General features: G+C 40.1%; 2 protein-coding genes across 2 annotated transcripts; both read right to left on the reverse strand.

The window, feature by feature from the left end:
* Positions 1 to 614: 614 nt before the first annotated feature.
* Positions 615 to 23,231, reverse strand: LURAP1L (leucine rich adaptor protein 1 like). Its single transcript, XM_054186485.1, has 2 exons — positions 22,656 to 23,231; positions 615 to 1,361 (listed from the first exon to the last, which is right to left on the reverse strand). Exons 1-2 carry the CDS (start codon positions 22,851 to 22,853, stop codon positions 987 to 989), a joined length of 573 nt encoding a protein of 190 aa, XP_054042460.1. The 5' UTR covers positions 22,854 to 23,231; the 3' UTR covers positions 615 to 986.
* A 24,291-nt stretch (positions 23,232 to 47,522) lies between these two features.
* TYRP1 (tyrosinase related protein 1) lies at positions 47,523 to 58,098 on the reverse strand. Its single transcript, XM_054185732.1, has 7 exons — positions 57,717 to 58,098; positions 54,216 to 54,538; positions 52,647 to 52,851; positions 51,499 to 51,666; positions 49,787 to 49,966; positions 48,276 to 48,422; positions 47,523 to 47,728 (listed from the first exon to the last, which is right to left on the reverse strand). The coding sequence occupies exons 1-7, from the start codon at positions 58,096 to 58,098 to the stop codon at positions 47,523 to 47,525; spliced, it is 1,611 nt and encodes a 536-aa protein (XP_054041707.1).
* Positions 58,099 to 72,089: the final 13,991 nt, after the last annotated feature.

A 72,089-nucleotide genomic window follows, 5' to 3' on the forward strand; every position in this document is an offset into this window, starting at 1 on the left:
TTTCTCTTAGTAATAATATTTGGTAAAACCAAAGTAAATGTTAAGGATGAGGGTGTGCATACACAAGCAAAACAGGACACGCCTCCTAGCACGTTGTCTCCTGTAAATTCTTTCATCAGTGTCCTCTAAATCCCTCAAAAATTCAAGATAAAAATTGTCAGGACTTTAAATTAAATTTTTGAAATAACTGCTGAGGAATTTTGTCTCAGTATCCGAACTATTAGAACTGGATGCCTCTCTCATTTTTTTACAGATACAGACTGTGTCTATAAAACACCAGGTTCAATAAAATTGAATGGAATGAAGCACAAAAATGAAATATACTCTTATGCAGAATATTGGAATGCATCACTGCAAGACACCAATGAAGACCAGAATTTAAAATCATAATTAGACAAGAAGGATGAGAACGTTCAAGAAGAAAGAAACTTCACACAGAAAGGTTTATGACACTTTATATTCCAAGTGAAGACAGCTTAACAGAATTGAGTATCGTTGCTTACAAAAGGAAAAATATTTTGAGGTATTTTCAAGATTCAGATTTAAGGCTCAATAAGAACAGTGTCTTTGGAAAGGCCAAACTTGGTAGTCAAGAAAATTTACCACAACATATATTTATCAGAAGAAATTTTATTGCCAACAAATACAAAATTTTTGCTCTTGTTCCCTGATGTCTCATTATAAAGATAAAGCTTTTCCTTCACCACTTTTAAAGACCTGTAAATACAGCATTGTAAAAAATTAAAACAAACAAACAAACAAAAATTGCAACAATAAATTAAGAAAAAGAAAAGGTAAGGAGGAAAGCACAACCCACCAAGCAAAAAAGGTATTAGAAGCAAAAGAAAAGTTATCAAGTGGAATCAAAGTATCATATTATGTTTTCCTTCCAAGAGAAGTTTGGGGGGTTTGCACACGAAATAAAATAGCAGCAAAGAAAAAGGATAAGTACAAGTGCATTTGTGTCCCACTGGAACTTGTTTTTGTTAACCAAAACAGTAGTACTCATCAGAATCAATTTTGGGATGCTTATGCAGAGGCTGTGAGTCCTCCATAATAGAAGAATCACTGAACTGGTCCATATCTGAAGGGGTTTGGTGACCAGGGACATCATCCACTAAGGTGTCCAAGTAACTCCCCACTGATATTCCATCCAGTCCATCACTACAGTCTTGTAAACTGTTACAGCTGCCGTGGAGGGATGTCTCCTGACTTTCCAGCAAGCTGCACAGGCTGCCACTCAAACTGCTACCTCTGCTTGCAATGGCCTTCTCTTCAATCATCCACTTGATTGATTCAATACTTTCATTGATGATGAGTAGCTGACGCATAAGCTTCACATCAGTGGCTCGGAGATTAACCTACAAGGCAAAAGTGATTAAAAACATTATTCATTTTCTTCGAAATCAAACTCTAAATAGCAGGCTGGAAGCCACTAGTGGATTAAAAAATCCACACAAAATCCCCATCTTTCACATCTAGGACAAACCTATTTAAATAATTAGAAAAAATAAAAAAGTTTAAGTATTGAGATACTAATACTTTCAATGAAGTTCAAGTGAGAACCTTATCAGGCTACGTAAGCAGTTCATTAAAAGGAATGCTAGTCAATGACAAGACTTGTACATGCACTGGTACAATGGTATTTAGATGAGAAACATAGCTGCTATGACAATTCTTGGGGATAGCTTTTCATTATGCAGAGAAGCAAGACACAAACCCATTTCCATTTACAATTACTGTAAACTGCTTAGCACATCCAGGCAACTAAGCACTTCTCCCAAATTATGCTTATTATGGCTACTTGGGTAACCTAAAATTTTCAGATGTGCACCATTTGGAAAAAGACTTACGGACTTCTAAATTTTATTCACACTACACGAGTTTTTGTTGCAAGCTGTTGTATAAACGCCTGAGAGTTGAATATTGAATTTACTGAAACTGTAAATTTCAAATTATTTAAACCCAGATTAGATGAAGATGATGAGTTCACAGTCAACCACTTACTATAGATTAACATAAAGAAAAAAATTTGCAAAAAATAACTAAAAAATACACACTCAGCACAAAGTCCTACTTTCCAATTTAGTTGTGGTGGCTGGCGCTTACACACAGGAGTGTTAATGGTAAAGCACAGTGGAATATTACAGTGCCGCATTTCAAAGATATATTTAAGTTAACTGACTTCATGTTTTCCTTAACGGACGAACTTTATAAGCCACTGTTTTACTCAGATTTCCACAATGAGATGACACATAAATGTGAGGCCTAAGGCTTTTGTTTGTTCCTTCTTTCTTTTCACCTGACACATCACAAATGTTGGCAAAAAAATATCTATGTGACCCCCTATTCATCACAATACACAAGTAAAAATGCTGAAAAGGCAGTCTGACAAATGAGTTGACCATAATATGAAAAGTGGAGAGCCAGAAGCTACTTCTACCCATACTGTGAGAAGATAATGCTAGTTTGTGACCTAATCGACTCTCCAGCCCTTTCCAACAGCACCTCATGACTACTGAATGTTTGACATCAAAACAGACACACTTCTAGAGTCATCACTTCCACAGTAAGTCCTCCGCCTAGATGAACTTTTGCCATAGTGCCAACACAGGGCATGCATGCTTAAAACCACTGGAAAAAAGGCGCCAGTCATTGCAGATTAACTCATAGGGATACCATGTCTAGCATGTAATTTGTGTCATATTTTATCACATGTTCTTACATCCTTTAATTGTACTAAACAAGCATTCTACATGCAGATATGTCACTGCTTTAATACGTGCATTTGGAAAATACTTTGTATATAATTTGAGTGTACTTCTCTATAAAAATACGCGTGCCATTATGTTTGATATATACACATGTATTACATGCTTTTCTTTCACGGTGTACTAAAATCTTAACTTTCAGGTCAGTAATTCATAAAAGATAATACATTATATTGAAAATTTGAATGTCTTCACTCAGATGAGAAATACGGAAGAAAACATGTAAGATCTGTTATGCCAGACAATAGACATTTTCTGCCATTCTCCAAGTCCACAGTTATTATACAGAAATACAGCAGCTGTATTGTTCATCCACAATGGACTGGAATGGAATCACTATTCTCAGGAAGCAAAGACTGTATCTTGTTTTGCCAAGAGTGCAATCTGGACACAGTTCTTTCCACACTCAGATGCCACCTTCTCAATATACTAAATTACACTTGCCCGGTACAGTTGTTCAGAAAGTTATTTTAATGTATTTTTATTCTGTTAGATACTGCAGAAGATTGTACTGGCTCTGGCTGGGATGCCTCATAGCAGCCAGTATGGTGCTGTGTTCGATATCTGTGACTAAAACAAGTGTTGGCAGCACACCAGTGTTTCAGCTGCTGCTGAACAGTGACTGCACAGCATCAAGGCCTTTTCTGTTTTTCACTCTGCACCCTCAGTGAGTAGGTTGGGGCTGAGAAAGATGTTTGGAGAGGACAGAGCTAAGACAGCTGACTAGACCAATGGCATATTCCCTGACCTATAATGTTGTGCTCAGCAATAAAACCTGTGAGTTTGGTTTTTCCAATGTAGCTGTTGCTTGGGGACTGTCTGGGCATTGGCCTACTGGAGGGAGATTGTGATGACTTTGCATCACTTGGTTTTTTTCTTTCTTTCCTTCACTTACGAAACTGTCTTTATTACAAGTCATGAGTTTTTCTCACTTTTATTCTTCCAGTTTTCTCCCCCATGCCAGGAGGGGAAGAGGGAAGTGAGTGAGCAGCTGGTGGGCACTTAGTTACTGGCCAGGGTCAACCCAACACAAAGACATTTTAAGGTTTGCTAGTAACAGACTGTCGATGTAACTCTCATGTGTATTCCCAGTCTCCTTCCCCAGTTCCCAGAATGACTTGTGAATTATCCTCAGTGCTGTGTCACAGAAGTTAACACAGCTAACCTGGTACTGTGCAAAATATCTTTACTATTCACAGTTTTAACAATACTGCCCATCTATCATTGTTCAGGTGTGAGGATCTGTAAACAGACTGACCATTTTGTAGCCCTCCTGCTCAAGGCAGTTCCTCTGCTCCTACCCATAAATCACTATAAACCATTTGCTCAGCAACTAGGCTGTCATGAAAGCAGTAAATTACCCGACTTCCCCCATGCAACTACAGACTTCAGCAACTTGCTGAATATAAGCAAGCTTGGAGACAGGAAATTTCCCAAGAGGCTGATTAAGGAAATGTTTAGCAGAGCTAGCACCAATACACCCCTAATGAAATAGTCCCTTTTAGATAGAGATCTCATGTATTTCAGATTCAGTTCACAATAAATCATTTTTTTTCTCTAAATACACACACAGCTTCAGCATTTCCGTGGAACAGCCTTACTTGGAGTAATTCTTTGCATTCCTGCGTACTTGAGTCCTCTTCCTCCAAGCTAAAACATCACCCCAACTCTCCCATACCAAGAGTGTGCTTGTCCTAAAGCAAACATTAAAAAGTAGTCCACCAAATGTCATCTTTCTTTAACATGTTTTCCTTCATCATTTGCTTGATAACACAAAAATGTCACTACGACATTTCTTGCCTCTTATCTGCTTTAGCCCAGACACAATCTCGTTTGTTCGTACTCACTTATGTAGCTGTACCCCATGTAACTCTCGGAGCAAACAAGTCAGTTCTGAGATGGTTCAACTATAGGGACTAAGGGACTAAACACAATCAAATTGCAGTATGTTTGACTGCTCCATTCCTTATGCACAGCAGCAGGTGCACTTCAGATATACTCAAAACAGAGTGTATTATAGCTAATGTAGATATTCCAGAATGGTTTCTACATCTGCTTTTTGAGTCAAAGGCAGAGCACAGCACCACCATAGGGTAGGTGTGTTTGTGCATCTATCAGTCCTCAGCACAAACGTGTGGTCTACAGAGGAAATGAATTGTGACAAGAGAGCAAAAGAAATTCTGGTTATAAGCCAGCTTTTGTATCTTTTGCGTAGTTTGTATAATCACAGGAAGAACTGTAAATGTTGAACATTAAACAGCTAGTCATGGCAAGAGAAAATAATGAAATTGAAGTCACAGTGAGTATCTTTCAATCTGGTAGCACTGGCATTCAGACACAACCAGATCTTCAGTCTGGAAGGGATAAATGGCCTAAACACCTCTCTATGCCTCCCTCCCTCTCATACTGGTTGTTCTAACAAGATATTTTTTCCTTACAAAACTAGCCTTGCTTGTGGTCTTCCACATGTGCAACATTGCCTAATTTATTGAAGAGAATTTATATATATATATACAAACAGATGGACATCTGTGTATATATATGTATACACATTTATATCCAAATATGCATGTTATTTTAACATATACAGTGTTTTTAAAAGAGGACTTGACTCGGTTATTGGTTTTAGAATAGAACTCTTAATGATCAGGGCTGTTAACAAAGACAATTTTCACTTTCCTGGCAGTCACCCAAAATAGTGCATTAGCTGTCCCTAGCCTGGTCACTTTGCTTTTGGATCAAAGTCACACTTGCACTCTGACTACGGGCAGAATGGACTTCTGTTTTGCCGCTGCATGTTCTGAAGACTTAGCTTCCAGTCACCTCCAAATGCAGTGGATCCCCTTCCCCCCAAAAAATGACAAAGCTAAAAATTCTGTTCAATATATCCTTTTAATCTATCAAAGCTGTCTGGAACTCTAGTTCCTTTCTGATAATCTAAAAGAAAGCGATCTGTTTCTTTTAGATTTCTGGGGACACGAGATGCTTCTTTCAACTACAGGAAGTCTGCAGGGATATTAATGGTAACCATAAAATCTGAAGAAAAGATACTCCTAAGTTTATTTAAAAGATAGTTTCATTTTTCCTCAACACCTTTATATTGCGTGCTGTGAAGAGCTCAGCACAGTAAAAGGAAAGGAAGTGAGAGAGCATGAATAACAAGATACTTCCTTCAAGACAAATCTTTTAGCCAGAGCACGGTGAAATAAGTCACTACAAGACACAGAATCTTAAACTTACAAGTTAATGGATTCAGGGAGCTATTTAAGTCACTCAGCTCAAAAGCTCTGCCCTCTACAGGATCTCGAGCTAGACTCAAACACTGATCTAGGGTTGGCTACTATGGAATCCATGTTTCTAAAGCAGTATAATTTTGGACAGATATTGCACAATAAATTAATGTTGGGTGGAAACAGTAGCAAAATACAGTACCTGACTGAAAGCAGCTCAGAGGTTCAGCACGCGAACAGTCTTGCAGGAGAGAATTAGCACATGAAGAGGTCAGATGAAATGGGCACTGGAGCCAATTCCATCTGTTGTTAAACACTGCCACAGCCAACTCTATTGCCCATTTTACAAACAGAATTTCAAACCAGTAGAATCTTTCCATGCCCACCAGGTATGCGTGACCAGTATGGTTTAGGAGTATTAATGCTACTGCTGTTTTCCCTTTTCTAGGGTGTGTCAGAGACAGCTTTCCACTTTCCCGTTAAGTTTCTTCTGTTTCCCGTGTCATTCAGGATAAACAGTTTTATGGTTACCCAGGCATGCCTATCTCCTCTTTCTATTTTTAAAGGCAGATTACCTCAGTTTTCCATGGAGTAATGAATTCTACAAATTCATTTGAGATTTAACAAAAAAACATCAACAAAAAAATAAAAAACCTAACAATCAATGTCCAAATAATAATTTGTTTTGAATTCTGATAAATCTTTTTCTTCAGAAAAGCTAAGCTTACTCCACTTTCTTCTGGTGTTACTTTTGCTATTACAAACACTGAGTAACATTTTTTAAAGTAACTAAGAAAATTAATTCCTGAGGAGAAACGTGAGAGTGTGAAAAATAAAATAAACACTGGTTGTCAATGTAGAATTATTTGAGTCTTAAGAAGATACAAATTTAGTAAGCACATATAGAAGGATATAAAACCCATCAATAAAGCCTCACCAACCAATTCCGTAAGAGAATATGCATAACAAGCTAAAAGATCATAAGCAACCTATTCAAAGTCCAAAATTCAGAATATATGAATGCAAGCATTATTTAATTGGAGTTGCTGAGCTAACACATTTATAACAGGGACAAGTATGGTTACACACAGAGGCTTTGTTTGTTAAGCAACCACCATAAAGCATGAAGTATGCCACTTGAAGGTTAGCAAGCTCAGAATGATATTACACTAGCTTCTCAACACCAGTGAGTAAAATAAATGCTTTTTTTTGCCCATTTAACATCTCTAAAATAAACCCACAAATGACAGATAAGGGACAAATGTCTGCTCCTAAAACATGCAGGATGCTTAACAGCCTGTGCATGAGCTCCGTCCTACTTTAATTAATACGTATGCATGTGCATGACTTTAAACCTCTTGCCTACTTCAAAACTGTCCCACTGATTCAGGATGTTTGCATTGGTTTCCTCATATAATTAAGCCACTTTGGGCAATGGCATTTCAGGATCAAGATGAAAAAGCAGAATGCCTAGAGTGACTTCTGAATTTGAACACAATCTGTAGCATCACCCGTCAAAACACCAGAGAGCTTTTATATGACAGAGTATAAGAACACAGGTTTACTGTCCTTAGCTGGAAAGGGATCATCTATGCACAGGTGGAACCATAACTGCTTGTGGGAATGCTCCACATCCACTCCACCACAAAGTCAACTGGCTTAGATTAGTTCAGGCACTACAATAATCCAAGCTAACACAATCAACCTGACACTATATGTGAACACTCTCATTTCTTCAATTTCTTCATATGCATAAACAATGCAGGTGGTGTCCAAAGCCTGGCAGAGATGAGACTGTCAGTGAGTTGACGTAGGTCCTCCAGTGTTCATCATTATGCCATGTGTGTCTGACTGTGATTTACCACACTGATTTAGGGAAATTAAATTTCAGTCAACAATGATATATGTAGATCAACAGCTTTTTGTGCATCTGGTTTCCTTCAGCATGGACTTGTGTTATAATGTATTGCTGAAACATTTTCCCATTTATTTCCTCATATGTTTTTTAGGCTTGTGGTAATCTCCAGACAACAAAGGAGCACATAAAAAAGCTACATATACAAAAGCTAAATTTATGTGACCCATCATTGATTTGCAGTTGCAGTTTGCTGATCTAGTTTATTTCTGCAAATTGAACAACTTTCAGTGTCACTTCCACAACGAGTCGCAGTAAAAGCATTGTGGCAGTTTACAGAAGCAGTCTTGATGGCTTACTTTTTGCCTTCTTTTGCGAAAGAGATCATTTATACTGTTGTTTCTCTTGGAGACTCCAAAATTGTTAAAATCCTCATAGCAGATTTTTAGTCATAATTCATTACAATCTCTGAAGTCCCAGCTGTTCAGAAAGTGAGCAGTCATTAAGTCTTCAGTTTCTGTTTGTGCCCTTGACCTTGCTAGTTTAAAAAGAAGCCCTAGCCTAATCATAGAATCACAGGGTTGGAAGGGACCTCTGGAGATCACCTAGTCCAACCCCCCTGCCACAGCAGGGTCACCCAGAGCAGGTTGCACAGGAACGCGTCCAGGTGGGTTTTGAATGCCTCCGGAGTTGGAAACTCTACCACCTCCCTGGGCAGAGAGATCCTGATACTGTTCCAGCCTGCTGCAGTTCCCGTGCTATCCTGCACAAAATGCTTACCGTAAATATTTCTACAGGTCCTTCTGTAAAATTTGGCAGGAATGTAACATAGCTTTGTGAACAGTGTTTTTTTAACTAGGAAGGAGAGACAGTGTGATTTGGCATCAGCCAGAAAAGGATTCTCCTTCTGCAAGCAGAGCTTACCAAACACCCATTAGCTACAGCAAGGACGTGGGCAGGTCAGATCTGAGCCACCATCGGAATAATCAAGAGGCAGAGCAAGTCCATGAGGGAGCAAGTTAGCTCAGTAAGCAATGTGTCTAAGTAAGCTAATGAACAGGTTTCAAGGACATTCCTTGCAAATATATGAACAAAACATTATGCTAGTATGGTTATCAACTGGTATAGGAAATTACAGTATTGGTGATTTACATTTCTCTTACAACACAGTATTTTAATATGTTAATTTTATACATACTAATTGATCCCCCTCAGACTTGACAGGAAAATACATACCGCCAAGTTGTGCAATTGTTTAATTACATTATCTCTGTAATAAAAAAAAAAAGTGGATGTCAAGGCCTTTCTCTACCTCCCTGAAATGTGGGTGATCCTTTTCTGTGGAGTACCTGTGGGCAGCCTGCCTTTTGGATTAATACCTAGTAAAATATCAATGATTTGGATGAATCATTCACTCAGTAGGGTACATTTTTTATTTCTTTTTTAACATTATACTATTTAAGGTGTCTTGTATGCTTAAGTGTAACACAAAATTCTCAGGGAAAAATCCTTTCCTGTTTGTTTGTTTGTTTTAGTTTTTTGGCCATGGTTTTATTTTACTGAAAAAAAGAAGAAACCATTTAAATACCTACTACGTAGATATTATGATGATTATCAGAGAGAAACATGCTATGGTCAGAGACCAAGTAGCAGGAAAAAAATAAAGGTTAGTTAGTTAAGTCCCTATTTCATCACCTCCTGCCCAAATGAAATAACTGCTAAAATCATCTCTTCAAATACGGAAGCACCACAGAATTCAGGGAGGGAAACATCCAGCCTCAGAAGGATGACTGAATATAAAAGGAAGGTCTTGATTATTTTAAAACTTAGTTGAATGAACATGAAAGAGACCAGTGAGGAAATATTGGGGTCTGAGAAGAGTAAAAAGCTTCTAATACTATGGGAAGTTTTTACTGAATGTTTCAAAATATCCCATACTGTTGTCATAAAAACAGCATCTGACCTTAGAAATCTATCTACTATGACAGAGGTGAAAACGTCCAGAAAAATCCATACTATGGACCCACATATGTTGACAGACAAGATAATACCACTGCAAACATCCAGGTCAATACACAGCGGTAACAATCAGCTGCGGGTGTCAGAAAGTGTTACAGCAGATGGACGATCCCAGCATCATTATAACGTGTTCTGGATGCCAGCCACCACACAGGACTGTATGTGTCTTACCCATCAACATGAGACAACACTGAGGCTCAACAGCATTTCTAGATCTTTTTTCCATTGGATTTCACTCTCTGCCTTATTTATGGTTGTCTTGACCAAAACATGCTCTTAAAAAAAAAAAAGAAAATCGGATAGAATATCTGTTCATTTCTGAATTAGAGTTGGTTAATGAGCACTCCAGACCTGCTCATCCCTTTAAAATTAATCAGTTCTAATACTGGCACTGTGTAAGTATTCTCAAAAGCATAGAACTAAAATAAAAGTGAAATAAGATCATGGGTTTTGCTTACAGGTAAATCCAAAGTTTGAAAATGTTGCTTTTACTGAGACAACAGTGATCCTCACCTCATTATTTTTAAAAGGAAAAAAAAAAAGAAAAAACCAAAAAACCCCGACTTGTTTCATTAAGTCAGAACTGAGACATGACAATATTACTACTGGAGACAAATCTGAACTTTCTTGAAATTCAAGTCTGCTTTCGCAATACCACTGGAGAGACATGTAAGATTTGCAAAAAAATTAAAATCTTTGTCTGAATCTCCCCAGAATTTAAAATGGGATTCTGTTTGTAATAATTCTGTGGCCATGGAGATGGGCTAGATGGTCATGTTAAAAGCATATGCTTAATCTAACAAAAAAATCTTTGCTAACGGCAAACTCACGTCCTATTTACTGAAGATTTATCTGAGTAAGAATAAAAGAAACTTCAAGGCAGCCTTCTAATTTTAAGTGATCACATGTCCTCTTAGAACTGCTTTACTAGAGTTAGAAAGTGATAGGCTGATCATGGGGTGTTTTTTCCCTATGAAAAAGTTATGAACATCATGTTTTAGTGATAAATCTTTTCAAACTTACTCAATAAAAATGAGTCAACACATCTTATCAAATAAGGTTTGGGGTTTTTTTCCTTAAATTTAATCTGTGCACTATTTGAAATTGCATGTCTTTCAGATTCAGCCTTATTTTTAAGTGGAAAACTTCATCCAAATCTCCCCACTAGTGTAATCACCATCCCGCTAAAATATGGTTCATACACAGTCTTTGTGCCCAGATCAGGAAAAGTCATCTGAAAATTATTGCTCTGGTTTCATGTTTGCTCCTCTCATAACTGTATAGTTTTGAAAAGACTAGAACAGTAGTCTAAAATCAGAGTTTACAATGACTGCTTGAATGAACAATCACAGAATTGTTTGGGTTGGAAGGGACCTTAAAGATCATCTAGTTCCAACCCCCCTGCCATGGGCAGGGACACCTCCCACTAGACCAGGCTGCTCAAAGCCCCATCCAGCCTGGCCTTGAACACTTCCAGGGAAGGGGCATCCACAACTTCTCTGGGCAACCTGTTCCAGTGCCTCCCACCCTCACAGTACAGAATTTCTTCCTAACATCTAATCTAAATCCACCCTCTTTCAGTTTGAAACCGTTACCCTTCATCCTATCACTACACTCCCTGATAAAGAGTCCCTCCCCGTCCTTCCTGTAGGCCCCCTTTAGGTACTGGAAGGCTGCTAAAAGGGTTCCCTGGAGCCTTCTCTTCTCCAGGCTGAACAACCCCAACTCTCTCAGCCTGTCCTCATAGCAGAGTTGCTCCCGCCCTCTGATCATCTTTGTGGCCCTCCGCTGGACTCATTCCAACAGATCCATGTGCTTTTTATGTTGGAGGCTCCAGAGCTGGACGCAGTACTCCAGGTAGGGTCTCATGAGAGCGCAGTAAAGGGGCAGAATCACCTCCCTTGACCTGCTGGCCAGCTTCTTGAAGTTGTCATGTTATTTTGCAGACCCATCCAAATTCTGTTAGTCAGAAAAACCTTCCTGCCCATAGAAAGGATTCTTCAGTACCAAACTATATAAAAAGACACTGTTCACCCCATACTTGACTCTAAACACACATCATTCAGCTTTGCTCAGCAGAGATAATGGTCTGTATTAGCGTTAGAGAACAAATTCAGGCTTGTGATGTGGCTGGAACAGGCCTTCTCCAGTCACCCTTCCAAACTGATGTGTAAGTCTCATCCCAGGAAGGACGACGGATGTTCACTAGTTTTCTGGAGAGGTGGCAAACCAATGCAGATCCTATTTCTTCTTACATAGAAATGCTTCACATCTTCCTCCTTGCTGTCGGGACTGTTTTTCCTAATCATTTATAATTATTGGAAGGGTAAAGGTCAGAATCTGAAGCTTTGTAAATTAAAAAATTCTTTTCAGCAAACACTCAGTATTAAGAATCGTGTCCAATGTTTACTATGTCTCATAAGCACTTAACTGAGTTACAAAAATCAGTGCAACCATTCTTTTAACCAGTGGAGATTGTGTAGGAAGACAGAAAAAAATAATATTCAGGAAAATGCAAAGCAACAGAGCTGTTCTACCTTTGTTTCTACCTTGGGGTAAAAATGTGGGAGCTTGGAAACACTCAGCATATTTGTTACATTATAATTTTTGGATGTGCGCTTCCTTCTGTACCTAGAGAGAGGTAGGTTTCATGTCCAAAGCAGCAATGCAGTAAAATGACTCTCCTTCTGGAAGCATTTTAGTCATGAATGCAGCTGGTACTTAACAACAGTGAATGAAATTACAAATTAAGCCAGTAAAGCGTTTATAAAATCTGAAACTCCCAGTAGTTAAATAGCAATCTAGCATTGCTTTACAGGCACTAAATGCTTTCACTTCACCTGGCACTACACCCAGTATGGGTATACAATATTGCAAGTAGTTTATTTTACAGCACGGCAAGTGAAACATTCAGATAACTTCTAGCAGCTTAGCTAGTTTGTGTTTCCTGTTAATTAACAAATGTGCCATACCATTCCCTTGACAAAACATAAGTATTAAGAAATGCCAGGTTGGTGGGGAGGGAGAAGGATTAGATTGTTGAGAACAGGATTTGCATAGCTGTGCCAGGACTGCTCTTCTCCATGTTATGGAACCTCTGGGAGAGGTTGCATATTCTGATAAAATAAGAGTGGCTAACTTTAACACCTGACATATATATACGCTCCAGTGTCTTCTCCTTATCTGCTCTTTTGGAAGGAGGGAAACCTCCTTTGGAACAACTTTGAGGAGGGATCCTCAAACACATTTTATTCCACATGCTCATCTGCAGGTAGGCAGCCAGAGGAACTCACTGCTGGAACACAGGACAGGATATTTCTGAAATAACTGACCATCCGAATATACTTCTAGATCTGAAAAAAACTTGAGCTGTATTGTTTATACCTTCCAAAGCTGTAATACAAGGTGGCTTACAGATCCTCTGGATGTATTTTGGTCACCTACTTTGGTCACCCTCCAGGCTAAGGTTTCTTCTAGTTGATTATCATGAACACTTCCCTGACACAGTCAAGCACCTCTTGAAGCTTGAAAACTGCTCAGGTATGTGGCTGAACAGCTTTTCAGAACCCATTGAAGAGAATACCTCAGAATGTACTTACCAGGCCCACTGGTCACTTTGGACACGACCCAGCTCTCACTAGAGACACAGACAGACAAGGAAAGACATTCACTGACACCTAATCTGTAAATGGCTGATGACAAAGAGAGAGCATGTTTAAATCTGTGCAAAAGAAGGAAGATTACTTCAATAAGCGTACTTAAAATCTTTCTCCAAACCACATCCTCCAATACTGGTACTTGACAGAATGGAGTTTAGACATGTTACACACACAATCCTTAATCATGTTTTAATTTGACATAATTCACTACATAGCTGTGAATTCAACTACTACTGAATTAAGTATCCTAGTCGGACACCTATCTACAGGAAAACAAATAGCAATACCATGTGGATTACAGTGCAACAGTTTCAATGGACTCATATAAAAATATTGTCTCTGTCATTCTAGGTTTTACTCCTAGCACAGCTATAGCTTGCTGTAGACTAAAAATAAGAGCATACTTGGCTCTAGGGACAGCAAGACCATTTGTATACTCACATGGCTCTGTGCATCATGGTGCAGAGTAAAACGAAGCTCAGAAAGCAACTTATCCTTGTGGCAAGGCTTACTACTTCACAATCAACATCACTATGGTGAGCGCAGGCACAGAAAGTTTCCCAGCTAGATCTGGTTTATAGTCATTCAGCTGATAAAGGAGGACCCCTCACAGTCATACCCTTAACCACAAAGTACAGACGTGCAGGAATGTTTTGTCGTCTACATTAAAGAAACATCATTATTTTAATTACTGATCTCCTTCTTGGCTTCTATGGCAGCCACATATTTCAGAAGAAGTGTTTCAGCCTCTTCCTCAAGCTCCGTTGCAGTCAGTCCTATCCAGTTCTCTCTCCAATCCTTCTCCAGTCCTTGAACAACTTATCCCATCTGCCACAAAAAAGTTCATATTTTTCTTAAGTGGCTGAAAAGACCAAGATTCACAGGTATAAAATTCTTAGTGCTATGATTCCCTTTTGGCAGTAACTGAAGTTATCCAACAACAAGGATGATATTTCAAAACTGTGCTTGAAAACAACTACAGTACTTACAAGGCCACAGGACAGCCAGCTAGAACAGCTTAAGTGACCAAAATACATCCAGACTTTCCTAACAAGAAAACCAAACATATGAAAGTCTTACAGAGTTTGGGGTTGGGGTTTTCTTTTGTTTTTGCTTCCCCATCCCCCTCAGCATTCAGTAAACCAAATGGCCAAAACTGGGTATTCTTACTTTTCAGAACTGCTGTGTTGATGGACACCCTCACGCTTCAGTCCAAATTCAAGCTTCTCCTGCCTCCTCCTTTACTTGCTTTGAACAGTTGCAATTAATAGTTTCTTCAGCATTGTAAATAATGTAATAGCTTTCTGACAAGTCTGCAAAAAACTGTTTTTGTTGCAGTTATTTTAGAGCAATATTTGGTCAAGCTACTTCCGAGTCATCACAGCTTACAAAGTCATCACTTTCCAGTGATCCAGAGATATATATCTCCAAGTACAGAAGGTTTGCATTCACAAAAACCGTGCTGAAGTTTCAAGCACTGCCTGTTACCTGCGTTTTAGAAAGAATTTAAAAATAACTATACAGAAGATTACAGACCGCATAGGGTACAGATGCTCTGATCTGAGGTAGCCTTAGCATTGCTATCCAAATAGTTACAGACTTCTCAAATTAAGAAACTAAATGATACACTGATGCCATCTCAGGCTCCAGTTGCCCTACTAGATACCAGCTCCCATTCCACACCAGTAAGGATAAGCGAGTGGTTTAAGCCACAATTCCACACAGCGAACAACTGGCATGAAGGCAAAAATGCTCTAACAAGCAGCCCCACTTCTGAGAGTGAGGGCTGGGAAACAAAAGCCACAAGTCTGCCTTCCTATCAAAAATGTTCCCCTTTTATTATGAGATTGCCCATAATATTCTGTTCAGAGCTCTTCATCTTTACAAAACAGTAACCTGAGAAACATCTTTTGCTTCTCAGTTTTTGGAACTCTCAAAGCAGTTTTTGGAACTGCTTAAATGTAAGATTCCCAACTTCCATGGTTATAAATGCAGGTGAAAATCCAAGAGAAAAACTGCACTCAATTTAATTAAATTCCAATTGCTTTTCAAGACCTCAGATCCTCTGTCTTTTTACTCCTGTAACTTCATCCTCACTTGCTCCAGATTCCAGTTTCTAGCCTCTCTTCCAGGACACGGACAGAAATGAAACACATAGGAAATGAACATGTCCACTGTGGAAGGCTTACCAGGTTTTCAGCCCAAAGGCAGAGAACAGACAAAGGATCTTATAACCTTTAAAAAAATGAATTGAAAATGTGTTCTTTAACTATTTACTGTTAGAAAAAAAAAAAAAAAGAAAGTACTGAACAGTAGAAATGCACTTGTTGGCCATCATCTCTGCTCAATATATGTATTTGGTATTATGCATTTCAAGTTTTTCCTGCTCACACACAAAAGGTACTTTACAGTTACTGTTAGCTATAAGTATCCCCCCCAAAAAAAAGTATCTACACAAAATGATGATGATCAAAGGGCTGGAGAACCTGCCTTATAAGGAAAGACTGGAGGAGTCAGACCTTTTTTCCCTGGAGAAGTCAAGTCTCGGGAGGGACCTTATCACAGTATTCCAATACTTAAAGGGCTGCTGCAAAGAGGACAGAGGCTCTCTCTTCATGAGGAGCCACGTGGAGAAGACAAGGGGCAACAGGTACAAGTTGCACCAGGAGAGGTTTCATCTTGATATAAGAAATAATTTTTAATAGTGAGGCCAATCAATCACTGGAACAACCTCCCCATGGACATGGTAAAGTCCCCACTGCTGGAGGTTTTCAAGATGTGGTTGGACAGAGTGCTCAAGAATCATATCCAGGCTCCATGAAAGGTTGAACCAGATGATCCTTTGACGTACCTTCCAGCCCAGGCTATTCTATGAAAATCATACCGTTCTCCTGATTTTATCAGAAAGTTTGTAATCTGTTTGCTAAAAGCTATTAGAAGTCACTTAAACTGTAGAGCTCTGTGCAGAAGGTGCTTAGTCTTTATGTCTTTCATTACAAATTGTCAGCAATCAGACTTCAAAAAGCAACTTCAAAGCCAAAATGTTTCCTCTACCCTTGAAACACAGCAATGAGGAACGAAACATCACGAAATGATAATATATATTCTTTGAAATAAGGGCTGCCAAAAGTGTCAGTATACAGGGGCAGTCTAACTGGAAGTCTCGAGTGAAGTATCCCTGACACTTGCCGTGATGATCCATACATGAGACAGAATCACTTTCACTGAAGTATTTCACCGTAAGGCTAGGTAAGGCATCAGCAATGTTTCAGAGACCCTTGGTCAAGCAGTAGCTATGTCAGCAATGTAACCACATATTCACCTGTACTTCCTGGGGACTTAAACCCTTCAGCGGCTACTGTAGCTGAACGAGAACAGCCATAAGCACCGACTGCAACATGCAAATGTTCCACAATTTAAATCCTTTTGCCAGGCACTAGCTGAGATTTGCCAGTCAAAAGATATGTTTAAATATGCACTAATTTAAAGAACCTTGCTCACCTCATCCTTACAAAGATGGTCTGAAAAGATGGAAAAGTTGGCAAAGTTCTGGTACTACAATTAGGTTGCAAATTTTTCTTGCTGGATTTGATCGTTTTCCCTAAAATCAATCTACAAATCCCTTTTAACCCAAGTATTGTAGTATCACTGCCCAATCTGCACAACATGTGAAAATTACAAACTCCTCTACCACATTTTGCAAATCAGAGGCTACAAAGGAGAGAACTTGTTAGCAAGATCCAAGATTAGCAGCTTTTTCAATGAAATTCAGGAGAACTTCAGGGGAAATAAGTTCATTTCTATTTCTGTATGCCTTCTTTCTACTTCTTAGAAGAGCCTCACTTTAGGAATTCACTGAATAACTGCTCACTAACAAACCAAGGTTAATCAAACGCTCCTACACAGGCTTGAGGCTTAGCCACTAGTAATTTTATATTTAAGATTTTATCTTCAATCAAGTTTTTAAGCAAAAATTCCAATTAATCTAATAGAAAACCAGCATCTGATACACAGCTTTGCGCTGCTGACTAGACACACTGAACCAGATCTTGGCTTCAATTAAGTCAATTGATGTTATCATACAAAACAGTGAATGTAGCAGCCTGTACCAACAACATGTGTTAAAGAGATGTTTCAAGTCACAGTTGTTGACTTTTTTAAAAAGGTCCTTTAAAGAAACTAATAAAGGCAGACCCCCCACAACTGTCGATCTAACAAATCTAAGCAAATCTGAAGTTGTTCAAACTCTTAAGAGCTGGTAGAACAGAGTTACACCAGCTCTGCCCTTCAACCTGCACCTTCACTTACAGGTGAAAAAAAAAGATAGAATAAGTAAAAAAGAAAAAAAGAAAAGAAAAGAATAAGAGAAGGACTGCCATTGTAATGATCATATTTGCCTCAATTCCAATCAGTAAAAAGTACTTTTATTTCTGCTTCATTTTGTCAGGGCTCCATGTTAATTAACCTTTTAAAAATAGTTAATAAAATAGAACTAAGAGAGCAAAAGGGGAGAAAACTCAACTACCGAGAGAGCACAGGAATATGCCTCTATGTCAAATAGCCTTAGCTTAAATCTGACACACTCAGCTTCTTGGCAATAGGACTGTTTCCATTTCTGTATCCCTTTACCCTAAAAGCTGCTGCACTCAGAATATCCAGTTTGGCCTTCAGATTCATTAACAATATTTGATCCTCAGCAGTGTTCACTGGAAGGAATCTCATCTACAAGTCCCAGCACTGCCATTTACCCCATTACTTCCAAGGCAGAGTTTACCTTTTCTGCCTGAAATATTTTTATGCAAAGAATGCTACTTTTTTTATTACATGTAATGTAGACTATACTCTGTTTAACTTTTTTAGCTTTCAAAGAGGCAATAAAAAGTTGATTTGGAAAACTTTTGAACAAAAATAAAAAAAAGCCCTCACATTCTCTTTCCTCAGGTGTTTATGAAAATCTCCCTTTGAATAAGCCCAGAACTTGTGAAGGAGAAATGAGTCTTTTGAAGCAGTACCATTTCAGGCTGCAGAACGAACCTCACTGATTAGCTACTGCAGTGTGTAGCTGTTGAAGTCGTATGTATCAAATAGTGACCTCAGGAGCATGATACACCAGAAACAGGGCTGCAGCTATAAAGGGTTATTATTAATACACCAGTGGAAATTTCCATGTAAAATACCACAGGAGGAAAGAGTTTAACATTAACATTGTGACAAAATTCCATACTGAATCAAGGGCACATTGGCTAGTAGGAAGTACTCATCACATCCTTGGATGACCAGAGCGTGGCATTTTGCCTCACACTGGCAGTTACATCTTGCTTCTCCTGTTACTTGATGGCTTTATGCCTCAAAGGTTTTCAGGATCCAACACAGTCTCCATCGTGGCCTTGATGTGGAAAACTGAAGGTAAAAGAGGGGAAAGAAGGCCTAGACAAGCAGGCCCGTATTTCAAAAATGCACCACTCCGTGGTGCTTTGTGTGTGATTCCAGAGACTACCAGCAAAATCGGGCTTGAGGGGAAAAGATACATACAGCGGGAACTGCAAAAAGATCTGTAGCAGCAAGATGCAAGCCTCAAGGCCTTTGGCCAGCAGATGTACAGTTGCCACACACACATCCCGCCACCACCAGGTGCTTTAAATCCCAGTCAAAACCAGCATTTCCAAGTCAAATACTGACATGATAATATGCTTATCTCTTAACATTCCCCTGCAGCAGATGACACAGGAGAGGTAATCACTTCTACCAGTTCATTCATGCTCTTCCAGCCCAAGGACACGGCAACTCGATCAGAGCTCTCAAAGCTTCCACCTCTCTTCCTCAGACTTATCCAGTCCAACAGATATCGTTACTTCGTTCAAAAGCAAGATAAGCATTAGCTTCTAATGCACAAGATGGACAGAAGAACAGAAAATCAGTTTCTTTGGAAGGACAACACGTGCATTGACAGGAAAGGAGATGGCCCTCCAGTTTAAAATGAACAAAAACTTCCACCAGCTTCCACTCCTGTACATTTGAATTTACTCTGGTCACTGGAAGGATTATATGCTGCCTGAGCTAAGGCTTGGTGTCTACTCCCAAGCATTACAAACAGGTTCAGGTATGCTTCCCTTATTCTTTACTATCAGGGGGCAAACAATAGGATGTCGGGGGAACACAGAGGTATTTTATAGAAGCTATGGGCTGGACAGAGATGAAAAAATGTAGTTAACAGTAAAATATAACCATAGCACAGTCAAGAGCTTTGGGATCACCATGATTTAAACATGATGATAAATCAAAACATACTAAGGCAGTATCTATAAAATCAATTTGTTTGTCAGATTTAGTTCAGGTTTTTCAGCACAGGCGCAGTCACTGTGACAAAAAATAGCTGTGGGAAAGGACAGAAGTTGAGCTGCATAACTGCCCAATTTTGTATAAAGCCAAGTTATCAAGTTAAGAAAAAACAACACAGAAAATAGCCACATCTGTCCAAAGTATCTTCATCGACAAAAACAAGAATACAAGGAGATAATGAAGACAGTACTGCTCAGCATTAGAGATCAAGATGTCAGCACAGTAACAAGTGTCAAGTTTTTTGTATGTGACTAGAAAAGAAGAGCCTGAATAATGTTGCTTTGTAAACACTTAAAAAAAAGGTTTGTCTCAAGTCTGAAGCAAGCAAAAAAAGCCCAGATGTGTCTATCCAAAGTTCAGTGAGTGGGCTGCAGAAGCTGCGATCATAGCACAACTAGAAAAAGATGGCTTGATGGATGACAGTTGGTTTTCTAAACTTCTAATCTTTTCCGTTTTTTTCGCCTGTTTACTACTGCAGCAGCTACAAACTACTTTCTACGCGTTCACGGCGTCTTTGGCCTTGCAGGGAAGCCAAAGAATAACATGTTACAAAGAGGTGTGAAGTAAGAAGCTAGATAGAAGTTTTGGCTCTGTTCTAGGAATGATGTGCAGAAAAAGGAGAAAAAAATATAGAAAGAAATAGCGTGGTTTTTACGCTGTTTAATTGTTCTTAAGTTGATTGGATCTGTACAAGGTCACAAAGAAAACTGCAGAGGGGAAAGTGACAGATTAAGAACCTGAAGAAACCTTAAGGATAGAGGAAAATCCTTAGGTTGCTAATGAAAGTAGAAGAAAACCCTGGGAGGACAGTTCACTTTCATTCTCTGCATTACAGAAGACGGCCAGGAGCACGAAAAAGATGCAGACAGAGTATCAATACTTCACCTTTTTAAAATAGTCATTATATTGGTGGTTTAATGGGCATACCCAGACCAGAAGTCAAACAGGAAGAGGTGTGTAACACAACTGCCCTTTCTTAGCATGAGCAATGAGTTCAGATGTGAAGGTCAGTCAGTCACTGAAGTGACAAGGAACAGGAGAGGTCCAGGATGTTGGGACTAAAACACATTCACACTGAGGATGGGGAGAAAAAATAGGGAAACTGGGTGGCAGAAAGAAGAGGAGGCAAACTAAAGACTGTGACATGAAACTTGCAAGTGTAAAGTAGGTGAAGAGAACAACTCAAAAGGTAATGAGGCCAAGCCACCTCTCCCCTTAATAGGCCTAAATGTCATGACATGTCTAGAAAGTCATGTCAAGAACTCTGGCTACCTTATCTGTTTCCTTTGCAGTCTGACCTCCCTAACAGTTTTACACTATAAGCTACCTGCAAGTCACTCTACAACCATTGTGCAAGCTTAAAATTCAAAATTAAACATAAGATATGCTACAATGTGGAACTTACTGTTAAAACTGAAATTCACAGAGATCATCACATTAAAATACATTGTCAGTTTGATTTATGAGGATCTCTTAAATCGTATGAAGTCATACAATAGCAAGCGTGACTTATAAACAACCTTCCAAGATTAGGGTCATCATCTTGGCTACTAAATCTCAGAATATTCTTTTTTTCCCTTTCCCCTATCAATCTTATTCTTTAAAAACTCTTACAACGCCACCCACCTTTCACTTGTAAGGTTACACAGGGACTGATGGTTTGGCACTATACTTGTTCAAATAGGATGAGATTGCTTTGTTTGCTGTAAACGGCTGAGTTCCAAGATAGTTGCATAAAGTCATCTCAACACATTGCCAGCAAAATCCTCATCCCAACAAGATCAAACTCCATACTGTTTTCAAATAAGCTTAGTGGCGAGAACTATGGAAAGAACTGCTACTAAAAAGAGTCTTTTGGGACCTCACATAACAATTACACCCTAATAAAAATAGAAGCCAACTACACTTGCACATCTGAAGTACTCTGCATTGTCATAATCATATCTGCTGAGTGTTCACTAGTTGCTTGCTCACTTGCTTCCAAGGAGTGGTTTTTTTTTTGTTTGTTTGTCTTAAAGAAGAAAGAAGCCAGTTTTATGGCATCATCAAAAAATAAATTTATTGAGATGGTGATATACAAAGTACGACAAGCACCTGCATTAAGACAGTAAACAAAAGTTCTAAACTAAATACAGCACAGTCCCATCACAGACCACTGGCAAAAAAAACCCAACCTCTTGGCCAAATTATAAATAGCTGCTTGTTCAAGAGTTACTGTGCATCTTCTGCACCGTCTGTTCAGAACTAAATAAGTCTCTGAAGACCAGTGTCCAGAAATTGAGATTACCAGGCCAAATTTTCAGCCCCAAACCATCCGTGTCGCTTTAGGCATTATTCACCAGCAGGAAACAGGTGTGATACAGAAGATGTATTCACATCAGAGGAAGACCAGTGCATTGCTTTGTTTATTGGTACACCAGCTTCCACTACTTTTAACCAGCTGACAGAGGAACCAGAAGCCAGCCGTGAGCCGCTGGCGACCTGCCACCCGGCGAGAAAAAAAAGAGCCGGCAAGTGACAGGCGCTTCTGGCCACTGGGCCAACAACCTCCTGCTCACCTGGTCGGCGGCACAGAGGTCGCAGCCCCCCTGCTGCCACCTCGGGAGGCAGAACCATCTCCCCGCGGCCGGGCGGCGGGAAAGCGGCTCCGCGTCCCCGGCCGACCCCGCAGGGGAGCGCTGCCCGCGGCGGGACGGTGCCGCCGGGGTGGTGGGGGGGAAAGGGCTGCAAAGGCGCCGGAGGCGCTGCCGCAGGGCCCCTCGGCCGGCGCCCGGCTACTCACCATCTCCTGCTTCAGGAGGTGAAGTTTCGTCTCCAGCCTGGCCAGGGAGGCGGCGGGGCGGCGGCGGGGGCCGGGGGCCGCGGCAGGGGGGCGTCCCGGCAGCTCCTCCCCGCGCAAGGGCCGCGCCAGGCTCTCGGGGACTTTGCGCCCCATTTTTTGCTCGACGTCGCGGAGGTCCGGCGGGGAGCCGGGCTCCATGGCTGGCCTCGCGGCGGCGGCGCCGGGCACTACCCGCGGCCGCCCGGGCGCTGCAGGAGCGCGGAGACGCGGTAATCCGCGGCAGCGCCGGGGCCGGCGGCCGAGCCGCGCAGGTGACCCGCCGCAGACATAGGGATTTCCCGGGCGAACCAGCGCCTCCCCCCCCCGCGCCCTCCGCCCTTCCCCGGCCCTCCTTTGCCACCGGGTGGAAAGACAAAAGTAGGCAGGCGGGGACGAGGGAGAAAAACTCGTCCTAAGCCAAGGAAAGCGGGGGGGCGCGCCCTCCGGCCCCGCTCCGGCGGGACGGCGATGCGCCCCGACAGCTGCCGCCTGCCGGCCCCGGGCACCAGGACCCGAGTCATCGTGCGTCTGGGCCGGACGCAACTTTAAAGGCCGCTGGCAGGTGGAAGAGGCGCGGCGCGGCCCGCCTACCGTAATGCCTGGAGAAGAGGCGCGGCACGGCGGCGGGAGCGGTGGGAGCGGTGGGGCGCCCCCGCACGGCGGGGAGTGCTTCCCCCCCGGCCTGGCCCGGGAGCTGCCGGGAGGGCTTGGGAACCCTGCGGGGAGAGGGAGAGGGAGAGGGAGAGGGAGAGAAGAGGGAAAGGGGGAGGAGGGAGAGGAAAAGGGAGAAGGAGAGGAGAGGGAGGGACAAGAGGGAGAGGGAGAGGAAAAGGGAGAAGGAGAAGAGAGGGAAGGGAGAGGGAGAAGAGAGGGAAGGGAGAGGGAGAAGAGGGAAGGGAGAGGGAGAAGAGGGAGAGGAAAAGGGAGAAGAGGAAAGGTAGAGAGAGAAGAGGGAGAGGGAGAAGAGAGGAGAAGAAAGGGAGAGGAGAGGAAGAGAAAAGGAAAAATGAACACGAATAGGTGCAAAAAAGAGAAAAGAAGAAGAAAAAATAAAACTACTATCCAGAGCTCTGTGACCCTAGATCACTTTCTAACAGGGATAGGAGTATACATACAGTGTGAATGTTTCTCCCACTCATCAAACGGGTTTCATTGCAGGCAGGCTGATTCTCCTTCCCCCCACGCCCCCCGCCGCATTATTATTATTTTTGTACCCCTTTCCTCCCCCTGAAAAGGCACGGTTTGCTAGCTGAGACAGTTACTGTAACTCTGATAGCCAGGCACATGCTGTCTGTGCAGATAGCAACGCTGGCAGCGCCCTGTCGCTCCTTGGCCCGGGATGTGGCTGCACACACCTGTCGCAGCACTGAAAAACCTTTCAGGCATGAAAACTTGGGGTATGAATAGCCCCATCCATGGAGCTGCAGCTGACGCATGTCAGGGGGGTTGATAGAGTGAGACCAGGCACTCTCTTTGTGTGCCAGGTCCTTTATAGCAACTAGGATCACAAAAAGTGGTGTGGTAAGCTTGGGAAACAAAATATTGTTACAAACTGGATGTTCTCTGTGAAATATTTTCATCAGTGCTTTAAAATCTAGGAGTTATTTATCAGAGCACTTTGCAACGGTTTAGCACAGTTAAGCAAAAAACCCACAGACACAGGTGCTTTGATTTTAGGCCAGGACCCTTATTGTATCAATGTAATCAGACTATCTGTAAATCCTTTGCTTGAGACATATACAAAGACATTTATGTCTCCCATTCGTGCCAGGACAGTTTAGTTCAGATGGCCAAAAAAAAATCAATATTCTTCTCAGAAAAGAAGGCCAAAAGCAGCCACACACACAAAATCAGAATCCTCTTTCTTAATGCCACCATCCCCAAATGTGTCCTACAGTTCTATTTTAATTTATGGATATTTGCAGCACAGCTTCCGTATAACCTCAAATTAATATTGATTTGTGCCATTCTATAAATTAGCAAGGATCATTTTGAAGTTCTTCCTATGTGAACTATGAACATCTTGTCAAGTAAAAGTTTATATTACTGTTGCAACAATATTGAACTATACAAGGGGGGTTCTTTGCTATACAAGAAGGTCATGATTCAGTTGTTTTCAAGCTTGTTTTTTGAAGAGATTTTTTACAAACAAGATCCGAAAGATTATTTTTTTAAATGATTTCAAGTTACCTCAATTATGAAGCTTTTTCAAACGGGAATGTAAGAAGAAATAGTCCAAAGTTTCATGTTAGTTTAAAAAAAGTGTTCCTATTGATAAAAAAGTTCCCCGAATCCTACTGTAAATAATATGAAAATAAAGAAAATAACCTATTTCTGTTGTTCCAGATGAACAACATTCAGAAAGTAAACTATATAATGTACTCTATGCATTCATGAATTTATGCTTTACTATCTGACGGCCTGATTCTCACCTCCCACAGGCTTTGCATCAGTATAACAGCTTGCAAGTCAATGGGTTTACTCTTGAATTACAAAGATAAAAAGATACGTCTATGTTAAAGCCACCCTGTTAAATCTTCCAGGTTATGAGATTTAATAAACTAATCTGCATTTCAAGGAAATAGGTTTCTCTTTAAGTAAACAAAAACATGTACATCAAACGGTATCTAAATTGTATTTCTTTCCTGTGGGACAGATACTCTGTCTTCATTTCAGAATCATAGAATATCTCAAGTTGGAAGGGACCCATAAGGATTATTGAGTCCAAATCCCTGCTCCTTACAGGACTACCTAAAACTAAACCATATGACTAAGAGCGTCATCCAGATGCATCTTTGAACTCTGACAAGGTTGGTGCTATGACCACTTCCCTCGGGAGCCTGTTGCAGTGACCAGCTACCCTCTTAGTGAAGAACGTTTTCCTAATGTCCAATCTGAACTTCCCCTGATGCAGTTTCATTCCATCTCCTCATATGCTATTGCTGGTCACAAGAGAGGAGATCAGCACTTCCTACTCCGCTGCCTGCCTTGGGGAAGTTGTAGACTGCGATGAGGGCACCCCTTGGCATTCTCTTCTTCAAGCTGAACAAACCAACTGACCTCAGCTGCTCCTCATAAGTCTTGCCCTCGAGAACTTTCACCATCTTGGTCACCCTCCTTTGGACACACTCTTATAGTCTGATTTCCTTCTTATATTGAGGAACCCAAAACTGCACACAGTACTCAAGGTGGGGTCACACCAGCGTAGTGTATAGTGATACAATCACCCCCCTCGACCAGCTAGTGATGCTTTGCTTGACGTGCTCCAGGACTTGGTTGGCCCTTTTGGCTGCCAAGGGCACACTGTTGACTCATATTCAACTTGCCATCAACTCAAACCCTTTCAATCTGTTTCTTTGGTGCTTTTCTCCACCCTCTTGTCCCTCAGTTTGTACGTATAACCAGTATTACCCAGTCCTAGGTGGAGAACCCTGCACTTGCCCTTGTTAAATTTCATACAGTTGGTGATTGCCCAGCCCTCTCATCTACCCAGATGTCTCTGTAAGACCTCTCTACCCTTGAGGGAGTCCTAGTTTAGTATCATTGGCAAACCTGGTTAATGAACAATTGATTCCTGCGTCCCGATCATTTATCAAAACATTAAAGAACACTGGCCCTAAAATTGAGCCCTGGGGGACCCCACTGATGACTGGCTGCCAGCCTGATGTAACTCTCATTTATTACAATACTTTGAGCCCGACCCATCAGTCAATTGCTCACCCATAGTATTATGGACTTGTTTAGCTGTGTGCTGAACATTTTATCCAGAAGGATACTGTGAGAGACAGTATCAAAGGCTTTGCTAAAATCAAAACCCACCACATCTACTGGCTTCCCTTGGTCAACTAGATGGGTGACCTTGTCATAAAATGAAATTAAGTTAGTTAAGCAGGACTTTCCCCTCGTAAACCAATGCTGGCTATGGTTGTCTCTCAAGTGTTTTTCAATAACTCCCAGAATAACCATCTCTGTAATTTTACCAGGCACTGAGATGAGATTGATAGGCCTGTCTTCCTTCTTAGCATTCTTGAAAACTGGAACAACATTTGACAGCTTCCAGTTGACTGGGACCTCTCCAGACTCCCAAGACTGTTGAAAAATAATGGAGAGTGGTCCCGTGATGACATCAGTCAGCTCTTTTAGCAACCTGGGATGAATCCCATTGGGCCCCATAGATTTGTGCATGTCTAGCTGGAGCAGCAAGTCTCGAACAAGTTCAGAGTCAGCTGGGAGCTTTATCATTTCCCCAGTCACAGTCTTTCAAGATGGGACTCTCAGAGCCCATCATTGGTGTTAAAGACAGAGGCAAAAAAAGGCACTAAACATCTCTACTTTGTCTGCGTCCCTATTTGTGAGGTGACTGACCTCATCAAGTAATGGACCAATGTTATCTCTAGTCCTCCTTTTGCTATTAACATATTAAAAAAGCTGGCCAGCTTGAACTCTAATTGAGCTTTGGCCACATAGATTTTCTCCCTACAACAGCCAACAGGATCTCTGTAGTCCTCCAGTATTGCCCTTTTCTTTTCTACCCTGTGATGTCCAGTCTTTGGGTGAGATTCAGAACTTTTTGAATCTCTTACTTCGAATCTCTAAATAAGGGCATTTGCATCAGTCTTTGATAGCATTTTTTTTTTTTTTAAAGTCCAGATAGACATATTCAGTGATTTTAATGCCTTGTTAAATCCTCCTATCAACCACTTCTTTCTTTCTTTCTGTAGCTGGAAGTCTTGATAGTTTAGTCCAGGAAAGTGTGGATGCTTGTGTAGACAAGAAATGGCTGTTTAGTCTCTTGTTGGATAGGCTTTCTATCATCACACCATCTCATCTGCATCTCCTACTGGGTGTAAGAGCCAAGGAATATAAGTTTCTTCACGTGACTGTACTGAGCACTGCCGTAGACTTGCCTTAGGTCAAACCATGATTTTACATAAGAAATTGGAGAATGGATGTTATGCTAAACATTTCGAGATAAGGTGGTGTTGCTAAAATGATTTCACTGTGAAGTTTTTCTTGGCGGCTTAAGCCTGTGGAGTCTGTAACATGGTACTGTCTTTGTCCAGAAGGGTGAAAATACTGTGAACAAAACCATAGTGCCATCATGAAACACACTTGCATTTTCCAAAGATCATGTTCTCAGCTTGATTTTGTGAACTTAGGGCATGTAGTTTAACCAGGTAACTACTTTCCAGCCTGTAAGATAGAATCCTTATTTTAATGGCAGTTCTTTGCAGATTTAGCTCTTGAATGATTGCTGAGGCTATTCACATGGGAGATCAGAGGACAAAAGTCATTAAACAGGACAACAAAGGGGAGCTTGAGGAGGAAGAGGCCTGTTTTCAGTTTATGCTTTTTTTGTTTTCCATAAAAGATAGTGCGTATTGGTAAGTGCTAGAATTCAAAATGGAAAGAAACAGCAAAGTGCAGGCAAATTTGTTTTTAGGGATATTATACTCAACGGATGAGACACAGCAGCTCAGGTTATTTATAACATTGATTTTAATAATAAAGTAACTTTATAATACATTTATTTTCAATTTCTATTAAATAAAGTCTTTCAGGTGTCTTAGAGATCAAAAGTAGCTGCAATATGATCTGGCAGTGTAGGATTTTTCCTGAAGCCAGATCCAAAAGGGGCAGGCCCTCCCTCAGCTGGAGTGCAGTCCAAGATAAATTTAACTCAATGATGTTGGAAATATTAGCCCAGTCCAGAGACTGCTCAAGGTTTCCACTGAACCGAGCGAGCAATCAGACAGATCTCTACCTTTGGACAACATAAAATGTTTGGCCATACTGAGCCAACTGCTCAGATGTTGTCATCGCTGGTTCGTCTTTATAAAAATTATGCTGGAAGAACACCTTGGAAAGTAGCCAGCAGGTACCTAGGTCCATGTGAGTTCTCTATTTCCTTAATCTGTTGACAGTGTCAGACAGATTCCTACAGTACAGCAAAAAGTGTGGTTGATATTTAACCTGGAGTTATGTCATATCAAACTGCGGGTGAGTAAGCGTTTAAAAAAAAAATTCCTGGAGGGCAGCCAGTTTTGTGGGGGTTATTTTTCATGATGTAATAAACCAGCCTTTTTTTAATGAGGAAACTATTCCCAATAATAAAGTATACTTCTTCTTAAGTATTGGTAAAAGACAATGCAATATATAATGAGGAGAAAATATTCCTTGCATTGCTTATGCCAAGGAACTGGGGGGGGGGTCTGATGAATAAACTGTAAGAGATGAGGTTTTCGTAATCTGGGTCCTGAAGAAATCCCACAGTCTCACTGAAGTAAATAAGACTTATATAAATAATTGCTCTAAGTGGACCTTCCCTTGGAAGTATGGGCTACAGAAGTGGGACCTTTGTTTTGTCTTCAAAGGCTGCAGGAGCATTAAAAGAGTTCCAGGTACATGACAACACAGGGTGTGGTAGAGGGGAGTCCTGCCTTTCCTGCTTTCGGCTAGTTACCTCAATAATGACAATATTCTTTGTAAGAAGCTTCTAGGAAGCAATCATTATTTGTTTATCCAAACTAACATGCAGAGGAGGGTGAGGTGGTTTGAGCTGGATGTTCATTGGCCATGTTTCTGTGTCACATTGCATGACTCCTACTGGGGCAGGATAACGCTGAACTTCTTAAGTAGGTCACTTAGGAGGAATGAAGATACTCTAGAACTGAAGAACTACTGCAGATGGGTAAGGTCAGGTAGACTAACAGAAGCCATTAATAATCATCATCAAGGTGACTATCACTCAAATCCACTAACAAAATAAAGCCCGGTGCATGCTTACTGACCAAGAGAAGTTTGGGTCATATCAATCAAAGTCAGAACTTTCATCCAGAACAATGCAGGTAGTTCACCCCAAAAAAGGCTTTCCCAAAATTTAAGACTGTATCCAGCTGTAAGAAAAAGCACTGTGAAAGTCTGAAAGGTCTATCAAGGGCACCTTGCACTGACAAACTCTTACCTCAGCAGCAGCTGGAATATCACTGCGATGCATTGTCCTGTGCCCAAAGGCCAGTGAAAAGTGGAACATGAACATGGTGGTGGAGAAAGGAGCAGGGCATTTTCTTTCTGTCAGTTTTGACACATTTTCTCTGCAATGCCTTCTAAAAGTGATTAATCCCCCTTTCCTGAGCTCCTTGCCATGGGCTGTGAAAAGAGCATGAAAAGGAACACAGGAACAGCATTTAGGAACACAGATTAGGATTTTCTTGGCTTTGTTTAAAGGGAGGAGATGAGACTGCTGCACTTGCCATTTCACAGGCTTGTACAAGAACCCAGATGAATCAGAACTGAAGGCGTACAGAGAGGGCCCGGTTTTTCAATCTGTTCACAGCACCTTCTACTAATGCACTCTACTGACTTCAGAGGCATTAATCATTGCACATAGAGAACATAGAAGCATATCTAAAACATTATTCTTTCTCTGCTGCTTTGCCCATGTATGTACATGATTTCATTAGCCATTACCTCCACTGGGCAAAGATTGTAGATACCATTTGTAAAACTCAGCCTTTGCTTTAAAAGTACATGGAACAATGAACTGCACCTATGGGTCAAGCTTAATGTAAAAGCCTTAAAGGCTGTGGTAAGCATCTCTTTCAGAGCTACAGTCGTAACTGTAATGATTTATATAAGGCAGTAAGCAACAGTGGGGACTGTGGAATTCTGGGCAACACCCAAGAGCATGCAGCCATCTCAGCAACATCCAAGTCCAGTGGTTTAATCTTTTTCCCCAATTGCAATAATATTTTCCTGCAGAAAGATACATTGCTGTACAATAGCTTTAAATCTACCGACAGTAGTTTTTACAGACTCCTTAGCAAAACAAGCCTAACAAAGAAACAACCTCTCAAGGTTTGTGAGCCACTTATTGAAAAACTACTTTAATGAACTGTGTTCCCATCGCACTAAAATAAGAGTCCTTTAGCTGCTGTGAAATTTATAATGTGTATCAGTTTTACAAATAAAATAAACAAGAAAACTCTAGTCAATGCAACAGTCTAGACTGAAGCCTTTTTTCCTGGGACAAAGAACCTCCAACCACCCTGTTTCCCCTAGAGTTGTGCCAAAATGCTCATATCAGGCCCAAGCATTGGGTTGCATTGCATCTACAGCAGAAAGCACACTAAACTTCTAGAAGCAGTCAGATCTGACACATAAGGAAGCAGCAGAATAACAACAGCCTATGAATCATGCTCATCTTTTGCTGTTTTGACACGTTACAGGAGGAAATGTGAGAGTTGCTTAGGGGAATTTCTAAATCCTTCAATTGTCTTTCCTTCTAATATCACAGATGCATCATAATGCAAAGCTTGAGTATGGGGATTGCTTTTGCTGTGAAATTGAATGTTATTATTTTATAGCAACAGCATTTCCAGACATGACACGATCACTTTGCTGGAGCCATTTTCATTTTTACTGCTGACAGAGTTGGACATACACACAAGCACCAGTAGTTTTATTTTGTTAACTATCCTGGCCTGTGTGGTGACAAAACAGCATCCAGCTGCTCTCAATGCCTTCATCCCCCAGCCTGTGTTGATACTGGGACTTGCCCCAACCCATGTGCAGAAGCTTGCACTTGGCCTTGTTGAACTTCATGAGGTTCACATGGGCCCACTTCTCAATACTGTCCAGGTCCCTCTGGATGGTATCCTGTCCCTCAGGCATGTCAACCACACCACTCAGCTTGGTGTCATCTGCAATCTTGCTGAGGGTGTACTCGGTCCCACTGTCTCTGTCATTGATGAAGATATTAAATGCTATTGGTCCCAATACGAACCCCTGAGGGACATCACTTGTAACTGATCTCCATCTGGACATTGAGCTACATTATGTAGCTTGACATCTAGTAAAACAGTAGAACAGCAAAAGTTGGTTGCATCAGCATAGCACAAAAAGTCAAATAATACTGAATTAGAATTTAAGACACCTTAGTTCAGAGTTCAAGCGTTGTGAGGCCTTCAGAACTATTCTATGATTCTGTGATTCTATAAACTTGCCCAAGGCTGCTGCAGGTGGATTGTGCTCAGCAGGCCAAAATGGCATGTCAGTGCCATGACTGACTCTCCCTGGCCAGCCCAGAAGTCCCATCATATTACCTCTTGCAGGTGCCTCCTCTTTGGTGACGTCAATATTATTCCAGGTTTCAGCCTTGCTATTGGAAATGGCCAGACATCTGGTGATCTCATCATTTTAGTACTGTGAAACAGTTTGGAGTTTGTAATAGATTTATAGAAATAAAAACCATTCTGTGGCTTTAGGATTCATGGTTTGACCCTGGAAAGAATTAAAAATAAAAGGCTGAAGTTACGCCTCTGGGATACAGTGGATTACTGAGACGTTAAACCAACTAGTTTTCTTAAGTACTAGCCATTTTTACCAAATGTAAATGTTTGCATGTTAATTTGCAGGTATTGTCCAAGATGGACAGAGGTGAAGAAAGACTGTAGTTTAAGAAAGGGCTGTCACTACTGCTTGGCACAGAACTGGACTGCAGACAATGTGAAACTACTCAGGGCTTCAAGAATTGCTAAAAGGAGTTCATATGGCCAGTAAACTGCTCCTGGGAACACAGCCATTGCAATACTGTTGAGAAATGCCAAAGAAGCTAAATAGTGTTAAGTTCAAGCAGAGGCCAGTTAGGTCCAGCTTACTGAGTAAGCTATAGAAACCACACCCTACTCCCCACCTGAGAGGCATGAATGGAAGCATCTTTTCATATTATATTGAAATGAAGTCTGTTTACTTGGAAAATGGTAGCAGAATAGTTAAATCCTGCCTGGAGCAAGAGATGAAAAGAGAAAGTATGGGAAGCGAGATCATTAATGCAAAGAAGAGCCACAATAATAGCACATACAGTTGTGCCAATCTAACAAATAAACAGTGTGGCATCAGATTTTATTTATTAACTGATTCATAAGGAACACATGACTTGAAAAGCCATTCAAAATTCTTTTAGTTCAGCTTGACTGGACAGAGAAAACTTTGTGGCTTTGTAAGCCAGTTGTGATGTTTTAGTACTCTCTGGCACCATGAAGACATTCATGATCCTGAAACTTTTGTATCACATGAAACTGAGTAATGTGAAGGTGCATATTTTCAGTTTCAGAAAAAGTACAGGGAACAAACTACTTATTCCTAGTTTTATTGATCTGGCAGCATCATTGTAAGGTATTCCACACATTTGTCATGTTAAGAAGTGGAAGATAGGATTGTTCTGTTTAATGATATATTTATCACCAACATTATGCTAATTTCTAGACTTCAAAATAAAAAGAATCAGGTTAGCTATATTCCTAACAGGGGAAGCTGGTCATGTATTAAAGGCAAAAATAACTCAAAGGAAAAGAATCAGAGTTATAAAGGACAAAACTATACCACCAGAGCTAACACAATCTCAGCAGGAGCTAAGGCATATTATTCCCAGCCTCCATCAACTCAATCTCTTCCGTTCTTTTTAAATGAACGGACTATTGAGGTCCAAGCAGTAAAACTCCTAGCACAGAGAAACCATGGGAATGTAACTTGACACTGAGACTTAAGACTGTCCAAATACTTTTAGGATTGTTTCCCATCACGCAAAGACCCATGTAAAAACTTCCACGCTCCATCATTTAGGCATTGTCCCCTTGCTTCTTGTTACTTCTCCCTCTACCCCAGAAAGCTGCTGTTCATTTGCAACGCTACTTCCTTCTGCCACTCAACCCTTCCTGTGAAGTGCCTCCATGCAGTGTGGTTCAACAGATCTCTACATTCATTGTTTATCTTCCACCCTCAGAACCTTTGATTGCTCTTACAGGGCCATGGCTCCTAGATAGCAGCTGAAAAGTTTGAGAGTTTGTTCTGTTCCATGTTTAATTTCACTAAAAGGCATTTGTGCATTCTTGGTCATCAGCAAGAAACTGGTTTGCAGGTCAAATTTTCAAGAAAAACGTTCCTGTGTCGATCCACTGTGGGAGAGCTGAGTGGTAGAGGGTGGAAGGAAGACTCAAAAGGAACAAAATGCTTTTGATAGCACCAGAATTTGTAAAACTTCTAAAGGTGGTGTTACTTTCCAGTCTGTCTCCAAGAATTTCTACTGAAAAAAAATATTTTAAATTCAAGTACAAAGTGTTTTTCCCCCTTACATTAGAAATGCAAGTGAATGAAACTTTCATTTTTGAGACACTATACTTGTTGAAACACTTTTTTTGGTTAAATCCTCTGGATTCAGATATTATATAAGTTCACTTCATGAATTAAATAGATTTGTGTTGGTAACTAATCTAAAATAGGTTATTGGATTTACAGGATTTCATAATATGTATTAACTGGTGCGGCTTGCTGCTAAGCCAAACCTTCATTCCTCAGGAATGTTAAGATGATAGCAGAAGCAGAAGACTTCTGTCTTCTGAACTAGGAGAGCAGTACTCTTGTTGAGAGCATATTACTGGCTCTTCAACCAGTTCTGAGTTTTGCAAATAAATAGAGTCTCCCAGGGAGATGGTAGCAACCCAAACCCAGACCTGGCACAAATCTTCTGGGATCTCCTAGCAAAGATACCACACTCATTATTCAAAGCATAAGGCTTCTCATGCTCCCCAGGCAGACAGTGAAAGAACACGGGAGGTCAGGAAGTGCGTGCAAAAGAGGTCATGATTGCTGTCCTCCTTTTTATCTTGCTGTTGAGAGATTCACTTTTGACATTTTATTAAAGACAGTTCTTGTGCAACCTCTCTCTTTTTTTCCTTTGAACACCACTTGATGTCAGATAGTCTTTGCTTATTAGATAATGAGGGCAGATGTTTATTCACTACAGTAGCAGCTATGCAGACAGGCTTAAGACCTGTCACAATCATGGTAAGGTCTGTGTTTAGCCTTGCCCTGATAGAAAACATAGTGTCACAAGATAAATGTCAATGAAAGTGGTGCTGAAGGCTGATTCTATTTATTATGGGAAGTGAACAGTGTTATCAAAGCTGCCAGGTGTAGAAGAGTCATTTAGTACAGATGACTTTGATATCTTTGAAAGGAATAAAATGAAGAGAGCCCATTCAATTATCGCCAAGAACTACTCCTCACCCTCCCCCAAGACAATTATTTTAAGTGCTGGAAGGAGAGGAAATAGCTCATTATTTTAAGTGGCTTGAATTGCTTTCCATCCCTCTCAGTTCTACTGGGAAAATATTTAACATGGAATAAACACAGTGGAATCAATAGTCTTCCTGTTGTCAGCTTTGAACAGTAACTTCACTAACATTTATGGGCAGGGATCAAGGGGTAAAAAAATTCCTAAACTGATTTATTTCCTGCCTAGATAGGTAAAACGCACCAAAACTCTAGCACATTCCCAACTTGGTTACACACAATTTTCAGCTGTTTTCAGTTTATATCCTCGTTAAGTATAAACAAGCTGAGGGCAAACACCAGCGTCCATTAAGGTCAACAAAAATATCCTTCTCTGTCAGTGATGCTCTTTGGTTTCATGTGAAGTGGAGATCAATTCCAACTGCAGTAAGCACGCAGCACACCTCCAATCTCATTTCAGCCTCAGCACAGTGGCTCTGTGCCACCATCCAACAGCATGTTCAACCAGGATTGTCTTTAGGTCTGTCCCAACCACCCCATCAACCTAATTTTGCCTGTTCGTCTGAACCTTGTTCCTTGATTGATCCCCTAGTCCCAATGGTCAGCCTTAAACCACCCTCAGCCATTCTGTTTGCCATTTTCTATGCAGGTCTAGCAGTGAAACCACACACCCAAAACGTAGATTTAGCCTGTGGGATGTTTTCAGCTGCTAAACCAAATTCTGCTGATCCAGATTCTGGCTGCCAAATGAGCAGATCAGTCCTTGCTGGTTTGACCCCTAATCTTGTAATAAACCAATGGCTCCTGGCAGTCCCTATGGCTTTTATAATTTGATTTAATATTTTCTTTTTAGACAGACAACCTTAATCCAGTTTAGCAAGCCTGTTTCAGACAGTATGTATACTCTAGCATGCCCTTTCCTACAAAGCTTCCCTATAAAACATCCACTTTAACATATATCTGTCAATCCCAGCCAAGACCACAATGACCTATCTTTAAATGTCTCTTGATGACCTTAGCCACGTACCCTTCCCCATCACCTTCACCAAGCACAGACCTAGTCTTAAAACTCTTATCTTCAAAAAAGTAATTCAAAAAACTCTTCAAAAAACTCTTATCTTCAAAAAAGTAATTCTTCCTGTTTGTCTTCTCTGCCAACATGAATATTAATCCCAATATATATATATTGGGATTATATATATATTATATATATATTGGGATTATATATATATATATATATATATATATCCCAATAATCCAATACTATAATTTCTTTACCCTATCAGCATTCCATAAATGTTGAGACCTGGAGGAAGACATCTCAACCAGTTATAATGCTGTATACAATTACAGAAGTCTGAGTAAAGTCTCTAGTTACAGCACTGGCTGCAGATGTAGAGCTCAGGCAAGTAATCCTCATTTCTTGCAGTCCCCTACCAGTGTCCATCCCCCATACCCTGAGCAAGTCTAACCCTGACTGCCTGTCAGTGGTAATCTGGAATTACATATACATGCACTGAGATGTCATCTCCACTGTTTTACCTTAGCTGGTGATGCTTGCATGGCCTAGACCTAGAATTATATAGGTAACACAAGTCGTTGTGAGCATTAAACTTATCTGGGCAGCTCCTGCAAAGCCTAACTTTCTAACTCTGGCTGATCCCCTCCTACTGGCTTGAATTGGTTAATCCATAGCTTGCCTTAGTTAGGTAAGTAAGAAGATTAATAACTCCTGATGGCAGCAGTTACCTAGCAGGGACTATAGCCTAAATCACCTCTCCCAGAGTTTCTTGATCCTAATTAAACTCCGCCTGCCCTGGGAGAAGAGCCAGATTGCAGCCTGACGAGGTGACTAAGCCTAAAGGTCAGGTGATAACATTTCAGTTTGATTTCAGGCTAAGGTTAATTGCAGCCAGCTGATCATTACCACCACAGATACAAATTTTGCCAGGTGGATCTGGGTTGGTTTCTGAGGTCTTAAATACAGTCAGATATTGCAAGACTACTTTTCTTGTCTTAATGAACCCTAACTGTAGTTCTCGGCCTTGGTTCTTGGTCTTCTGGCACCCACCTTTATCCTAGCTGATCTGCTCTATTTTATGCTTGTTTCTCTGGTAACCTGTGTCTGGCAAGGTGATGTCTGAAAACACTGATTTTAGATGAAAGAACACTATGCCTAGCTATAGCTGAAGCATGTGTCAGCCCAAATTACAACCCTAGAATAAAGTTAAGAATTTAAATTGTCTTTATGCTTTGTGTGGAAGTTACCCTCTGTGCTTCATGAAAAGCACTCCAGAAGCATGGTCTATGCCAATGAATAGGCTGGGGTAGACAGATGTAGAGGTTATACAGGCTGACTGTATGTGCTGTTTAGACATATGGAGAGTCTTTTGACATAGACAGTAATGGCATTTTCCGTATACAATGATAAATTGATTTAAAAAACTGAACCTTTAGGGACATATCTCTTCATGTAAAAATACACAGTGTTGTCAAGTCAATAGTCACGCAAGCATTTGTGTTTTGAGGCCACAAAGTTTTGTTCTGAAATTCTGTTTTATTTTTAAAACACAGTCTTTGGTCTATAAACCATTGTCACTGAAGTAAGTACAAGTCCAGAAGGAAATACAAGAACTTATTTACTAGTTTCATGGTGTCACAGATATCCTTTCAGACCCTCATTCCTATGGAAGAAGCAAAGCTGTAGTCAAAATGCAGTCACGATCTCGCCTTTTCCCTGGTGTCTCAGTCTCATTCCCTGGGTGCCAAAGGAGTCGTGTTTACGCATACCATCTATAATGTACCTATCTCTCAGGGACTATCAGCAGTGTGTCCCCTAGGTAGCTTCAAGTGAAAATTCAACATCACCAACATCTGGTGGTAGATTATAAAAATGTCCCTCTTCTCTTCCGGACTCTGCATGCCTGGGACAGCAACACAATTTTATTTGAAAGCTGATGGACTCCATTCGCTTCTCTGGGGTGGAAAAGCAATGCAAGCCAATTGAGAAACCAGCAGCTGTGCCTGGAAGTGCCTGAACACAGGAGCTGAAGTTAATCTGCTTGTTAAAAGCAGGATGTAAAATATACTGCAGAAAGGTTTGGAGGGCTGCTCTGGCGCCTGCAAAGATGAGGACGCAAGGCACAGGCAGGACAGCCCTTCCTCGACACCCCCAGCCGCAGCAGCACTCTGAAATGCCACCATCTCAAGGGCACGACAGTAACAGGGCACTGCCACAGTGCTCAGGGACCCCCAGCCCCTTCTTGGAATTTGTAGAGTCCCAAGACCCAACCCTGAATGTAGAACTGGATATAAAAGCTGTGCTGACTGCTCCATCCAGCTCCCAGGGAAGACCTGTGAACATTTAGTGCTGTGCTGTTTTCCTCCTAGGAGTTTAGAAGAGGCTATTGCCCCCCGAAAGGGGAGATTAGAAGAGGCTGTTTCAGTTTGGATTTGGAGCTCTTAAGACAAGTTATTAGGAGGCATAGCACATTATTTTTTGCAAAACACGTGGATGTCAAACAATAAACAAGATGGTTTGCTATCCTGAAAAGGAGGCTGTGCTGGAGTGGTAGAGTAAGAGCTACTTGAACAGAAAGACTCATGCAGGAGGGAAACTACAGCTGTTTAAATACTGGCAAATATTTCCACAATGGAATACTCATTACTCCTTTTTTAAACATCTTCCAAAACTTGATTAAAGCTAGCAAAACTCATTTACATTTTAGCTCTCATTTCCCTTTAGGGCCTCCCATCCCTCAATCTTTCTTAATTTTCTTCCTTTTTTTTTTTTTCCCCTCCCATTTTTTTAATTTGTCAGTGAAGCAATCAATTATCCTACTATGGATGGAAATCTTTGAGTCAAAACTCTGTATGAAAGTATTTTTCCAAAAGGACAAGTTTCTCCTTAAATAGGTGCAGTTCATCCATGTGCAGAGGGCCTGCTTTCAGCAAGGCATGATGCCAACCGTCACAAGTCCTTTGAAAACTCAGATAGTGAAGACATTATGCACAAAGATAAATTTCCCCCTGAATGAATCAGCAATAACTACTGTCTTCCTCTGTCCCCTGTTCATGGAGTTCTCCTGACCTGTCCAGCTCTCCAACACTGGCATCACCAGTAACACTTTTGCAGGTTTCCAACCTGCGGGCTGATGACATACTTGAAAAGCGAACTCTTCCTTTTCCTGTCGTCTGGCTCAGCCTCGGTGCTGTTGGGCTGCATCTGAATAAGGGCCGAGAGAGAAGGCAGAACAAGACGGGTCTTTTCACAGTAAAAGAGGGTGAATCACTGGACACCAACCAGTCAGACCTGGGGACACCGTGCAGCCTCACGTGACTCAAGAAAATGCCAGACCTGAGGCTCCTGCCCCACAGGACATAAAATGCAATCCCTGAGGATGATACAGGACATGAACCTGCGATGTCAAGCTTCACCACATTTGTGCCAGATTGCTTACCATGTCATTATCCATCATTGTCCCTCATTTTACCTCGTCTCATCTTCCATGGCCAAGAGGACAGACTTTATTTTCCCTGACACTTCACTAACATCTGAAGGGTAAGAACTGTAATTAACATTTATGGTTATTTGCCTCTAGATCAGAAATAGTTTTGAGGTAATTTTGTGCAGAAACAGTACTTGCTGCCTGTGATCAAGCTGACATGTGAAGTACTCTTCTCTCTGACCACAAATCTCCACTCCTAGAAAAGACATTTTAAAGAGCACATTAAAGGTAATTATAACAAGCCTCAGACTGATGACAGAACATGTGGAAAAGTTACTCAAAAAAGGAAACACCATCAGTGAAATACTGTTCCAGCCTCTTTTCTATAGTTCATGGCCTAATTTTAGCCTGTTTCCAATTTATCATTCATTAATAATTACCATATATTTTTTCAAGAATGGGTGAACAGGTCTCTCATGCCATGAGACTGCAATCTCTTTTTCTCAACCTTGCAGAGAACACCACAAGGGAAACGCAGAGTGTCAAGAGCTGCATGGTGGTCCATGGGGAGCCTCAGGGAACAGATGTGCTCCAGAGCATTGGAATTGCTCTAGGTTACTGCTAGCATCTACGCCCAAGCCAAATGGAGGTAAAAATCCAGTCCAGGGGCTGCCATTGAGTGATGGTTTCCAGCTGAAAAAATTGTATCTGGCCACTTTTATGCCAGCTTGATTATTTTCAGCATCACTTTTCTGAATTCTTATTCCCTTGAAGAAGTGATGGTCTATATTCAGGCCCTACTGCTGCAGCAGATGATTTATCTTCCAAGACTGCTAGAAGAAAAACATTAGCAGTGCTAAAAGAAAAAATTCAGATTATAAATTGCTAATATCAAATAGTATCAGTGTTTGGTAGGCCCTCATTTTATTCTCACTTCTAGGTGCAGGGATAAAAAAAGAAAATATGACATTCACTTCCCTGCCCCTGTTAAAAATAAATAATAAAATTGCCTTCCCAATGCACAGCATTTACTTGCCGTTGTGAACCAATAATTGCAGATATGAGACAGGCATATATTGTTTCTGTTAAGGATTTGTTTTTAAAATAAGGAGCAAGCAAGAATTTAAATAGTGTCCCAAAGAAAAAGAAGCTAGACTTCTCTTGCAATAGGAAGTTGAGGGCCACAAATTAGCATACCTTTTTTGGAAATTGCGTTTAGAACTTGAAGTGACTTTTTAGTTCAGTGGAGACGTTTGCTGCTGCGTGTTAGAAAACAAGCAGAATTGTTTGGTGAAGTGCCACCTTGTGGCGAGCGGCAAGCCCTGCCTGCGGCAGAAAGCCCGTGGTGCGCTCCCTGCTTGTGCCTGTGTGCAGCGCAAGGGAATTGCGCTCCGAGCAGTCTTGAAGCCATGGTGTCAGTAAGAATGCGGTTCCTAAGGAGATGTAAAGTGAACATTTCACCTAATTTTAAACAGGCGACTTTTGCTTTATGCTCATATTAAATGCAATAGCTTTGTAGGTATTAGCAAGGGTGATATTTATATATTTATTTTTGCCATATAAATTAATAAATAAGAAGAACACATGATCCCTGTCATCCAAAGTCCAGTTGAAAACAGCATCTTCACTTTTGATTCATGACATAATAATTCAATCACTTGATACTATTTCATTTTATTTCATTCTTTGTCTTTAACTATGCTGCTCATACCGAGAATCATCCCTATATATTGATTTGTAGATGGTGTTATAAAAGGACAAAATTTCACTTGGAGGCCTGAGGTGCAATGATATTGTTTGGAGCTACTTTTTTTTTCTGGTATATTATCTGGTAGTCTAGAGAGAAATATTGTTTTTCCTGCAAACTTCAATCTTAATAGCCTGAGACCATTTCAGCTACAACGCAACCTTCAGCTTCTAAACAGACATTTTCTCCCCCTCCTCTCTTCTCCCTTGAGATTTTTTCTTTGTAAAAATTTTCTTCAGCACAAGGCATTTTATCTGTATCTGTAGTTTTCTCTCAACCTTTGTGAACTGAAGCAAAATGTAACTCAACGCCAGTAGTAAACAGACACGTTGCATGGAGAAATTAAGATCCTTTTAGGCAGTCATCCTATCATGAGTTCAGCCTCAAATTAAGGATGTTTAATTCTGCAGCATTGCTTCTGAATTCCTTTGCAGCTTCCTTTGCTTCAAACAAAGGACCGTGGTGTTGTCCCAAAGCAGGGTCATTTACCTGGTGTGCAGATGACAATATACAAACAGAGTAGAGGTGTTATCTATTTGTTTCATTTCTGCAGAGATAGGCGCTAGGTGGTAGTCCACAAAGCTAGCACACTGGCCTAAAAGCTCTTAGGAATATTTATATGGTTCAAAACACAGAAATACAAACCCTTAATTATAATTACTGGTTAGTACCTTATCTTAACAGTTTCTATTGGTTAGTACAGTCTCTCACTTTCATTTAAAGTTACAAGGTCCTTTAACTGAGGTGCACATGCTCCAGCACTGTGGGTGGAGGGTAGTTCAATTCAGCCTCCAATTGAATTGGTGGTTGCGATCTCCCATGGCCACCTTTATCTTTCCCCAGTTACTGCAAATTTTTGTTGACTTTATGCATTATCCAGCAGCTGTCTGGTTTTCACCCAGTTTCGGTGCCTCCTGTGGTGGGATGTTCCTTATTATCAGCCTTCTGTTCTTCTTCAAGGGTGTATTCATTAGTAAGGCTTTTATTGATTATACCAAGTGTCTGGTTTCACAGGGTCTTGTGACCTTTTTACAGCTCTTTATTCTTAATGAGAGATTCTACCTTCTAAAATATATTTTACCTTTTTTAAAAGTACATTCTACCTTCTTAAAGTACATCAATGGGTTGCTGTTGTACTGAACGGGGGCAATGATTTCAGCAAGGTATCAGTGCAATTCCTTGAAGCGCTCTTACTAGTTATAAAATCCAAATCCATGCTTGGCTGATTGCTAAAGGTCTTAACGTCAGTTTCTATGTGCATGCAAACCTATCTTACTGTAAAATTACTATTTAGATCCCCTCCTTTGCCCCCAGCATTTAAGGGATGAAGGGGTAAAAGGGACACACGTAATTGGAATTGGCAGTGGCTTACCTTAGATACCTCTGGGCATTGAGGGTTGGATTGGCAGGATGACAAAAAACAATGGACACTATACTCCGTATTTAAAGATCTACACAGAAATCAATCCAAAGTTTATTTTAGTTGGAATTGTGCTGTTTTAATTCCCTCCAATGAGCAGCAAGAAGCAAATATTCTGAACGCCATTTCCCTTTCACTTTACAACAACACAGCACCTGAACAAAGCATCTGCTAATGCCATCACTTTCATTGTAAATTGTAGGTTAAATGAGATTTCAAGTTACAATTGAGTTTTGAGAGAGAAGATCCATACATTTTGCTCCAAATTAATATTTTGAAAATAAATGTCTCAGTTTTAAGCAATCTTCCTTGCCAAATTATTTTGTTGGTAGTCAAATGTTCACCTAGGAGGCATTTTTTGGACAATAAGAAACATTAAAATGGCAAACTGAATACACTTCAGCAATAAATCTTGTTTTGGGCGTCATTCCAATTCTATATCATTCTATATCAACGTAAAGCCATTACTAACCAGTGTTGCTTAGCCTTTCCACACATAGGAGAGGTGAAACTTCTAGGGTTAGAAATGCTTCTCTAAGTTACACAAATAGTTCCGTTTTGTGTCCAAAGCAGATGTACAGGAAAGTTATGATTTTACCACTCCATTAGAAGGAAGTTACCTGAACAGTCTAATTGCTTACTAGCTTACACTAAATTCTTCAATGTGCCTTTGAAAATCTTTTCTTTCATGTAGAAATACCTGTTTGTGAGGGACATTTTTCCCCAGATGTAGCCAATTTACAGAATCCTTTAAACATCCATAATATATGATACATTTATTCAATAAACTGTGCTATATCATATGACCAACTGGCTTTGCTGTTTTCACACTAGTATCACATTGGTGGCATAAGGTTTTCTGTTTTAAGCTGGTTTGCAATGATTTTTTATTCCTTACTGGAAAATTTTGCATGTGGGAAGAGAAATTTATGTTACTGGAATGTAGATGTAGAGTGGTGATATCATTACCGTGCTGTTTCACTTCCTCTCACCTTTCTTCAAATCTTAAAACTCACAAGGTATTTCTGCAGGTTATCCTTATCCCCCTATAGGTTCTCTCCCAGTACTGTCCTAGGGGTGATGAGTGGTTTTGTGCATCAATATCTCTCTTGAAAGCACTAAATAAGGCTAATTCCGTCTTTGCAATTCTGCTAGTAAAGGGCTACAGGGACTACCCCTGTAGTCCTGGTACATCTTTCAATACTGTATCACCGTATCTCCTCTAGTTAACTCTCTTCCCAGCATGCAGATCCTATTCCAGTTTCTAACTTTTCAGGCTTAACCACAGGTCACTTTATTAAAGGCTTCAGCATCAATATAATTCCTAAAGAAAATCTTTGAATATTTTATCAAAGAAAGCTATTAAGCTAGCTAGCATGGTCTAACTTTGATAAATCTGTGCCGTATTTGATTCCAATTGTGTTTTCATGGCTTGTTTTGGAGACTGTCATGCTATTGAGTCTAAATTAATAAGCTTGTAGTTGCACAGAACGTTTTTACTTTCCCTTCCCCATAAAATATTGCTGCTCTCAATTGCACAATACTTTGGCTGACCTGATGAAATTATTCAAACAGCTTACAGATGGACTTACAGTTTTGTATGTAACGTTTAGGCTCTTGGATGGAAATTACCTCCTGTCTTGATGCAGATATATTGTTTAGTTTCTGTCTTGTAAGGCAATTTCTGTCTCTCATTCCATAAGCCTTTAAGTATTTCTGTACAAGATCAGCATAGTTCATCTTATGGAAAATGGAAGTCGACTATCACTGACATAGAAAAAATGTATCTGGATCATGCTAATCTGGACTCTGCATTTATTGCATTTTCATTTATATGGTCAAAGAACCTTTTGAATATTTCCTTTCCAAGGTCAAATGCAGCTTTGTCAGCTTCCTTTTTATTTCTAGAATCCCTGACCTTAGTTCCTTTTCTCTCTTGCATATTCTCAAAACCTCAATTCATTTAATATTTTTCTGGAGAGAATCTGATTTACTGTTTCATTATTTGAATTCACTAATTACTGTCTACTAATTTGCTTTTTATAAGATAAATAAATTTCAAAAGCCAAACTTAGATACTGTTAGAGAACTAAGAAGGCAAATAAACATATAAAATCATTAACATCCTCAGCTGAGGGGGATACCTGAGCGGCCTTAAAACATTTGTTTTTCTTTTTTTTTTTTCTTTTTTGTTGTACAATCACTGCAATTTAAGTCAAAACAATAACAATATGACATTTCATTAGGCCAATAAATATTTGTGGAAAAAAGGTTTATCACTAATTACATTCCTAGATTTTAGTTCTCTTAGCATCATTATCAATGTTTATTCAGCAATCTCCAAATTTTACATAAATTACACAGTTCTAATTCGTGTGAGAGTTTCTATCTGACAACACTTTAGAGATCTCTACTCATATCCAAATCTGAGACTCCTTTCAGTTTTTCCTTAATGGTGCCAAGCCTTTGCTACCTATGTCAGAGTTCCTTTAGACATGGTCATCAATTCAACATGAACTTAGCTCTATTTTCCCATCATTTCCAGATGTCCTTTATAGCTGCCTTATACAACCCTTATATGAATAAGCCTTCATGAGAAGACAGGGAGGAAAAGTCACAGGGAGGAATGACATCACATACTTCATAATTGCTGAACCTAGGACTTCTCAGTTGGTACTTTTTTCCAACTTTTCATTTCCTCTATTCTCCTCATAACTTCTGCTACCTGTTCTCCAAGTGATATCCTGTAGTTATCACACACTCAATTTTATGGTGCTTATTTATTTTTCTTAAGTTTCTCATATGCTGGCCATTTCAGATTTCAAACCTGAACAGCTTTTCCTCATCAGATTAGCTCAGGAAGAAACACCAAGGAGCTTCAATGCATGGCAGGAACTTTTTCTCCACACCCAGACATAGTTCAGAGTACTGCAAATAGTGACCAAAGAAAGAAGGACTTGTGACACTCTTATCAAGAATGGATCACACACACAGTTCTCCACTTTCCTTCCCCCTCTAGTTCCTGTGCTTGCTGTTCCTTTTAAAGTCTGTTATAAAAATCTGCCTTGCTTCCTTCGTTTATGTGTGGCAGCTGTAACTGGCAGGCAGGTCTCCTCATTCTCTGACCCACAAGACTTATGGCCCGCTCAAAACATGAGTGTATGCTTTTGCTTTAAGGATTGAATAGCTTTAATGGTTAACATCCTCTTCACAAGATCTGATTTTGCCATGCCATTTTCCTCCTGCTACAGAGCTTCTGTATGCTTCTTTTCATCCACTGAAGTAAAAACACTTTAAAAAGGAAGCTTTGTTATCTTCATTTTATAAATGAGTCAAATGAGTCACAGAGATAAAAATACGCTAGTTAAGAACATTCAGCAGGTCAGTAACAGAGCTAAGGATAAAATCCAGGTCTCTTGACCCCAATCCAACATACATTGAATAACCCTGTTTTAATCCATTGACATTACTAAAGTGGATGACTTATTAAGTTGCTACTCAGTACAAGCAAGAAGAGCAGAAGCAGACATTTAAGTTGAAATCCTAGCTGCTGTTTGTGTACCTGAAATACTGATTGGCTAGACTGTAAGTAAAACAAAAAGCGCAACCCAAGAGACCTTTGTCTAATTTACTTTTGTGCTGTGGGTGCCACAAGTGAAAGTTTTCTGCCTAAATATCAGTTACGTGTATGAATTTTTGTGGTTGTCCATGCCCCATGCTTGGTAAGATGGCTCGCCTAGCCAAGAACACTTGTCTTCCTATTTATGTCATTCCTAATGTATAAATTACATATCTCCTTGCAACTGAGTAAATATGCTTTGAGCGCACCTGGTACTCACTGAAACCGCTGAGGTTGACAGAGCACATAGAAGGCATGACTCTCGCTTTTGCCTAATAATGTCTAGGAGACAGAATGAAGGAGCTCAATCCAAATTACTTACCATTTTTGTTGAAGTTGGGGTCAGACAAAAAAAGAGACGAGAGGCAGCCTGACTTTATAGTCTGACAATTAGGGGGTTCGGTGCAGGATGTGGGATTCAGTAGTCTGAACCCAGGAACATCTCTGTATGTGAGTTAATGGCTGCTAATTTAGATTTAATAAGCCATCATAGGAAGACAATCAATGGTTTATTGGTACCCACTTATGACGAGAGAGATGAGGTGAGGCTTGAAGCCAGATTCCTCAAGCCCTGCCTCAGGCTGTAAAGGCAGGTGTTAGTCTGTTGCTATCCTACTGGCTCATGTTGAATAAATTCAACAGCAGTTGTATATGGCTTTTCTTCCAGATGTGTTCTACAGCCTGATGCCTAGGGCCTTCTCCTAAAGTACAAGAGAAGCAGGTTTAAATTCCTGCAGGAGAGAATTGAAGCAAGGTCTCATTGCTGGGGAGAATGCACTACCATGGGGATAGTGGGAGAGAGAAAGGGAGCGAGAGAGTGAAAAATCAAAATAAAAATAGAATGAAGGCTGCTGCCTACTGTCCCTTCAAATGGATATCCCCTTCAGGCAGCTGTGTTTGAACATACATCTGAAGTGTCCAAATGCTGGAGTGGCTTCTCGGTGGTGAATCTCTTTTCACAGATCTACCTAAAAGCAGCACTAAGATCAAAACTATGTTCTGTGAATAAAGTTGGATTTCAAACACACTGTTGCCCTCAGAATTCCCTTGTAGGTCCTTACCTGGCATGCTGGCTATTTTGAAACACATTTGTAGTCACCTTGCCAAGGTGTCTACTTGTATTTTTGTTTTTGTATTCTGCTTCTGTCCCATTTTAGACTTGACCTTTTCATAAAAGTACCTCATAAAACATTTCTGGGTGTAAAGGGTAGGTGAAGTTAGATGACATTGGCTGTCAGCAAGTTGACTGAAATTTACCAGATTTTACAGAAATATACATGAAAAAGTCTTGCAGGTAAGCCCTGAAAAGTTAGTGGAATTCTATCAAAATCTACACATAATTAGCACTGCAAAGGTGACTTATTGATGCCTAAGTGTGATGAAAGAGGAGGTGAAGGCTGAAGCAAACACATCAAGACAGTGGACAATTTATGCTCTTTATTTTAAAGCAGATGGATGACCACCATTTATAAAATACAGCAAAATAAACAGTTTAAGTGGGATGCAAAAAAGTGCCATCTTTTCAAACAACAGACTGGCTTGGTGTTGGTATGCCATCATAATCATCTGAGTAGTGCTGATACTGGTCAGTCAGAAGAGGCTGATGCAACTCATCCTTATTTTTCTTAACACGTACAATACATGCAGCAGCAGCAAAGATAATTGCAACAAGAACCAGTGCCGTCACTATTGCAATAGTTATCATCTCAGTGACACGGAGAGCCCGACCTTCGGGAAGGAAAGCAAAAGAGAAAGTTATTAAAAGTAAATGTCAAGAATATGGATAAGTGTCAGAGGAACAGACCAAAGCTTAGTATCTGTCATTATTCAACAAGCTGAGAAGTAGAACTAGTTTAAATTTTGGTTGATAATATTTGTTCCAAAATGTGAGAAAATTTCAGTCTCTCTTGTTACACTAAAAACAGTCCTGGATTTTTCTTCTGCTATATGGTTTGTGAGGCATTTGCATTCTCTGTAGTGATTTAATGAAGGCATAAGATGTAGGAATAAGGACCTTCTGCAAAGTTTAGATGCAAATGAGAACTTGGCCAAAAATTGAAGTGGATAGTGGGAGCTTCATGCAGGAACAATCTATAATCAGTAGCTATTTAGCTGTACTAAATCCCAAACACAAATGGTTTGGAAAGCCAGGCAAGAAAAGAGAAACAGACCTTTACAAATGCATCAAATGTTGTTTGTGAAGTTTGAACTGACTTAAATGGAGAAAGACATGATGAGAAAAAAAAAGAGGAAACATCTAGGCTGGACAGTTTACCTGGCCACTCGACTTCGTAGCTGTATCCCAGGTTTTCTGGTGCAGTAACAAACATCTCATTATTGGTAACTGGAGGCCAGAAAGGCACCATATTGTACTGTCGGTTATGTCCAATAGGGGCATTCTCCAGTGGATATGTTGAGATATCTAAATTTGAAAGTCAAATCACACTTCTGTAAATAAAATCAAAACAATTTGCACTACTTCATTTTTATTTTTTTTTCCCAACAGTGACTCTGGGTTTTGAGTACCTTCTTTTTTTTTTGTTAGTACTAACCTAAGTTAATCTAGAAAGACTGGTTTTCCAGTGTGACGGATACAGAATGGATCTGCCCAAAAGCAAGACCACTAATACCTCTGTTTTTTAACAGAAAACACTGGTAGACTGTAAAGCTTTCTGCCTGTGTTGGGCTTTTCATTTCTTCCATGGAAAAGGAGAAATAAGTATTTATGGAGGACTTAGAAAACCTTTATGCTACAATCTGGCTTTGTCTGATTGTAACAGTGATGAAGAGCTGTCTTATGCAGTTCAGGAGGGTAGCTGATATGAATACCAGTGGAATTTTTTTGCAATGTTATGATAAATCAGGAGAGAGTCATCTGAACCAAAAAAAATTTAAAAAAAAATCCGTTTTAGTAAGATGATGCAAAAGCTTGTGATAAGTTATGTAAGTACCACAAGGGGATACAATTTCTCCCTGATAGTTGGCGTGGGAAAAATACATGAGGCAGTTTATGGAAGCTGCACAAAGAGGTCTCAGTTGTGCAACAGAAGCTGTCTTCGGTAGAAGAAGGAAGAGGGGCCTGGATTGTCCTAAGAGGAATACAGTCGCTGCTTTGTGCGGACTAATGCACAGACATTAGGGTTACACAGAATTCTCTCCTCACTTAACTAATGCCAGTCTCCTTCCTTCTTTATTTCTTTTTTTTCTTCTTTCCTTGCAGTTCTTTCCTTCTGCCCTTCCTTCCTCCCTGTCATTCACTTCCTCCCTTATTCCTTTTCTCTCTTCTTTTCTGAGTTAAAGAAGCAAGGGTAGCAACAGTGACCATCCTTGGAAAGGATATGGAAATGGTTTTGGAGTGCTGGCAGTGCATCACAAAGGTGGTCAAAATGATTCATGAAGGTGTGCATGGCATCTGATCTTGTTTGACAAGAAGAAACATATATTTACTCCACACAACGATGGAACGTCCATGAAGTTTTTGGACCTTCCATGGTTACACAGTCTTTGTTCTATGAAGAAAATGTATTTGCACATTTTGTTTTCTTGAATTGTGCATGGTATCTCTGGCCAAGTCCCTTCACAGACAGTGATATGAAAATGGATGTCAGTGGGATGAGGAAGGGAGCTTGCTTGTTATTACTCTGGTTTGGTTAAATGCATTAACCATTAAAATTCCATTCCTCCATCCTTCGGGGCATCTTGCTGTCCCACAAGAAGCAGCTGAGCTCCTATGACTGCATAGACTGATATCCACCCATCTCACCTCTGTCCATGAGCACATCTTACCTGCAGAATACCTTCTCAGCCACTCATCAAAAACAGCATCTGTAAATGTGTGCAGGAGGACAAAAATGGGATCATTTGGTGATAAATGAGTTTGCCCTCCTGTCCCATTCAAAAACAGATGAGCCAAGTTGTGAAGGCTTCGAACTGCTGGGTCGTATTTCCCTGAAGGATCACTGTACCCTGAACACGCAAACAAAGAACACAAAAAAACTTAGTGAAGATTTTGTTTTGGAAGCTGCAGTTCCTCTTTTCTCTGAAAGACTGTCATGTTGTTGTGTTGCCTTCCTTAATATAAATGAGTAGCTAATTGTCTCCCTACTGGCATGGGAGAAATGTCCCTAGCATGCATAATTTTTGGATTAAAATAGCCTTTACAAAAGAATGCTGAGAATGTGGAGTGCAAGGCTGCTGGGATCTAATACAAAAATGGCCAAAGTAAACCACATCATAGCATGAAAATAAAGGTATATATTTGTCATATCTTTCAGCATAACTGAAATAGTTGCATGTGTTTTCGAACTACTGACTTAAGCGTGTATATGTTGCCATCTATCCTAATGAGCCAGCTGTTATATTTTCACACATCATTTCCATGCTTACTGCGAACACATCTCAGAAAGCTTCACATGCTCTGTTTTTTTCAGTGAAGATATCCTGTGTAACTCTGTTAGTGCCTAGCACCTTGTAACCCTCATGTCAGATGTCAGGATCTGAAGCATCATGGAAACTTCTTCTGTTTTCAAGCTCTGGCTAAACTTTCCAGAGACGGGTCCGTACAGTAAATTGGCTAAAGCCATGTTTAGATACCTAGATATTGATAGCCCATTTGTCAAACATGGTAAGCCTCCAAAACTTTCATATATACTTAAAAGGTTGATGTAGATTCTTGGTTTTGTTCTCCAAGAGAAAGAAAATGGAGCAGATCCTCCATGTCACAGGAGTTAGGCCTCTTCAAAAGAGCCAGAGGTTCTGCCAGAGGTCTGGCAGAGATCTGAACTGTCACTTGGTAATCTTTTTTCTTGAATCTTAGTCTTTCCTGTTAAAAACTGTATTATTAGACTGTGGAAGCATTTGGCAGGATACTGGCTGAACAGCATGAATTAAATCTTTAGGCTGGTTTCTGGGTTGGGGTGTGTGTGTTCAGATGCCAGTAACTGAAAATTTCATTCTAAATATGGAAAGAGAAGAACACAATTATATGGCCCAGAGAGAAGGACTAACATGTCTAGCAGTAAATCCTGTACCCAGACCTTAATTACTACTTCAATACCATTTTATTAAGTACTACCAAGGCTTATAGTTTCTTTTGCTTTCTTTTGTTTGTTTTAATTCAGATACAAGAATAACTGCTGTGAGTACTTGTTTGCCTCATTTAAGGATGCAGCTGCATCAATCCGCAGGCCAGGACTGTCTGTTTTCGGCAATGGAAACTTAGTACTATGTTGCAAGGACCTGATCTCAGCTAGTTTCTACTTAGTACACCATTGACAGACTTTCAAGGCTTTTATACATTTAAAGAAGTGACATAAGCTGTAAAGTAATTTACCCAGAGCTTATTTCCACTTAATACTAAGCTAATACTTAATGCTAAGAACAATGTGTTCTTAGCGTCCAATAGACTGTCTCCAAACTCATGCGTCCAACAACAAAAATGGCAAGTCTGCCTCGACTTATTTGGAGTTGTTCCGGATGATTTTATTTGCCATTTTTACCTTCTACTGTGTTACGGAAACTGTCTGTTGAATTGGAATAGAAAGGAGGAGTGTCAAATACACCAACTTCCAAACACTGAGCAACATCCTCGGGCTCTGGGAGACGCTGTACCATAGGCCGTGCAACATTTCCAGCAGGATTTCTTCGGATGGGACCACCCTCAGTGCCTGGAGGTGAAGAGAAGAGAGAAAACAACACTTGTCCAAAAGTTTAGGCCACAGAATGCACGCTTCTAAAAACTGAACCATGGGGAAAAAAACCCCAAACCTTGCAAATGACACTTAAACTGAATGAATGGGCCAGTTCCTTATGTCTGTCAAAGAATCTGAATCTTCATGGCATCCTATGTTATGGATCCTTTTCACCAGGATTTTTAAAAGCATCTAGGAGCCTCTTATTGAAATTTGTCATTCTGTGAGTTCTTTGGGAAAATTTTCTGTAGTTTTTCAATACGATTTCTTGATGACACCCAGGCCAAAATTTTGAAGATATCCTGACAGAGTAGCTGGGGAAAGGACTATAGTTGATTATGTAGGTGACTAACCCAATATTGTAGTTTTTCCCTATTTTTTCTCCCTATTTCCATGAAGATGTTAAAGGCTTGTGGCTTGAAGGTGATGAATATACAAGAATCTTGCTGGGATTTTTTAGCTCTTGTACACATCTTCTACACATTCTTGTAGATGAAGCAGATGTGTTGGGATTCAATATTCTTCACATTCAAAGTATGCTCCATATAGTTAACATGGGAATTTGTTATATGTTCTCCTTTTAGGAGCAAAATGCCATGAAGGTGCTAAGTGGAGCAGTCAGAAGAAAACCTAAGCTTCAGCTAAGAAATGACACTGCCAGATTTAATTATTTACGGTGCAGGAGATGAACAGATACTGCATAAGAAGCAAAATCAAAGCATTTAGCTCTTCCTCTGCTACTAGCTCCTGATCAAATTTTGAACTTCTTGATGCCTCAGTGCAAGACAATAAGGCGTATGCACCATCTCACAAGACTGATGAAACTTGGATCAAGAATATTCAAAAAACACTTTAAGACTTTTTTGGCTGGGAAAAGCCATTGCAATGTAAAGTATTGTATTTATTTATTATTAAAAGGATATTCTCTCCAAATATCTGGCAGCAGTCATACTTACTGTTACAAATGGTTCCTAAAGTTTCATAGTCTTCTACATATTCACATAGCACCCGCCACTGAGAGAAGATTGAGTTCTGGCTGATAAGAGAGACATCAAAATTGCTCCTAGCTCCCATCAAGTCATCTGAGCAGATATCACAGGTGTTTTGTCCTGTTGCAAAGTTCCAGTAGGGCAGTCCAAAAGTGGGGTCCTGCAGCATGTTCTAAACCACAGAAATATAGTGTTAATACATGTACCCCAGACAGCTGTAATATTTACTGCTAGAACGATGCTAAAAAGCAGTTAAATACATCTTAGTAAGAGTCAGAGTCCTGCATCACGGAGGAGATGAAATGTATGGAAAATCGATGAAATCTATGTAAAAGCTTTCAGTGGTTTTCCCATTGATGCCTTTGTTCAACAGAACAGATAGTTGGATTTTGAATTGAGTCATGGATCTCCCCCATTAATAAGACAGTATCTCTTCCATGAAACCATATTGTGAGTAGTAAGAAATATCACTTAATAATGATAACTAATTTTTCCAAAAATTTGTAATGGCTTTTCAACAACAGCAGCGTTTGTAGCACACAGAATAACTAAGCCAACTGTGGAATGACTGAGCAGATGGAAAAGTAAGGAAAAGGGATACTGGCCCTCCAGATTCTCATTCTTTGGTTCTAGTATGGGTTGGAGCCGAACAGCTCTGGAGTGTGTCCTGGCTTCCAAAATATACCAGGATGTGTTGGCCAGCCAAATTAGTTTAACTAATGATCAAGTTTACTAACATAAAGAGGAATATATATTAAATCACTAAGAGCTAGAACTCCTAGAACTCCTAAGGGCTTCTACCTAATGAAGTGCCACTGATGTTAAATGTGAGTTTTTGAAGGGAGCTTGTGCCTCAGCCTGATGCAGAGCCATTGGAGCTGGTGGAAACACTTGAAGTGATTTCAAAGACTATTTAATCCTGACCTTGAAAACTTAATAGTCTCTTTTTTAAGAAGGATGATGGTCCGTAAAATAATATATTCCTTTTATGTATAGGTCCACACAAGGAAAGGGAAGCAAGAGAACCACTGATTCATGGAACAGAGTATAACAAAACACTAATTTCTCTACCAGTTACATTAATTATACAAGTAAAATGTGATTCTGAATCCCTAAGCCATCTGTGTAATACTTTTCTTTATAACTTCTGCTGCCTTGATTAGTCTAACAGTCAAGGATCACATCCTTGATATTAAAAATAACACTGGCAATAAATCTTTCTGGTACAATAAAATGCCTCCAGTGGATATATCTAGAATTTGTATCTGTTTTTACAGGAGATTTTTATGTAACTTTTATGTTTTCCATTACTCTAATTGAAATATTATTTCTAACATCTCTATAACAATGACAGTCTAAAACTTAATGTAGTCTATTAGGTTTAGTATACCTAATGAATTGCTGAAACTGAAAGAGAATTATTTCAACACATAGAAAGAGCTGCTATCATTTTTACCTATTGGAATATGGGGAGAAATTCTTTAACTGTACAAAACATAGCATGAACACATGGCTTAATATGAACACGAACTTTACCTGCATGTCTCTTTCAAGCTGCAGTAGATGGTACCTATGCCACGTGACAAAAGCTGGTCCCTCATGAGAGAAATCAATTCCTCCAAAACTCTGCTGCCCTGCACCAAGGAAAGTCTTCCTGACAGAATAATAATGAGACCACACAAAGTAGTTATAAATGGAGATATTCTCAAATTGTGGTGTGTTGCCGTCTGGTCCAAATATTTCCTCACGTCTTCGTGTGGCAATAACAATGTCAGGATGGATTGTCACCTTGGCTTCATGTAAGGCATTCACAAAATGCCTCCTTTCTTCTGCACTCAGATCCAAAAGATTCCTCCTGACTGTGAGGATACAGAAGCAGCAAGTTATGAAAGTAAAAGACAGTCAAGTATGATCTCACAGGACTAATTTATTTTGTTCCTAATTAATCCGGGTAAGCCTCTTTGTCTTCAAGCATTCATCCATTTTTAATTGGGGCAATTCAGAGAGTACTGAGCATAAATAGAAAATGTTATTTATTTTCAGAAAGGTTAAGCCAAACAAAAATAAAGCCCAAAACCCTGTGGTTTTAGTGCTTTTAGAAGTATTGTTATGGATTGTCCTTCTATCCTGTCGGAGAAGTGACAAAGACAATTCTTATAATAATCAGAAGTTCTACTGCTTGATAATTTAATGAAGTGTATTCTTTATGCTTGAACCTTTTCAGGAAAATTGGCAGATTCACCAGTGAATTGTGAATTTCACATGGTACAACATCTCCCTTTAATGTCATTACCTGATATTATTAGCAACAGTCATATATTATTGCTTTTCAGCAGTATATCTCAAATCCAGTTAGAAATATCATTGTCCACATATAGACAGTGAAACAAGGAAGAAAATTGACTTGTTGAAATACCAATATATCAGCAAGAGGAACAGAGTCCACATCATCTCAGTCCCAGTCTGGCACTTTTTCACCTGGACTGAGATTTCAGGCTAAATTTAGATTAAGACACAGATAGAAGTTCTCACAGCTATTCTTCAACGTGCACTCATTTTCATTATAAAAAATACTGTAAAATCCATAATTGTCCAAATAAGTGATAGAGTATGTTGATATGAGAAGCAACAGGTCTTCAGCATGAATCAATATGAAGCATAAAAGTGAATTACATTTCATTCTATAAATTTGATTCAATGGGGGATATTTTGGCTTCATTGAAGTTTATAGAAATACTTTAATGAAGTATGAATTTCATTCAAGGACTCTGCGTCCTGAAACATGCTTTTCTATTTTGCATAACTGAACAGATGAACAGATATGCTAGCCCTAGTCACTGAAGGGGTTCTTGTTGTTGATTTTAAGCAGCGCATTAAAAGTATCCATCTAATTTTGATTTACATTGACATATTAACTTTTCATTTTTCAAAATATGGGCCTGAACCATAATAAAAAATTGGGACTACTATTAAACTTAGGCATGAATTTAGAAGATATGAAGGCACGAAACTGCATTTTACTGCTATTTTATACGGATATGCCAACGGTAATCCAATAATTATTTCTAAAGTCTGAGCAGCTGGGGCCAGCTCTATGGATAGACAGAAGAGGTGACCTTCATGTGGAAACTTAAAGCATAATAAGAAGCTAATTTCCCCTATTTAAACTCATGTTTTCATGCATGATAAATCTGATTTGCTTAGCATTTTACTGAGTAGTGAAGGATTTAATAAGTGAGAAAAGTGAAAAGTACTCTTGTATACCCTAAAGTTGCTTTTTTGCTATCTGCAGTTTTACTTTGCTAAGTTTGTGTGTGATAACATTTATTTCTTGGTTATTTTTCAGACTTATCATCATTGTTAATAAGAACAGACGAGAGTGTCAGAGGGTGCAACCTGGTTTAGCAGATTCAATTCATGAGTCATACTTTCTTCTTTCTAGTTTGCTTCTTGGAGCAAAAAAGATTAATAAAATCCTAAAGTCTGTCCCACAGCCCTCAGTAAGTTATTTTTAAGGAATCTAATTGCTAAGATTTTGAAGTGGTAAGTGGTCCTTTGTTAACGCTTGCTGGAACATGCACTCACATTCATGGAACCTTTCCTATCTGGTGAAAATAATGGCAGTGCTGATTTCTGTTTCTGCAAGAGGCACTGCACGTTTGTGCTAGAGACCTCTTGTTTCTCATGTCAACAGATTTCATCACTCATTTGTGGGATTATGACTTTTACAGAATTTCAGTAACACCTTTAAACTTGCACTAATAAAGACTGAAATCTTGTTCATTCAGATGGTTTTGACTTGAGAACAACAATCTGTCCCCAAGCCTGCTTGTCTTTTTCAATTTATCTACAATATTCAACATTTTTCCAGTCCCACAAAGATTTCATAACCGTTTCAAAAATTTTTTGACACCTGTGTAATGGTATTCTGGACTGAACTGAAACTGGAGAACTCTCAGAAAGGCCCACCAGTCCCTGTGTTGATTCATCTGAACAGCTCACAGTCATCAGTTAAAGCTTTTAAAGACATTGATAGCAACTAGGTAAGTAAAAATTTACAAGGCCAGGTATATAGTTCAGAAATGTATTAAGGGATTTTGAATCAAAAAAGCTGCTGTCATACTTATAGTAGTCACAAGGTATTAAACATGATATCTAGATACGTATTATTCACAGACATACTTACAAAACTACGTACATGTCTATATATATTGTTTTACTCTTAAATAATTCCAAAGGATATATTTTTTTTTCTACTTAGATGTTCTATTCTTTGTGGACTTGGTCCTAATCCTGCATTGACTACAGGTTCTTTCTTCCTTTTATTGAGTAGTAATGTGTTTGGTTTTACTGCATCCAGCTTTGGAGCCGTCACCACAGGAAAGACATGGACCTGTTGCACCGGGTTCAGAGGAGGGCCACAAAAATGATCAGAGGGCTGGAGCACCTCTCCAATGAGGACAGGCTGAGAGAGCTGGGGTTGTTCAGCCTGGAGAAGAGAAGGCTCCGGGGACACCTTTTTGCAGCCTTTTAGTACTTAAAGGGTGACTGTAAGAAAGATGGGAACAAACTTTTTAGTAGGACCTGTTGTGATAGGACAAGGTTTTAAACTAAAAGAGGGTAGATTTAAACTAGATATAAGGAAGAAATTTTTATGATGAGGCTTGTGAGACACTGGAACAGATTGCCCAGAGAGGTGGTAGACGCTCCATCCCTGGAAACATTCAAGATCAGGAAGGGGCTCTGAGCAACCTGATTTAGTTGAAGATGTCCCTGCTCATTGCAGGAGAATTGGACTAAATGGCTTTTAAAGGTCCCTTCCAACCCAAACTATTCTGTGATTCTAAATGTAGTTGCTTGGTACACGAGATGAACAACCCGTCTAGCATCTGCCTTAATAACCCCTTATGGCAACATACATTTGCTAAATAAAGATAAGTGGCATTTTGTATTTTAAAGAACAGAAATGCACTAGGTACATTTAGAAGCAAGCACTGCGAACAGGCAATTTTCATGTCATATTTCTGTTGCTCTTACCTATATTGATTTGCCGGCTACAGGTAGGTCCACTCCACCCAGGGCGACATGACCCACAGTTGTAACCAGAGAAGTTACCGTTGCACCGGCAGGTTTGGTTGAAGAAGCGTATGGGCCATTGCTCACGGTCATCCCGCCCATCATGGATGTACTGTGGGCCGTGGGGTCGCGAATCAACAGTCACCTGTACGCACCGGCCTCTCCCCGTAGACACACCACACCGGTCAGTACCCGGCCCAAACACAGGGAAATAGTCTGGGCAACACATGCCGCTCCTCAGGGACTCGACGGTAGCGCACTGGCGAGGGAACTGAGCTCCAGCTTGGCCGAGCATGCTAAGAAGTGGCGGCAGGGAAAGGAGCAGCAGCGTGGGGAGCTGCATGACGGTGGATCCCGAAGTGCTGGCTCCTTCCAAGAGCCAGCCGTCCACACAGGCTGACTTCTCCTGACACAGCTCCCTCTACAGAGAGACAAAGAGAAAGAGAGAGAGAGAGAGAGAAGGTTAAATACAAGTGATACAAACCTCCAGGCTACCCCTCCCACACCAGAAAGTGCCTGCAGACACTGTACTTCGATACTCTAATTGGAAAAATGAACAACTCTGACCACAGACGCTAATGTTCTTCTCTTCTGGTATCTGCTCCTAGACACCTGCCTAGAGCTGTATTTACTATTTGACTTCTAAGCGCTTCCCAAATGTTCATTCGCGTTGTATATTTGCCAGCCAGATTTGGTTCACTACCACAAAAAGTTAAAACCTGTTTGAGGTACCAGTTTTTTTGAACATTTTTCCAACACCACCCCCACTCCGTTCATGCCTTTCTTTTCTCCATTTAAATAGTATGTCTTGCTCTCTACTCAGCCGTTCCCCTCTCTGTTCCCCTGCTCTTCTCTCACGGCCGCTTCACCAGAAAGTGAAGCTACAATGCTTCATGCATTGTACCTGTTCTCTTTCTGGTACCTCTCCTCTGCTGAGATCCTGTTCTATCTCTGCACGTCGTACGGCTGTGTCTAACCTGAAATAAGCACTGCTAATTTCTCTTCTGGTTCAGTCTGCTTACTAATCCTTCTCCTACAAACACAGTATGGCTTGGCCTCACTCTCCTTCTTCTATTAATCCCCTTTCTACTTCAGTGCATTTCCCTGGACTTTAAGTACTTGAACAGCACATGATTTCTTTCATGCTTATCTCCTTGTGATTTTACAAGTTTTAGCAAAGGTCAGAGACAAATACTTGAATTCAAAACAGAGCAACTGTGAAGTTTTGTTGTGTTTTTTTTTTTTTTTTTTTTTTACTTACTTGCAAAGAAAGGCTCACTTGAAAACAGACAAAGAACACTGGTGAAATTCACATTTAACAGACTTTTTTAAAAAAGAGAATAAAATTCTCCAAGTGGCATTTTCAAAATCAGGCTGAAATAAGTGGCAAAGATACATTATTGCGAAAATTAAACACTCCAATCTTAAACTTAGGGCTTTCAGTTTAACTATTTATTTTGATAATCAAATAAAAAGACAACGATCATATTGGAGTATCCTGAAATGCTAAATTCTGAGCGGTTCCTATGAAAGGTAATGGAACAAAGAAATAGAGAAAAACAGTCTCTGACATGAAAAAAATGCTTCTTTATTCTTTGCAAGGACAATTTCCACTGAGTAAAACTGGCCTTATTCAAACTCTTAGTCTCTTTCTGATCTATCAATAAAGATGACTTTCAGTGGGGTGATGATAGTTTGACAAAAAACATATTAACTGTCACCAAGACAAGACATTAACAACTTTTCTGTGAAAAGGTTCAACAACAGTGTAACTGACATGGAGCAGAAAATGGATGACCTACTCCTTCTTCTGCTTCTCTATCTACAAGTCAAAATGTGAGAGTGCACCCAATTCTGGCAGGCCACAGAAATAGTGTTTTTGTGCATTTATTCTTGCCAACCTGCCATGGACCACAGCAGTGAACCTTGCCATCTGCGTCTTGTTTGTATAGCCAAACATGGTGTTGCTTGCTTCAGTGCAGGACCAAGGCTTTTAGTGCACTGGTCCATATCTTTAATTCATTCCCCATTTGCAGACAGAAATATTTGATAATCCTTAAACGAAACTCTTTCCTTTTCTGGCTTTCATTTAGTTCTCCATTTCAGCCTATTTTCACTTCTTTACTAGCTTATTTTGTACCCTGCCTCTTTCCAAGCTTAAACCTTTTCTCTTTGAACGTGTTTATTTGGACACACATGACAAATTCACTGTTATCACATCTGAAGGTAAACCAGAGCTAGTAAAAAAACTCTTGAGATTTTATCTGAAAAGAACTCTGAGATCAAAGAAGAAGCATACCCATTTTAGCCATGAATATTTAGCAAATACAGCAAATTCATAATAAGCTTACAAGGGATAAATCTTGCTGCTTAGACAAAGCCCCAATAAAAAAGGACAAACAGATAAACTGACTGGGGTTGCCTGCTATCATAAAACTTCCCTTTATATTAGTGGACATGATGTGGACCTTTTGTAAGCCTTCTGCATAGCAAGCACCTATGAATTTTGTTCAGAAAACTACTAGAACTGCACAACTGAGGATCATTTCCCTTCTTTGCCCCCAGATGTACCCTTGCGTTTCCTGCTGGAAAAATTGCTGAACAGTTTGGCGGTATGCAATCTCTTTTATCGTCTTTAGTTTGGTATTCTTGCCATTAGAGACTCCTGCTCCCCTACTGTGCCTGGAAAGATTTGACCTTGGAGATTATCCAAATGCACAACATCTGTGTTTCTATGGCTGTGTTCAGAAAGGGCTTGTCTACATAAGCAAGGTAATGAGGAGAAAGGCGGTGCGTGAACCCCTAACTTGCAAATTGCCTGTGTGGACTAAGAGTCCCACAAACAAAGTTAGTTAATATGCTAGACATTTGCATATAGTTTGCACAATATTCCTAGTGCAAACATGAGTTCTTGATGCTGAGAACATGTCTTTATGTAGCCACATGAGGTTTAGCTGTGGCCTATAGCCTAACCTACTGGAGAATGTTATGAAAACACAGCTAGTTCTATTGGTGCTTGAGTGGTGATGAAAACTGATGTGCTGGTTCTTTCTTACTTCATGCTGTTAGCTGTATAGTCAACAGTCAGTTCTCTGGGAGCTACCCTACGGTATTTACTGAGTTCCCAAAATTTACAAATTCATTTAACTACCACATACTTGGAGATGTATAGTAGTTCACCAAGATTTTTATTCCCCAATCTCAAGACACATAGACACCTAGAAAAATTAGATTTTGTCAACTTCATCTAAGTTGTATGGGAAGTAGTTTAGTATTATTACTGTTATTTGTGTATCACCTCTGGTGTGATGACAACACACTGCAAGTGTTTGTGAACTGAATATTGGAATGGTAAGTTGGATGCATGTGGCAGTGGGCAAATGAGCATCTGAAATGAAGGTACAACTGTGATATCCTTCATCATCACAGTCTTAACCTTCTGAGGGTTTAGAAACCAACAGCCTCATCTTCAACTAGTGTAAACTGATCCATGATTTGTATCACCTGTGGATCTTGGCTAGAGCTTAAATGCCTTAGCTACTTCTTGTTAGTTTTTAGTGTTGCGGTTCTTTTTTTTTCTTTTCCTTTTTTCTTGCAAGTACCATCATTAGTCAATCCTTTCACAAAATAAGCCAGCTCCTCAGTTTACAGAGCCAGCTTTGAATTGTTTTGAATTTCTTTTTCCTTCCCAGTAGAAGCAAATAATTCTGCTTTTATGAAAAAAAAGCAGAACTAAATATCACTTATATGATAAGTGGGGGCTTTGAAGATGAGTCAGAACTGACCTTCTGTTTCCTATATCTAAGCACCTCAGTACAAACACAAATGTTCAGAAAATTTGCGTTCCCATATGAATTCAAACACTGCATGAGATCTTTCTTTGTGAAAAGCGAGTTACCAGAGCACACTTAATCCTCACCTGTGTCTAGATGTGAAAATGGTGAAAATATAGTTTTCCAGAATGAAACTGCATGTATTATTTAATAAAATTCAAGAAAAGTGATTTCTAATTTATTAGTTTCTAAAAATATTAAAAAGAGTATGAGAAGCTATTGTCATATTTTCATTTGAACTGGGAAATATAATTTCAGATATTTATATATAAAACTGACATTTCTATTCACTGGACATGATATAGAGTTCTAGTCTTTTATAAAGGGATTGTGGTTGCTAGCACAGATGGCTCACTTTTGCTTTGCTCTATAGCTACACATAAATAAAATAAGGTTTATTGAAAGTGCAGGCAAGTTGTCAGGAGAAGAGTACAGGGAAAAAGATACTTCTGTCAATCATTTCTAAAAGTAAACTTGCATTTTTCATGGAAAGGAATTACCTGAGATGGCAGGTATGCTAGAATTTGCTACCAGATCATACAGTACTGCAAGAGCTTTACCTCAGCTTGAAAATGTCAGTATTTCTTGAGATATGTCATAACTTGTGATGTATATACTGGAAAATATGAAACAACGTTTATTTTTTTTTTCTGACTAAATGAGACTTTCACATTCAAAGTTAAAGAAACAAGGTCATTTTAACTATTCCTCCTCCTCTCCCCAACAAAAAAGAAAAAAAAGTTCAGTTGAAGTTGTAGAGCTTATCTTAAGGACATTAGAACGCAAAAATGGAAGATCAGTTACTCCAGTTAAGCTGTTGGAACCTCTGAAACGTTTGTGAAAAATCTAAGTATGAGCTTATGCTCTGTCAGCTCCCTGGGTACATTTCCTCCCCATGGACGTCTCAATGGGATGAGTTAAGGGTCTCAGTGGCATGTGTTAAGGTACTCAGTAGGACAAATTAAAGGTCAGCTCCATCACCAATGAGAAGACAGAAGCTTGGACTGCCCTCTTTCTCTGAGGAGCTGCTTTTCATCAGAGGCTGTCCCTGCTAGCCCTGCTTGAGCTGTGTCGCAGCTGCTCAGCAGCCACGTCTGTGCCAGGCTGGCTGATGTTCACCCTCAGCTCCTGACTCCTTTCCTGTGGGGATCAGCCAGCCCTTGCCCTTTCTGACACCTTCACCTTCCAGGCTTATGCCTCCATCATTGCGAGGGTGTCACTGTGCTCTAAGCCTGATGGCAGCTCTGTGCTGCCCAGGGTGAGAACTTGGGACTCTGCACTGTGCTTGCTCTTGAGCTGTGCTTGGGCATCCCTCAGTAATGAAGTGTATGGCATCACAGTGTAATGCTTCATGGTTAGATAACTGAAATAGATAAAGGGTATATGAAGAATGAAGAATATATGAAGAATGAAGAAACACAAAGATGATCAGAGGGCTGGAACACCGATGCTGTGAGGACAGGCTGAGAGAGTTGGGGCTGTTCGGCCTGGAGAAGAGAAGGCTACAGGGAGACCTCATACCAGCCTTCCAGTACCTAAAGAGGGCCTACAGGAAGGATGGGGAGGGACTTTTTATCACAGAGTGTAGTGATAGGATGAGGGGTTATGGTTTCAAACTGAAGGAGGGTAGATTTAGGTTGGATATTAGGAAGAAGTTCTTTATTGTGAGGGTGGGAGGCACTGGCACAGGTTGCCCAGAGAAGTTGTGGATGCCCCTTCCCTGGAAGTGTTCAAGACCAGTCTAGATGGGGCTTTGAGCAGCCTGGTCTAGTGGGAGACGTCCCTGCCTGTGGCAGGGGGGTTGGAACTAGATGATCTTTAAGGTCCCTTCCAACCCAAACCATTCTATGATTCTATCATTCTATAGGAGATCACGCAAAACAAATTGGTCAAAGTTGTGAATTTAATGACTTGTGCTTTAACAAACCCCAAACGGATGTTCATGTCTGCAGGAAATGTGTTGTATTTTAAGCCATAGATTATATTAAATGTCTTGATTATGGTAACAGCTTCACAGCAAGCCCAGCACTATCTTTTACAGGAGATAGCATGACTACAACCACTTGGATTATTAAGTTTTGTGATTTCTGGTACGACATTTCCTTGAAAAGCATTTTTTCTGAAAAAGCAAAGAATTAAATAAATTTCAACTTCGGGAAGAAAGGAAAGAAATTTCAGAAATAAACACAGTTTTAGCTATCTCAAAGGTTCTTTCCAACCATGAAGATTCTATGATTCTATGATTTGATTTTACTTCAATAAGCTAAAGAAATGTAGAATTTTGTGTGAAATGAAGTAGGCAAATTTTGGAACCAATTGATGATATCTCACATCTTAAAAACCAACAAGTTTAATGACAAAAATGTTTTAGAAACAATAAAAATATGTATTAATAAACAACCTAACTTTTGAATTTCCAAAGCAGCGGGGCTTTTTGATAAGTGCACAGAGAGTGATGGCACAGATAGGTGGTAACAGCACAGCACTAACAGCACATTCTCAAATTACTCAAATGCATTTTTGAGTAAATGTCAAGGTCCTGAGTTTGACAGCCCAAATATTTTAAAGCTGATTTCCTTTTTTTTTTTCCTCAGCCTCCACTTTTTCATTTGATACTTTTGAAGAAATACCTCTTGATGTGTGTGAACCAAGATGGAAAAATGAAGTCTGTCTGCTCACAGTAGAAGTGAAGTTTTCCCACACTTCATATTAGTTAGTGTCCATTGATGAATGTGTGCCAGCCCAAAATGAAGGACTCCCTTGTCACATGCATCCACATCATTAGGAAGAAGCTGTCAGCATACAGTAGTGGTATTGGATCCTATGATTATGTTTTTTTGGATCAGAGGCACTTTTTTTTTTTTCTTTCTTCCTTAATGCCATCCTACTCACTCTAAAAGTATTTTTTTCCAGTCTTCTTCTGGATGTGCTCTTTTTCTTTCATTCTTTCTAGTATACCACCCTTCATTTTCTATTTTGATAGCTACATTTTTATGCTCTTGAGGTTTTTTTTTCTTTGTTGTAAGCATCTATCTTGGGACCTTGGGTTGTTTCTTACTGCTTGTCCCTACAGGGGTCCTGAATAATGTCTTTCCTCTTTCAGTTTATGACACTTCTAGGCCTTTCTGGCCACTTTTTGGTGCCCCCACTCAATTCCGCAGACCTAGTTCCAGTTCTGAACAGGGTGTGACTCACCTCAGGCCAGTGGCGGTGTAATAACACATATGGGTGCAGCGCTCAGCTAGCCACATGCACTCAGTGCACTGGTTATATATTGCCTACAACCTCAGCCAATTTTGTTAATGGTTCATAAAGCACAGTACCAAGCATGATTAAAATCAGGCCTTCATCTCTACTTCTGTTGTCCTTTTATGATTAAATTGTCTATTCTTTAGGTCTTTTCCTCATCTGTATTTCTTACAAACCCTTACTTGTTTTTTCTTGCTCTTCTAATATGCTGCTAGGTTTTGTACTAGCGACACCCATTTATACGGAGATATTATAGGGAGTCAAGAAGATGTTTCAATGCATAAAATTTAACTCCCCTTCCCTCCCAGCTACTGAATTTAATATTACCAGTGATTTGAACTGTTTTTAAGAAGAATTACAAAAAAAGCAAAATTAGCTTTCTAGACCTTAGGTGCCAAGGTCCAAGGGAGCAAAATCACAGAATAAGAAGATCACTCAGGCTGGAAGGGATCTGGTCTTATTAGTCCAACCTCCTGCTCAAAGCAGGGTTGACACTGCATTCAGGACAGATTGCTCAACTCTGTATCCAGCTGGATATTAGAAAACTCAAAGGATGGATTTAGCACAACCTGTCCGTGGTGCAGTTCCACTGCTGGGCTGTTCTTGACATGATTGTTTTTTCTTCCTTACTCTAGCCCAGAACCTGTCCTGTGTTTTTGGAAGCCAACATTTGCAGGCTGCTGTTGGGTGTCCTCAAAGCTGTCCTTTCTTCTGGCTGAAGCAGCTACAGTTCCACAGCACCTCCCTGTGGGGAGGCCCACCTCTGTACTTGCCCACCTGTGGCCACCTCTGAACTCATTCTAATACAGGGATCTAATGAGCGCTGGGCAGAAAGGATAGTCCATAGCCATCTCGCAGGGCTGCTCCCTGGCCCAGCTGGCCCCAGCCTACACCTTTGCAAGGCTCTGCCTTCCCAGGGCAGGGCTTAGCCTCACCCTTGCTGAATTTTGTGGAGTCCTGTCAGCCCCTTCCTTGCCCTCTCACATTTTGTTTAATACCTTTATCAATGATCTGGATGAGGGGATTGAGTGCACCCTCAGTAAGTTTGCAGATGATACCAAATGAGGTGGGAGTGTTGATCTGCTTGAAGGTAGGAAGGCTCTACACAGGGACCTGGACAGGCTGGATCGATGGGCCAAGGCCAACTGTATGAGGTTTAATAAGGCCACGTGCCGGGTCCTGCATTTCGGTCACAACAACCCCAAGCAACGCTACAGGCTTGGGGAAGAGTGGCTGGAAAGCTGCCCAGCAGAAAAGGACGTGGGGGTGCTGGTGGACGGCCAGCTTAACATGAGCCAGCAGTGTGCCCAGGTGGCCAAGAAGGCCAGCAGCATTCTGGCTTGTCTCAGGAATAGCGTGGCCAGCAGGAGCAGGGAAGTGATGGTGCCTCTGTACTCGGCACAGGTGAGGCCTCACCTCGAGTACTGTGTTCAGTTCTGGGCCCCTCTGTACAAGAGGGACATTGAAGTGCTGGAGCGTGTCCAGAGGAGAGCTACCAGGCTGGGGAGGGGTCTGGAGACCAGGCCATGTGAGGAGAGGCTGAGGGAGCTGGGCATGTTTAACTTGGAGAAGAGGAGGCTGAGGGGAGACCTCATTGCCCTCTACAACTACCTGAAAGGAGGTTGGAGAGAGGTGGGTGTTGGCCTCTTCTCCCAGGTGAATAATGACAGGACCAGAGGAAATGGTCTGAAGTTGTGGCAGGGGAGGTTTAGATTAGAATTAGGAAGAATTACTTTACTGAAGAGTGGTCAGGCACTGGAACAGCCTGCCCAGGGAGGTGGTTGAGTCACCATCCCTGGAGGTATTTAAGAAATGTGTAGATTTGGCACTTCAGGGCATGCTCTAGTGGTAGAGATTGTAGGTTGTTTGTTTGTGGTGGGGTTTTTTTTTTGTTTTTTTTTTTTTTTGTTGTTGTTGGTGGTTTTTTTGGGGGTGTGTGTGGTTGTTCTCAATGATCTCAAAGGTCCTTTCCAATCATGAAGATTCTATGATTCTATGATTCTATGATCTATGATTCTCTCTCAGTCCCACTGGACTGCAGTCTGGCTCCCAAGCATGGTGACAGTCCCCTCTGTGGTGTCAGCTGTAAATTTGATATACTTGCCCTCTGTCCCCTCCTCTAGGTCACTGGTAGAAATGTCAAGCAGTACAAGTTCCAGGATAGGCCCTGTGGTACCTGTCTTGTTACCCACCAGAGCATGAACATTTTCCTTTTTCAGCTTTGTACTGTTAGGATGAGAGTAGAAGCTCTTCCTCTTGCCCCTGGTATCACTTGCAAGGTTTCAACTTTCCTGAGCTTTGGTTTTCCTAACACCATCCTGGCATGCCTAGGAAGTGCTTCTTCTATATTCCTCTTTTGTTCGCAGTCCCTATTTCCACCTCCCATACACATTCCTTTTCCATCACAGCTGTTGTGAGTTTCCTGTTTTGCCACATTGTTCTCTTGCTGTACCTGTTTCTTTTTTCATCAAGAGGAATGGCGCTTGTGACTGAAGGATGCCGTCCTCAAGACCTGCCAGATTTTCTTTGTCCTTCAGTGCTGCCTTCAATGGGACTCACTGTACTATTTCTGTGAATAAACCAAAGTCTGCTTTCCTCAAATCCAGGGTCTGTGCTCTGCGATTCTCATTCTCATTCCTCTCTCTCCTCAGGACCTTGGACTCCACTGTTTTATGGTTACTACAACCATTGGTTATCACACCCACAACCAGTTCTTCCTTATTTGTGAATAACAGATCCAATTGTCTGCCAACCCTGATTGGCCCACTGAGTACCTGTATCCTTGATAATCTCTTGATATCTGGAAATCTTATGCAGAAATTTTCTTGACCATGCTGCCTTGCCAGCAGATGTCAGTGAGTCCCCCATGGCAACCAGGAGATTTGACTCGGAGACTTCCTCCAGTGATTTGAAGAAGGCTTTGCCCACTTCTTCACCCTGTTTGGGTTACACTCCCACTGTGATGTCACCATTATTGGCCTGGGCCTGAGGCACAAGCTTCCACATAGCCTGTAATCCATCCTATTAAAAAGCATACATTTGCACTCTTCCTTCACATACAGGGCAACCCCCTCCTGCTTGTCATCCCTGCTTGTATCCCATCATGAGAGAACTCCATGACTGTGGAGCGTCTCAGTCATTTTAGTGGTGGCATAGCTCTGTGACCATATGCGGAGCTCTAACTCCTCTTGCTTGTTTCCAAGGTTGTCTTCATTTGTGTGCAGGCACTTGATGTGAGGCTCCTTTCAACCAATTTTATCCTTTTCAAAAACTGCCTTGGTCCCACCCTCTGCATGTATCACCTATGACTGCTTTTTGAGTTAATTGCAAATGGTTATAATCAGCCTCCCTGGTACCTAGTTAAAAATCCTTCTTTCCAGACTGGCATGCCTGTTGACAAACATGCTCTTCCTCTACTTTGTCAAGCAGATCCCACCTGTTGATAGTGGTCTAAATTCCTCAGAGAGACACTCATGACCACATGGCCGGTTAACCAAGGTCATTTTCTCTTTGAAATAAGGCTAGATCAGGAATAGAAGATTGATGAAATGCTCATCTTTCCTACAGCAGCATACTCATAAAGGCTTTTTTAGTACATTTTCAAAGTAGGCAGAAAGTCTGGAGCTGGAATACACACATCTGTTTGTTTAGAGTATAAGAACACAGTATTCATTCATAAGGTCTGTTCCTGAACACATGAAAAGACATATGATTGTAATCATATTGCTTCATGTATTTTTATTCCTGTGAAACAGTACCTTAAAGAATCATTAAAGGTCAGTGGCAGGAAACAGACCCTTATCAACAAAATTCATAGAGGATATACAGCGGAACAAAGTTGTCTATTCAGGTAAACCATCTCTTTACACTTCTTCAGTTGCTGTCGACTTGTTCAGTTCTGCACATTTGAATAAGAACATTACATTTTGATGTGTAGGCTATTTCTTTTAATTTTATCCCAACAGTATAAAGCAAGGCTAGCATAAAGGACATCAAAATTCACCTATTTTCTTTTTTTCCTTAAAAAGCAGTCGGGAGAAAAGAACAGACTATCATGTTATTGTTTTTCTAGCATACAATAAGCAGTCAAAACTACTGTCTCAAGGCATTGGTGGACAGCTGCAGAGATTACACCAATTATCCAGATTTCAGGAAATGGTGATGGAGTTTCATTAACAGAATATGTAGATGCAGAAGAGTACAAATTTATAAACAAATTATGAAATGACAGGGCAACAAACAACACTGACGTTAATTGATGTAAAGCAGATAAATTTCTGTTTATAATTGTAAGCACTACCAATGGGAAACTCGTTGCTGGAAATCTGTTACTCGGATTAGCACATGCAGTGAAACTGACACAAGGGGGTCTTACTAATATTTATCATCCAAATTGTAAAAGTACATAATCATAAGGAGCACATAAAAATTTCATTTCTCCTAGCTGCACAAACTTCAGGTTTTACCAAATTACTTTCAATTAGAATTGGTGAGTACAACTACAAGCATTTGAACCTTAGTGGTCTGTTAAATAAGCAATTTGCTGTAGTGGTAAAGACAGCGCACGTGTTTGAGATAATGCAAATCAACATAGCTCCACTGGTTTTAATAACAGATAAAATTACAGTGAGCCTGAGGGAGCTTGTCAATTTATAATGAAGACTTGGCACATTTGCATAGGTTAACCTTTAGTAGGCTTATTTGCTGACTAGAACACCACAAAAGTAATACTTAACTGTTACAAGAAACTGCAGCGATTCCCAGTTAGTTCTATTGTGTATTGTCCTAATCTATGTTCTCTCCCACCCACCAAACCTGTGGTCAACATGTAAATCCTCTTAGCGTAACCTTACAGAATTGGAAATATCATTCTGAAAGAGTAGAAATAAAAAGACTTTTTTGCATGGTTTGGATTATGCACGAGGTTTCTTCACACTCCTTAAATTGTTTAGTGTCCTCCTCATGTCTTCCCTTTGTTGTGGTAGATTTTGAAAGCCCCATACTCAGAATCACAGAAGAATCATAGAATCATTTAGAATAGAAAAGACCTTTTAAGATCAGTGAGTCCAACTGTTAACCTAACGTTGCCAAGTCCACCACTAAACCATAAGCCTAAGTGCCACATCTAAGTCTTTTAAATACCTCCAGGCATGGTGACTCAGTCACTTCCTTGGGCAGCTTGTTCCAATGCTTGATAACCATTTCAGTGAAGCAATTTTTCCTAATATCCAATGTAAACCTCCCCTCGCACAACTTGAGGACATTTCCATTTGTCCTATCACTTGTTACTTGGGATAAGAGGCCAACAGCCACCTTGCTACAACCTCCTTTCAGGTAGTTATAGAGAGACTTACTAAGATATATCTCATATGTAGGGCAATATTATTAATTTTTCTAGGAAATCATGTAGATACCATATTGTATTCTACTGTAAGATAGAAATCTGGATTAATGATAATTAAAATAGCATAAACTAGTTATCTCTTTTATGGACAGTAATTTTCTCATCTTCATCTAGCAGACTGAATGATGTTTTTCTCAGATTCCTACTAACCACTTTTTTTTTTTTTTTTCAAATAAGGCTAATTCCATTTTCATTGGGAGAAAATATATATTAGTTTTCTTGAAAGCTGGACTAACTATAAATTCATATGTAGGAAAAAATAAATAAGGCAAAGGGCAAGACTTTTCTTTGAAGTTTTGGATTACTGCATTTAAAAAAAAATAAATTAAATCAAGTCAAATAATATTTTAGAGTAATTGATATTGCTTTTCTTAAAGTACCAGGTTTTCAAAATTAGTCTCACATAGGCTATAAACAGTTTAAAGTAGAATAAGTAATTTCAGTCATATCTGCTTAATAAAATGTTTTAAATACTGTTCCATTCAACTAAATTAAAGGTTTTGCTGCTGTACTTTAATGCGTGTCATAATAGTGCTAATAATTTCTGAACATGCTCTCCATATTATCTTGTGTTTCTTATGGTGGAATGATATCATTGAGCTTAAGTACGGCTGAAAGATGAAACTGCCCTTCTGCGGCTTCTGCTGCAAAGTGCAGCAAATTTAGTCTGTCTCTGTAGTTCAAGAGTTCACCTTCAGCAGGGAAACTTATAGAAGTGATTGGAGTCTTTATTACTTTCACCAAACACAGTCTAGTGCCTAGAGAGAGATCTGCTATTTCAAAATGATGCAATAGAGGTGACAAATGACTGCCTACAGAGAAATGAGTGAGACCTGGAAGAGTGTTGCAGATAGGCATAAAATGAAAATAAGTAGCACTTGTCTAAGAGTTTGAAATAGCTCCAAAATAACACACATCACCATTGCCTCTTGAAGATATATGTAAGATTTGAGAGCAGTATTTCAGAGAAACAGTTGACTGACAAAGGCACAAGATTGGATAGAGCTTCCAGAAAGCAGAAAAAGCGTGGTTTTTTTTTTCTTCTGAATTTACAGAGTGATACATATAATGAGGTTAGAGTCATGAATTTTACTTGTAAGTGACTGTTGATGAAATATGGTGTTTTAGCAGCCTAAGATGAGCTAATTTGTCTTATAGACCTAGGGATAAACTTAATATTAAAGCTGGTTTTGTGTTGTGAGCATATACAGTGAAGATGCTGTTTTGATTGGCACAGTGCAATGGCAGCTGGGCAATGTAAAACTCTGAATTTTAATATAGGAAATTGTCTAACATACTTTCATATGGTCATTGAACCCAGAATGGCTGTTGATGAGACCTGGATGGGGGTGTCTTTGCACAGAGAGTTTGAGTTTACAGGAATTAAGGTGTCCATTGCCAGCAGTGCTGTGCACCTGCACCCTACCCTACCCCATCCACCTACCAACAGAGTGTTAAGGAAATTCCTTCTCCTCTGCCCCCACTTTGAGGAGCTGCTTATCAAGAGGGCTAGCGTTATATGTTTTGTTTTTATTGTAGATGTCTCTTGGGCAAGATCCGCTGGTACTGAAGTAAATAGGAGTTTTGCTACAGATTTAAAAGTCAACAACAAAAAAGCCATGATCCAAACAAACCTTGAGTAAAATAAACCCAAAACAAGCTAGTTGATTCTGTTGATTTATATTATCGTCTTTTCTGCCCTTTCAGATCAAATCATCTTCAAGGACAAAGGTAGTGTTTGTCTAACACATTTTGTCCATTATAAAGCACCATGAAATTGAAGGCACAAGAGGCCAGAGCACTGTTTGGAGTAAACTGTCATAGGTCCAACAAATGATAGTGTTCGGG

The sequence above is a fragment of the Rissa tridactyla genome, chromosome Z (genome assembly GCF_028500815.1).
Source record: "Rissa tridactyla isolate bRisTri1 chromosome Z, bRisTri1.patW.cur.20221130, whole genome shotgun sequence".
Taxonomy (NCBI): Eukaryota; Metazoa; Chordata; class Aves; order Charadriiformes; family Laridae; genus Rissa; species Rissa tridactyla.

Excerpts from the sequence above, each read along its gene's own strand:
- LURAP1L (XM_054186485.1), bottom strand. The coding sequence starts at position 22,853 with ATGGAGCCCGGCTCCCCGCCGGACCTCCGCGACGTCGAGCAAAAAATG. Across the intron at positions 1,362-22,655 it reads ACCTCCTGAAGCAGGAGATG|GTTAATCTCCGAGCCACTGA; the intron begins GTGAGTAGCCGG and ends TTTGCCTTGTAG.
- TYRP1 (XM_054185732.1), bottom strand. The coding sequence starts at position 58,098 with ATGCAGCTCCCCACGCTGCTGCTCCTTTCCCTGCCGCCACTTCTTAGC. Across the intron at positions 52,852-54,215 it reads AGCTTGAAAGAGACATGCAG|AACATGCTGCAGGACCCCAC; the intron begins GTAAAGTTCGTG and ends TCTGTGGTTTAG. Across the intron at positions 49,967-51,498 it reads TTTCCGTAACACAGTAGAAG|GGTACAGTGATCCTTCAGGG; the intron begins GTAAAAATGGCA and ends TTGCGTGTTCAG.